Here is a 60,948-nt window from a genome sequence, read left to right on the forward strand (position 1 = left end):
ACCTGTGAATACATCATAGTTAAGGACCAGCTGGCCAAGGCAGCTCTATGTGATCCGTTGACTTGGTGCTAGAGGGCAGGCGGGTGGGCCAAGAGCAATGACTCTGTCACAGTGCGATTACTATATCACATGAGCTAAAATATGCCCCTAAAAAGCAAGAAGCTTTCTGTTTTCTCAACTGAGAAGCTCTCACATGGATCACTAAATATAACAGCAATTTCCATAAGTTTACTGGAGTTTATATGGAAGTAGGTTCTCAATTGCTTGAGGTGGGTAATCAAATATAAGTCAGTATGCAAATGGAGCAAGCGCAAATGCTAAATTCATGGCATTAGAATTTTGTAGAATGTAATTATAAATTATTTTTATATGTAATTATTTTTATACAATTATGGAACTTGCAAGAGAAGAACCCTTGAAAGTTTTGCATGAGGAAAACGAAAATATAGAAAATACAAGGTAACTGCTGCAGAGAGAGATGTGCATCACAGTAATCATTAATATAGATGTTGTGATTGTGGTAACAAGTGCAACATTTTGTCAGGCTGCACTTACTGCAAAATGGAAAATCTTGGTAAAGCTAAAGAACATACGTGTATTGCCAGCAGCACACAAGCTGCCCTTCATCTCAAAAGAATCATTAATAAAGACTGGACATAGTTTTCTTTATTGTTGATGCTTCGTGCTGTGGAAGTCATGAAATCTGTTGTTATGCATCACAACATTATTATCATAGAATCACAGAATCATAGAATGGTTTGGGTCAGAAGAGTCCATACAGCCCATCATGATCCACACCTCCCACTGGCTCAGGGGCTCCAAGCCCCATCCAACCTGGCCTGGAACCCCTCCAGGGATGGGGCAGCCACCACTGCTCTGGGCAACCTGGGCCAGGGCCTCCCCACCCTCACAACAGAACATTTCTCCCTAAGATCTCATCTCAATCTCCCCTCTTCCATTTTAAAATCATTCCCCCTCATCCTATCCCTGCACTCCCTGATCCAGAGCCCCTCCCCAGCTTTCCTGGAGCCCCTTTCAGCACTGGAAGCTGCTCTAAGGTCTCCCCACAGCCTTCTCTTCTCCAGGCTGAACAACCCCAACTCTCTCAGCCTGTCCTCAGATGGGAGATGCTCCAGTGCTCGGATCATCTTCATTACCATCTGCTTGATAATTTGCAAGCTAAGAGAGGTGACGTGGGGCTTATTTTGAATTATAAAAAAATGAAACATTCTGAGCATTTGGCTATTTCTCATGTAGATTCTCTGCTAATATTCATTTTGGTAGATACCATTGACTCCAAATTAGCAGGAAATGAGATGGGCTAACTACCAGCTTATATACTGTATGAATTAAAGGGGATGCCATCGCTGTATCATGATTTTATCTTCAAAAATCACCACTAAAACAATTCAGCCACTCTCCTATTTGTGAAAGGTGTTCAGCACTACAGAGATCTTTCATTTGGCAGCCTTCAGCACGTAGAAATACTGAGGTAGATCCTCAGAAGCCTTTTATTTCTCTCTAGCAGTCTGTCTAAACGATCATTAAAAGATTGCCATTTGTTAGAGGTGGGTTCTGCACATATAGGGAGGACTTTCCTCACTGCACGTTTAATGTTAGCAAAGAGTAATAAAGCTCGTGATGCAGAGACCCTCTTTTTGATAGAGCAATATGTACATATTTATTTATTTATTTCTCAAGACACTAAAAGCTTTTCTCTTTACAGCATAGCTAATTAAAACAGTCTGTTCTCGTGTTTATGAGGTATTGCAGACATTGAAGTGTGAGCTAAGTAAAAAAGAAATGGATGACAGATTATTTAGCCACAAATATAGCTCTTATTAAAAAGACTAACGCTAGCAGAGCAAGAAAGAAGCAAAGAATCATAGAATCATTAACACTGGAAAAGAGCTCTCAGCTCATCCCATCCAACCATCAGCCCAACCCCACTGTGCTAACTAAACCCTGTCCCCCAAGTGCCACATTTACACATTATTTGAACCCCTCCAGGGATGGGGACTCCCCCACTGCCCTGGGCAGCCTCTGCCAGGGCTTCACCACTCTGTCGGTAAAGACATTTTTCCTAATATCCAATCTAAGCCTTCCTTGGTGCAACTTGAGGCCATTTCCTCTCCTCCTTTCACTTATTACTTGAGAAAAGTAACTTGGGAGACATTTCAAATCCAGTTTTGGGGGTCTTGACGCATCAACAAAAACATCATCGAGACGCAATAAGAAGCACAAGTTCCCCTCTGCTGTCCCCAGTGCTTCCCCATCCCAGTTAGCATCGTTTGACCACGCTCAGCCACCACACGGTTCCTCGTTGCCCTGGCAGGGCTGCAGCGGCACAGGCAGGATTTATCACTTGCACAGCCACCTCTGGCAGCTGTTAGAGGAAAATGGTAAAAGGAGCCCTCTGTCATGCCCTGGGGACACACTGAGACAGGAACTCCGAACATCCATTGTGAAGATGGACAGTTTTAATACCATACAAGAGCCTGCAGACATTTGCCCTGACTGTAGTGTGTTCGACAGAGCTCGCTCGGCTGGCACACGCCTGCTCTCACATCTTGATATTTGTATTATTTTGCTGTCGGTTTTTCTTTCCAGCTGTTTCATGAGCCAGCCTTTTCATTTTGGTTAAAGCCCAGGAAGTGTCAGGCAGGAACAGGATTAAAGGAGGTCAGAGGAGGAAGGAGGAGTTGCATTCTGCAGCTGCGATGCTTTATGTCCTCCTTAGACGGAGCTACCAGCTCCTCCTGCCATTGCCATGTGTTGGATTTGGCTCCGTAATAGACTGTCTTCTTTCTTTCGTGTGCCATACATCCAACAGAAAATACAGTGTGGAAGACACTCAAACCGTCTACCACCAGCACAGAAGAGCTCCTGCAGAATGTGGTGGTCCAGATCATTACAGCACACCCAGAGGACAGCAGATAATCTCCAATACTGTGAAGATCCGTCTCCTCTGGACCCACTACACTGATTATATCCCCTCAAGAGGAAATAAGAAATGGGTGAGAACTATGCTTTTTGCCAGAGTTCTCCACTGTTGCTGTCCTCCAGTGGTACTGTAGCAAACCCACAACCACAGCAATGATGTGACCTAGGTAGAATTTTAAGAGCAGATATTATTACAGAATCATGTAATCATTGAAGTTGGAAAAGACCTCTAAGTTTATGCACTCCAGCCATCAACCCAACCTCACCGTGCCGACTAAACCGTGTCCCAAAATGCCACAGCCACGTGCTTTTTGAACCCCTCCAGAGATGGAGACTCTCCGACTGCCCTGGGCAGCCTCTGCCAGGACTTCACCCCTCTGTCAGGAAAGAAATTCACCTCTTGGACAGGCAAACGTTTAGCACCAGGACAGCTAAGAAGCAAATGCCTGGATCTTTCCACCACTGACAGGACACAAAAAAGACAGCATCAATGCCTGAAACATGTGAAAAGGGAGATTTCTTTTCTTCTAGCTGTTTATTTGGAGATGTGCCATTGATTAAGTTGTTTTTCTGTTCAGTTTCTTATTATGACACAGCATTACAGTCATTAGCACTTCGCATTTAGTGACAATCTCCTTCCTTTGGAGACTGTTGTGATATGCGATTATGAGGAAGGAATGATCTGCGTGTTTCTCAAAGGGACCTCATTATCTTGTCCAAAGAAACTTATGTTAATGATAAAACATAGACTAGAAAAGCAACGACAACAGTGGTTAGGTTCCAAACCAATACCCCATTTCACGTTGCTGGCCAGATTCACCCAGTAGGCACAGCCATGACGTGACAACAAGGATATGAAGCACTTTGAGGTCTCTCCCTGCAGCCCTGGTGACAGAGTGACACTGGAATTCATTAGGTGACACTGGAAGACCCAGATAGGGCAATGGGGCAGCTTGTTACCCCGGCATTCGTTTGCTCAAGTTGCTGAGCACCAGAATAACACCAGCAGTTTCTACTCCTGGACATGCGGTGGGAGTAGGGCTGGGTGAATAATCGATTTTCAGATCAACTACAAAGTTAAAAAGTAAGAAAAAAAATCAATTTGATCCAAACTAAAGCAGATTTTTTTTTTTCAAGTTTCCTTGCCAAAAAGAAAAATGAAACAATTCCACTTCAGTGATTAAAATCAGAATTTTTTTATTCCAGTTTGGGCCATTTTGAGGAAAATGCACCTGCAGCTTAGAAACCAAAATTATAGCATCATCTTACACTCCACAGCCCATTACATTCATCATCAGTGTAGCCTGGAGCCGTGTCTCAGCACTCAACCTCCACACGGGTGACGATGAGGTTATGAGCACCCTGATCCAGCGGGAGGTGTCCCTGCCGATGGCATGGAGGTTGGAACTGGATGGGCTTTGGGGACCCTTCCAATCCAAACCATCCTATGATTCTATGTTTGATGGGGAATCTGTTGCACTTGAGTTTTACTCACTGGAACAAAAATGGAAAGAATGTGTCTCCTCTATTACCAGTCAGATGGTAAGAGATGTACGGTCACCCTAGACCCTACATCTGAGGTCTGTAGGGTCCTCAGATGATGATGGGTCACCCTAGACCCTACATCTGAGGTCTGTAGGGTCCTCTGATGATGATGGGTCACCCTAGACCCCAGATTAAATATTTTTTCTTAAGCGGGTCAATCAGGACATTGTACCAAATCCACCTGCAGGGAGAGGAATTCAGTAGAGATGTGGATCACGCCAGCAACTTAGAGGTCTACTTTGAATTAATCAGAAAATGGATTTCAATAGGAAAGAGTAATTTAATCTGCTAGCAGAAGGAAAGAAAGTGGTTTATCTTCTCGACACTCTTTGTTCGCTCTTAACAGACTGGACATTTCACAAAATAGTTACTTTGAAATGCAGATCAGAGGGAAACATTTTGGATTGGTTCATTCCCACTCTGAAGTTCACTTTACCTGAGCTGTCCCTCATCCTCTTGAAGTCTCTCTGATGGGTTGGGCTGCCTTTTCCATTTAGAAACTTGTCCGGAGCCCAGAAATGTGAGTATTAAGTTTTAATTCAACCTGAGTTGTAGCAGACACCACAAATGTTGCTGTCAAGAAAGGCAGAGCTGTTTCACCGCTCCACCTCATGCCAGAAGACAGAACTCAAGTACATCTCTTGTTTCATCCTAAGGTAAATGAATTGTATTATCTGGAAAGAAAGTGATGGAGGGGGGGGATAGAAGGGAGAGCCATGTGAAAACAGGAACAATAATAGCAAGTGTTAACACCAAATGTCTTTTAGTCATAAATGAGAAACACTCACCCAGGCTGCAAGAAACATAAGTATTTGTTTGCTCTTATCCCACGGCACATCTCCTACTTCCCAGAGAAGGCTCTCACTGTTTCTCAAGTGGCTATTTGGGAAAAGGTAGTTTGGAGGGAGGGAATCGGGACTTTTCTCCTATTTTGTAGAAGCTGATCCCCTAAAAATGACTTGAAATTTGTGTTGTGGGATGAAACTCAGTTTGCCTTTGTAGTTGAATGTTTGGGGACATCCGTACCGCAGGAAGGCCCTTCGGCGCTAACAACAGGCACTTCATTATCTGAAATCAGGAAATTTATCTGGAGCCTTGCGTTCAGCTCTGGAGTCCTCAGCACAGGAAGGACATGGAGCTGTTGGAGCGAGTCCAGAGGAGGCCACGGGGATGATCCGAGGGCTGAAGAACCTCCTGTATGAGAACAGGCTGAGAGAATTGGAGTTGTTCAGCCTGGAGAGGAGAAGGCTGTGAAGAGACCTTAGAGCAGCTGAAAGGGGCTCCAGGAAAGCTGGGGAGGGGCTCTGGATCAGGGATTGTAGGGATAGGATGAGGGGAACAGTTTTAAGCTGCAAGAAGGGAGATTGAGATGAGATCTTAGGGAGAAATGTTTTGCTGTGAGGGTGGGGAGGCCCTGGCCCAGGTTGCCCAGAGCAGTGGTGGCTGCCCCATCCCTGGAGGGGTTCCAGGCCAGGTTGGATGGGGCTTGGAGCCTCTGATCCAGTGGGAGGTGTCCCTGCCCATGGCAAGGGTGGAACTGGATTATCTTTGAGGTCCCTTCCAACCCAAACCAGTCTACTATTCTATGAAATGGGGCCAGGACGCTCCTGCCCACTGGGAATGAACAGTGTAACTTCACAGCTCTTCTACAAAAGGACCACTCTGGCAGTTGGGAAGATGCCCTGCACTGAAGAACTGACTCCATTTAGTAGCTGTGTCACCCTTCAGGGGAAATGAAAGATAACATTTTTCAGTGAGAACTTTGAGCAAATAGGGAACTTCAAGGTAGAAAACAAACAAACAAACAAACCCAGTGTATTTCAGGCAGCTGAAAAGGATCAGAGCACTGCTAAGATTTTTGCTATAAGCAGGGCTGCAGATTCGGATTTTGCACCTACGTTTGATGTCTCTATCCAAGTCTTCAGGCAAAAAGAGTCTCAAAACGTCTAAGGCAGCAAATACACCTACACTGAAGTCTCTGGGATTGTAGTGCTGACATTACACGCATACTAACAGCAGGCAACGGCAGCTGCTGGAGATACTGACACTTTCTGAATCAGGAAAGAGGTCCTCCTCTTTCTCCTGTGAGGAACCGTGTTACAGAGTCACAGAGGCATCTGCCAGGTGTCACTTGACCCAGCAGCCTTCATCCCCCACGACTTGTGGTCTCCTTATCTGTGACCCCCTCCTACCTCTTCCCCAAATAAACCAAGGGCGTGACAGCTCGATCCATAGAACAACTGTCAAGCAACAGCAGAAGGATGAGCAGTCGGGGCATTCACACCAAACTGGTACAAGCATCTCTTCTCACGAGAGCTGCTGGGCGAGGACCATCGGCGTGTGTCCAGACAAACAGCTCAGAACTGGACCCGTTGCTGTGGCAGGAGGTCACCTTCACCTTCATGTGCATCAGCACTTACTCAGCAAGGTTTAGACTTCTTAGCATGGCAACATCTTTCTTAGTTGAATCCCATTCCTCACCTCAATTCAGTCCCACTAATATTTCTGTATTTAATTATTGCCCAATTCTACTAATTAAGGCCCCTGGACAATTTTATCCATCCTAAGCGTGCTGGGCTCCGAGGGGATGTGCTGTGGATTCATTCAGCCGGGCTGCTCCACAGGAAAAGGTAAGGGCAGAGCAACAACATACACAAAACTTCCAAAACCATGAAGAGCACTTATGGGGAAACATTGGGGGTGGGTTTTTTTTTTTAGAATTAGTCCAAAAATGAGGCTGACACGTCTATATTTCTCTTATTCTAAAATGGAGAAGCTTTATTACACTTCAGAACTCTGTCAAGAAGTGCTTGACTGAGGACACATTTTGCTCTACGAACATGGCTTTGGATCGAGCCTTTTAGAAATATCGTATTATTATTCTCGGTGCAGCTCCGCTTCTCCCTTAAATATTCTGGCCAGAAATACATGTAGACATGTCTCAGTGCAGGCTCGGAAAAGCCAGTTGTTGTTGGAAGATTCTCACTTCCCGCATCAGAAAAACTGAATTCATAAATGGTACAAACAGTGTTTTGGGGAGGTGTGAGACCGCAGGCTCTGCAGTTGCAGTGGATACACACAGTGGATGTAGAAAGGCTTTCTGCACCTGAACAATCCAGCTAGTGCTTTTCCAGAGAAACTACAACGGAGCTTCCTTCAGCCTGGAGAAACGTTGTCTGAATGTAATCACTGCATGGAAAAGAGGGTGTCTGTCTCCCAGGTAATCCAGCTAGACAGCAACTTGGCAGAAGTATCAGGGAGGGCAGTTTGGAGATCTTGTCTTTCAAGGAGGAGAAATCAAGCTCTGTGGTAGAGGGAAACACCCTGGCTGGGTAAAATGGCATGTCCGTGTGCACGAAGCACTGCGGCTACAGCTTCCTCACAAGGGGAGGAGCAGGCACTGAGCTCTTCTGTCTGGTGACCAAGGACAGAACCCGAGGGAATGGCTGGAAGATGCCAGGGGAGGGTCAGGTTGGACATTAGGAGCAGGTTCTTCCCCAGAGGGTGGTGGAGCACTGGAACAGCTCTCAGGGAAGCAGTCATGGTGCTGAGCCTGACAATACTGCAGAAGCCTTTGACCAATGCCCTCAGGCACACGGTGTGAATGTTGGGGTTGTCCTGCGCAGGGACAGGAGTTGGATTCGATGATCCTTGTGGGTTCTTTCAAACTCAGGACATTCCATGGTTCTATGAAGCAGAGCTTTTTTCCCCCAGCCCAGCCTGAAGACAGGGAGAGTAAAGCAGAAGAAACTGGGGAAAGCTGATCCTTGGAGGAGAGATCCATCACTGCAGCCACTTCTTAGCAAGATTAAGCTCCCCGTGTCCCTGAATGCTGGTGAGCAACCACACAGCTGCATCCTGAAAAGTGAGTGAGGGGGCTGGGGCAGAGGCTGTGTCTCTGCTCTCTCTCCGTGCATCTGTTGTGCAGAGAGAAGACGTTGCTTTCCAAGCCTGCCAGTCTATCACCTTTCATCAGCACAAAGTCTGTTTTGATAAAGCAATGAAACATGCAAGCTGAGGATAATTGCAGGTTGTAGATGGTGATAATAGCTGTAATTTGGATTGTGGAAGCAATAAACCCAGGCTCAATCACTGCCTGCTTTATTTGGGAAAGAGCCCAAGCTGCAAACACTGAAAATGAAATTTATGAAAAATATATATTTCAAGAGAAGTAATTAGCATGTGTCTGTTGCTGTGGTTGCAGGGGACCGAGCGTTTCCAACTTTCTGCAGGCTGAGCCAAGATGTTTGCTTTAAGATAGGCGGGCTGGGTAGGAGACAGTTCATCACGGGCTATCATGGGCAGCCAGCGCAGATGGACTGAATCAGCTGTCAGGGTTGTGAACTCTCCCTTATCAGGGATTAGCTTTGTAGGTTGGATATTGAAGTTTTAGGTGGAACTCAGTACTAGAAGGGGCTCCGGGAAAGCTGGGGAGGGGCTCTTGATCAGGGAGTGCAGGGATGGGATGAGGGGAACAGTTTTGAGCTGAAAGAGAGGAGATTGAGGTGAGATCTTAGGGAGAAATGTTTTTGTATGAGGGAGAGGAAGCCCTGGCCCAGGTTGCCCAGAGCAGTGGTGGCTGCCCCATCCCTGGAGGGGTTCCAGGCCAGGTTGGATGGGGCTTGGAGCCCCTGATCCAGTGGGAGGTGTCCCTGCCCATGGCAGAGGGTGGAACTGGATGGGCTTTGCAGTTCAGCCCAAACCATTATGATAAATTTTACAGTCATTTGATTGACATTGGGTCATCAAAAGACACTGTAAAAAACCCAAATCGCTCCCACCGAGGTTGCCGCGTTGGTGCCAGTGGGCTGTAAAACATTTCTAATTGTGCTGCTGCTGACAGCTGGCTCCGTTCATGCTGCTCCAGTTTATGACATGTGCTCAGCAGGTCATACGATGAGAGGAAGATAAGGATAATCCCATCACTTTTTTTTGATTCTGTCTTCCTTTCTTCTTTTCCTTTACCAGTCTGGAGCTTTCTGTCAGCTCTTCTGCACCAGCATCTTGCTCAGCTCTGTCTGGGCTCAGTTTAAGCATCTCAAGTAAAACAGGACCAAAAATAAGATGCAATTTGTAAGCAAACTGTTCCAAAAAACCTGGATTCAGACTGAATGAGACTACTTTTTATTGTTGATCACGTTCAGTTAGTGTTCTGGTCATGAAGAAATCAAGGAAATTGAAAAAACACAAGTGCTCCTTCCAGACACTTGGAAAACAAAAATGCTCTGCTGGGGGAATGCAAGAAGAATTAAACTTTTTTTTAAGTTAAATTGCATGTTTTTAGTGTAAAAGTGGCCAGCATCAAAATATCAAGTCTTACATAAATCAGGCTGAAAAATCACATGCAGTATTTCTCTGCCTTTCAATGCAAACACTCCAGAGTGACCCAAAATGTATTTTTTTCAAATCCTGTGCTTTCAACAAGAACAACAAAAATTCCCTCCAAACCAAACTTCACTGAGTTTTTAAGCTTGATCACTGACATGAAAAGTCCATTATTTTTCCAGTTCATATCTGAAGAACTGAAGTTTCAATCATCCCCAGCCCAGAACTTCTTCCCCTGTAAAATTGATCTCCAGGGAGAGTTTCCCTCCTTCCTTTTATTTTCATCCCATTACTCCTAGCAAATTATTTTGTTAGGGTTATTGTATTGAGTGATGACTATTGATGAGGCCCTTCTTACTCTCATCTGGGTATTATGGGATGGGAATAGGATCGGGAAAGCTCTCACTGCTGATGGATCAGTAATTGTTTTGCCTTTTAATCTCTCTTCAGCAAAATATCTCAAGTCTGCCCATTCCTTGAAAACATGGGACTGCTCCCTCGTGAAATGGAGACTGCAGCGTTAATGGTCCATGTAGCTCTCTCCTCTGGAGGTGGGAGGGCTGTCAGGGAACTGGAAAAGGACAGGAATTGCAACTCTATGATTTCCTATAGAAACATCGGGAAACAAATCAAACCAAAACTGCACAGCATCTCCAGCCGGGTGAGGGAGGGGATTGTCCCGCTCTGCTCCACACTGGGGTGGCCCCACCTTGAGCACTGGGGGCAGTTCTGGGGCCACAGGAAGAAAAGCATCTAAAGCTGCTGTAGAGTGTCAGCAGAGGATTAGTTGTGAGCATCGGCACATCGCCTGCAGAGCAGAGGAGGAGGTGCGGAGAGCTGGGTTGGACTGATGGTTGGGCTTGGTGTTCTTAGAGGTCTCTTCCAATCTTAATGATTCTTTGATTCTAAAGCACAGGGAGCAGTAAGAAAGGGGGAGTGAAGAAAAGGTCTTTAGGGTAGTTGTGATGCACCTAATCAAATCCAGCGTGGCATGAAATCCTTGATTTTCCATAAAGCTACATCTACCTGCAAATCTTTGGCACTTGGGAAGTGATATAATGAGCTAATAAATACTTGTCTTTGCACGTCAGTAGGACACGACGTCCTTGGCTTCAGCATACCAGCAGGGCACAAACAACCTTTGGGCACTCCAATTGTCTCCAATTGAGCTTTAAGTGCTTGGACATGTTACTCGGCTCGCAAACACGGACCATTTCTCAGTATTTTTTTCAAGACAGCTCTGACACTGTCTGACACCGTCAAGCCTGTGTGTTCCTCGCAAGTGTTGTCCGACTGAGATTGTTCCATTCCAGAGGAGACAGGAAGATGTATGAGCTTATGGGGCCAATTGACGTTTGCTCTGCTCACTTCCTTGGATTTTATTGCAGATTTAGTCAGAGAGCACTGCAGGGAGCAACACAAATCTAATTTGTGACTGACTCAACAGAAGAGATGAGTGGTTTGGCAGCTATCACAAAGTTGCCGTAGTCAAAATATCATGGGCTATTTTTGTCATTCTCACCTTACTAATTCCACAAAACCATCCGTGCCTGGAGCTTCTCACAGGCTCTCATTTGGCTGTAAGCCACTACATTCTCAGCCCAGGCTGAGTACCCTTCATGCAGCAACACAGATGCTCAACGGGAGCAGGGCAGAGTTGGATGTAGACGCTCAGTCCCAAGCTGTGCTGGTGCAAGACGAGGTGCACAGCTGAGAGATTCAGATTTTAGCCAAGTGACTGCAAGATTTGTGTTCACATCCATTTCTCGGCCATAGATTCTCAGCCTGAACAAAATTTTATAGGTGTATTTGACACAAGAAGTTAAAATAAGAGCAGGTTAGTTGCAGTATCCTCTCTCAAATTCTGTCTAACCCTGGAAGTGCTGCTTCAGCTCTCAGTGTTCAGCCACACCAGCCTGGCTTCTAGGTTGGGCTGCTGTGGCTCTGGTTGACAGAGACACCTCACAGGTGCCACATCTATTCACTTCTGGAATATCAAACTCAAAGTAAGCATGAGAAGACAGAATGCAGCTAGACACGAAAAGCAGTAAAATAGGTATCCATCTTACTTAAAAACTACATTTATTCTTTGCCTTTCTCTGAAAAACACAGTCAAAGAAGCAGGATAGTGAAAGAGACAACAAGAGTGAATCGACAAAGAAGCTCTGGCAAGAAACCAGGTCACCTTTGTAGCTTCCTGAGTTGAACAAGGAGCCATCAATGATAAGGTAGAGCTGTGAATGATTTTCACAATGAACCGACCCAAACACTGAAATGATTCTGCAGGGAACAGCTCTTCACAAGCTAATTGGGCTTGTTCAGTCTTGAACGCCGAGGATACACCAGGGGCTAATTTCATTTATTGGGTTTAGAAGAAGTATTTACAAATCTAAACCCGTAAATCTGAGGCTTTGTAGCCTTAGCTAAGGAACAGAAATGGAGCTAAGACTGATGTCAGACTTTGTCTTCATCCTTCAGCTTAACTGGTTGATTGAGTTACATGTAGATCATTAAAAAACATATATTAAAAGAAAACTCCTGATCTCCTGGGAGACCAGCGCTGAATGCGTAAATGCTGGCAAAACCCAGTCACCACAATTGTGTAACCAGAATAAGAAAGAAACCTGCAGCAGCATCGCAGCTAAACGGGTAGAAATAATTCCAATCAGAAGCCAAAAACTTCAATCTCCCTCTCTTCTTTTCATGCTGGGGAGGTGCCCTTTGCTTATGTAAACTCAGGATATTATTTAGTCCATTGTAAAGAAAACATCCAATGCAGCTTAGACCAGTGACCTCTCTCTGGTGACTGTGAGGGGACTATAGGCTACTTGTGCAGAAAAACACCTGCACTGGGATGTATAAAGCCAGGACTGACGGCCCTTGCCCCAACAACCTTTCACAGCATCCTCCAAGCACACTTTTCCTGGTTTTGCTCCTCCCTCCCAAAGCTGCAAACTTGCTTCTTGGGAGGAAAGATGGACCCACAGCATCAGCTCAACCTCCAAACAAAACATTTGGCATCTTCCTTATAGGTGAAAAAGCCAAGGCAGTAAAGCTGAGGGAGGTATGTTTGTAGGACAGTTTGGGGGAACGGTTTCCCCCCTAGTTAGGAGATAAAAAAGCACTCTGGCCACTCAGAGAGAGGCTGATCCGTGCTCTTTGAGGTTGCTTTCCCTCACGCACAAGTTTCCTCCTTAAGAGGCACGCCTGGGTCCAGCCAGTTGGCTTGATTGCGTCCCTAAAGCTCCCTGCGAGCTCTGAGTGAGCTTGAAAAGCCGACACATTTCCTTGCACACACAAAGTACCATTGGCATCTAAATCACAGCTTCACAAAGTGGCCTGGAATGCTCAGGGTGCTACATCCAATGTCCTTGTACATCAACCGAAGCACACACATGGAGCGGATTTCGCAGTGAGCTCGATATGGACAATAAAATACAATTTGTCACCTAATTACTGCAGACCGTGGTGGCTTGTATACTTTAAAAGGCTCATTAATTTAAACTAGTCTCTTATTTAGCTGTTGCTTCGATGCATCAGTCCGTCAGGCCCCAGTGTACCCCATTAGCGTGGCATCGTCTGAAGCTGTATATCCAGCTCACAGGTGGCAAGCAGCACCCTTTCCAGCTCACACAGACCAGCGGCCAAGGCAGCAACTGGAGATTAGGACTGAACATGAGGTGTGAGCCAGCTGCAAACACCAACTCCATTGTTTTGGCTCCTGCAAGGAAGGATCAATCCAAGTAGCTTTGGAATTGGTAAACCTGGTTTGCAAATACACCTCCTCTGGTGACGCCCTTACTGCATTGTGCACAGAAACGGATCAAAACTGTACGAACCTGGAACATAAAAATCGTTTGATGCAGTCCTCTTTATTTTCCAGCTCATCCATAGGAAGGATTGTTTGGGCACAGAGCAGTCGAGAAATTAGCATTGTTAATTTGCTGCAAGCCAGGCCAGCTCTACGTGTGGAAGAAATGCAACATAATTAATTAGCCTCTAAAAAAAAGCATTTGAAGTGTTTATTGCAGGATCAAGCTCCTGGTTTTATAAGCAGATGGGGAAATAAAGCGCTAGGAATGACATGGAGAAAACAGCTGCACTGGGACCAGCAGCCTAATTCATAATTCAACAGACTAATCAGTGAACATCTTCTGCAGTTCCTCGGCTGTAATGGAAGAACGTGAGGAGGCAAACGATTAGGCTGTTTTATTTCTTAAAGAGGCTGCTACCAATTAGCTTGCTTTCTCTGTAGCCCATGTACAAATCTAATGATGTGGCCCGTGCTGTTAAAGAGACAGAGAAAAGTAGGTCAGCCCAAAATAATTGTCTTAATGATAAACACTTAGAGGCATCGTTTCAATATAGTGTGCTGCGAATTAATTAAAAGAGTAAAGGCCTGTTCACACTCACTTTTCTGATCTCCTGCATGAAGAGAGAGGGCGGATGTTTTGCTGCTGCTGCTGTTTGCTCTCTAATTGCCTTTTAGTAGTGACTGCGGAGTCGGCTGTGCCTGGTGGATCATCTCCACGCAGATCCATCTGGCACGGCACAGCTTTGCGTTCAGGGTGTAGCTTTCTCCTGGCTTAGATGTTCAGTCTGGATACCCTGTACTCTCCATAAGCACCTGGAAATCCACCTTTTCATTGAAGAAGATGACTTTGAGGGGACCTGCCTCTTTGCGGGGACAGAAGGGGAGCCTGCTGTGACTGTCCCAGGCTGTGACAGCAATTAAACATCTACAGCTGGATGAAAAGATGCTGTAGGGAGATGAATGCTTTCAAGGAAAAGCGAATCCTAGTTTGGATCTATCCCTGAATTCAACAGGAAAGCTGGTTGCCTGCTAAACCCTATCTCCAACTACACATGTTTTGAACCCCTCCAAGGATGGAGGTTCCACCACTGCCCTGGACAACCTCTGCCAGGGCTTCATCACTCTCTCTCTCTGGCTGATCCAAGCCAGGATGCTGTTGACCTTCTTGGCTACCTGAGCCACTGATGACTCATGTTAAGCTGCTGTCAACCAACACACCAGGGCCTTTTCCACCAGGCTGCTTTCCAGCTGGTTGTCCACAAGCCTGGAGGGCTGCCGGGGGTTGTTGTGACCCAGAGAGCACAACCCAGCACTTGGCCTTGTTGAACCTCATCCCACCGGTCACATCCCATGGATCCAAACAGTCCAGGTCAAGTGCAATTGGTGAACTCAACACACGGTCTACACCTCTGTTGTTCTTCCCAAGGTTATGACAGTCAAGGTACCATAAAAATGCAGTTCGAGGGCACTGGTCCAGCAGTTCTGGAAGAAACGTGTTTCCGTTGGTGTAGGTCAAATCCTCTGAGCAGAGAGAAGCCTGCATTTTTCTGTTTCCCTGCTGAAACCTATTGCAAAACCAGACCAAACTTCAGAGGTTTCTTTATCTGAGGTTTTAATCAACTTTGAAAAGTGGAACATTTCCAAACATAATGCTTTACTTATTCATTTCAAAACAATATCTTGTCAGCCTTTGCATTTTCAAATACCAAATGTGCAAAATTTAAAGAGGCATCTTGTCAGTTCTCCCTTTTTACACCAAATCTCAAACCACCTTCAACTTCCTTCAGAATGATGTCAGAATGAGAGCCTGGAGAAGACGCCAGGGAGATCTTAGAGCAGCCCTCCTGTAGGGAAAGGGGCTCCAGGAAAGCTGGGGAGGGGCTCTTGATCAGAGAGTGCAGGGATGGGACAAGGGGGAATGGGTTTGAGCTGAAAGAGGGGAGATCGAGATGAGATTTTAGGAAGAAATGTTTTGCTGTGAGGGTGGGGAGGCCCTGGCCCAGGTTGCCCAGAGCAGTGGTGGCTGCCCCATCCCTGGAGGGGTTCAAGGCCAGGTTGGATGGGGCTTGGAGCCCCTGATCCAGTGGGAGGTGTCCCTGCCCATGGCAGGGGGCTTGGAACAGGGTGGCCTTTAAGGTCCCTTCCAATCCAAATCATCCTGTGATTCTGTGACTTGTAAAGCTTTTTAAATTTTAATTTGATGTAAAAGTCCTTTTTTTTTTTCCAAATCTGACTGCAGTAAAAATTGATGTTCAGAATCCATGGATGTTATCAGGCTGCTCCTGGTTGTACTGACATTTGTCTAGGGACTAGCCAAAGCCAGAGCCACAGATCAGAGTCACTGCATGAAGAACAAACAGCTGAGTCCTCCCTGCTGGGCATTTCGAAAGCACAAAACCTGGTCCTTAGATCTCCCTGCCTCTGCTTTTGCCTCAGAGCATCCCCTGCCAGCTTCTCCTTCAAGACCTCTTCTTGTGACCTAACTGAGCTACTCTGTCTCTCTCAAAGCTGCTGTTTGTCACCTCCTGCATCTCCAGAGCAGTTTGGGGCACCAAGCTGTAGCCTAGATGGGAGCTGAAAACGTCCCTCCGTACAGACTTGCATACCAAACACATTCCACCTTCTCCTTCTGTAGAGACAAACCCAGCTCTTCCTAAGGCATCGCTTTCTAAAAAGCCCTCACAAAGCACAAGGCTATGATTAAAAGGAAAGTCATTTTCCATGTCTCCATTCAAGAACTGTATTACTGAGCTTTTCAATAATTACTGAGTTAATCTGACATTCATGGTCCTCTCTAACAGATGGACTTGATTGCAGTCATTCATTCAGTGTCATATAGAGTCTGATTAATAAGATGTTACTTAGCGGAACACAGTTTCTCTTCTTCCCCCAGGACATTATAATTTTAGATATAATTTAAATATTACAAAGGATGGCAGGTAATTGGCAGGAGGACTGATCCTGCTGCTGTAACTCACAGGCTTCCTCGCCACTAAGAGGGGTCTTCCCCAGAAGATCATAGAATCATGAAATCATTAAGGTTGTCAAAGATCTCTAAGATCATACAGTCCAGCTGTTACTCCAACTCCTCTGTGCCTGCTAAACCGTGTCCTGAAGCGCCACATCTACACATGTTTTGAGCCCCTCCAGGGATGGAGACTCCACCACTGTCCTGGGAGGCCTCTGCCAGGGCTTCACCACTCTGTCAGTGAAGGAATTTTTCCCAACATCCAATCTAAACTTCACTTAGTGCAACTTCAGGGCATTTCCTCTTGTCCTGTTGTTGGTTACTTGGGAGAAGAGATCAGCACCCACCTGGCCACAGCCTCCACACTCTAGCAACGTGATGTCCTGTAAAAGGACCAAAACTGAACCCAGAATTCAAGGTGCGGCCTCAGCAGCACCAAGCACAGGGGAATGATTCCTTCCCTGACCACACCATTTTTGGTACAAGCCAGGATGCTGATCCCCCAGATGGCTGCCCCATCCCTTTAGGTGTTCAAGGCCAGGTTTGATGGGACTCTGACTAACTTCATCCGTTCAAAGATGTTCTTGCTCCCACAGGGGATTGGACTGGATGATCTGTAAAGGTCCCTTCCAACCCAAAGCATTCTATGATTCTATGAGTCTATGATACAAGATGGATGAAAATGTTGACCAGACCCACTTACCTCTTTGTTATAATTGCGCTGGGGGCTGCCTGTCTTTGTGATGGTCCACCCAGTGTCTCAGTGCTGACAATGTGCCAGTGTATTCCTCCTAAGCTTCAAGCCTCTGCTGCCTTTTACAAAGAGAATATTAACGTACCTTCTGCCACGCCAGATCCAGGGCTGTAGACCTCATGCAGTTCATTATAATTCTCTCAATAGATCTAAAATTAATTTAATACCTGCATGTCTGCTTTTTCTCATGGACATTATTGGGTTAATTAATATCTGGTTGACATTCTCAGAGCCCTGGGTGCAATACGTTTGAATATAAGCATTGCAGGAGAAATGTTATCGCATAAAAAATGCATGGTAAGTGTATCACATATTTCCCTACTTCTAAAAGCAGTTTAGGCTACTCACGCAGCTCATGTGGAGCTCTTTGCTCAGCCTGACTCCTGTCTCCACACAACGCACCAACTTCGCATCTCCTTTCTGATGGGAATCGATCAGACACAGACAGCATCATCCCCCTCTGTTCCTTTGGTGCAGCTCATCTGGGCAAGGTTGGCTGACTGCTTCTCAGGACACAAATTGGAATGTCTGGGTGTTTGCACAGCGAAGGTACGCAGAATATCCCCTGTGTGAGCCTCTTTACGACTCTGGCAGACCCAAAGAACGTTGGTGCTTACCTTTACACATTCTTGCCATGTTTTTTTTGAGCATCGCTGATACCCCTGAAGATTAGGAGTCAATTAGCTCTCAGGGCTCAGAGGAGTCAGTATCTGTGGAGGGGTTCTCCCATAGCTCTCCTTCAAGTGAAACGGTGCTTCACCTCCCAAACTCCAATAAATGGGTAGACATGGATGTGAAGGCAGTCTGGTGCTCTCCAGGATGCTCCCTCCCAGTCCCTTCTGTAGTTCAGCTCCCCTGGATGACCTCATGCAAATATATGGTGACCTGGAGTACAAGCTGGGTTAGTAACAAAGGCCTATTTTAAAGCCAATTCACCTAAAATTGGATATTAGAAAAAGTTTCTTTACTGAGAGAGTGGTGAAGCCCTGGCAGAGGCTGCCCAGGACAGTGGTGGAGTGTCCATCACTTGAGGAGTTCAAAAAGCATTTAGATGTGGCACTTGGGGACGTGGTTTATTAGGTACAGTGGGGTTGGGCTGATGGTTGGACTGGATGAGTTTACAGGTCTTTTCTGTCCTTAATGATTCTGTGATTCTAAAACTAAGGACAAGATCTACTGAGAATCCCATGGAATGAGAGCATCACTCTCAATTCAGCCCCCAGCCTTGAACCTGCTACAGCCTGTGTGTTCTGGGAGCTAAAGCAGAGGCTCCAAGTGTTCGCCTTCATCTCAAAGCCCGTGGTATCATTCAGGAAAGGGGTGGTGTTGACCTCCACAACCCTGCCCACTCCCTCCTCAGCCGTCTTGTTCTGCCTCACTCAACTCCTGCTGAACAGCCTTTCCCTGCCTGCAGCGTCATGTCGTAAGACCCATGTGGCTGAAATAATGCCTTCTCCTATTAAAAGGAGCAGGGCTTAATTAAAGAAATTAAATCAAACCTTCAGAGATTTGGGGGGTTTAGAACCTGAGAACTTTCTTAAATAAAATGCTTTTATTACTCAAAACAACAACAAAACAAAAAAAGGGGGGGAGAAAAAGCAAGTGAAATTAAGGTAATGAAAAATCTAAATAATTTAACTGAGAAAAGAAGTCTCAATAAACACTGGGGTGTATTTTTCCCCCTCTCAAATGTCAGACCTTTTCTCTCCTAAGCTCTCACCCACAGCTTTTGTTGCCTTTCCCAACCACTTCCCCAAATCTCGCTGCAGCCTTGGAGCGATTCCTGCATGTTGCTTGGTTCAGTCCTCAGTAAGAGTCTGTTAAAGAGTTTTGGATGTCACTGATGAAACAGCCAAGCAACCTACCAAGAGTTAGGCTGGTCCATACCTCTAGGCCAACCACCAACCTGTGGCTAATGCTTCCCGCCCGCAGCAGCGTGCTCAATGACCCGGGATGGATCTGTGCTGGGAGAAGTGGGATAGATGAAGTGGAAGAAGGGTTATTGTCACATCTGTCTTTTACTAATGGAATCGAAGTAGAGTGGATAGGAAAAAACAATTCACCCCCACACCAGAGACGTTGTGGACAGTGGAGAGGCACTGGCCCAGGTTGCCCAGGGAAGTCATGTATGTTCTTGGAGGTGTCCAAGGCCAGGTTGGATGGGGCTTTGAGCACCCTGATCCAGTGGGAGGTGTCCCTGCCTGTGGCAGCGTTTTTGGAACAGGATGGGCTTTGAGGTCCATTCCAACCCAAACCATTCCCTGATTCTACGATTCTACGATGCTATGATTCTATTTAGAAACACTACCTGGTTTGGTTGGTGCATTTGGTTTAAATGATGTCCACTCCTGCAGCATCTCATGGTGCAATCCTGTCCACACACGCCAACTGTTCACATTAACTGCTCCAAGACACCCCCCTCAGGGCATCATTAAGGACAGTGATTTTTCTTCATGGCCTGGTGCTTTTCCAGTCTACCAACGAATATCAGAGTCTAAGCCTAGTGGTGCTCCAGACAGACATCATCCTCTGACAACATTAGGATCCATGAGCATGGATCGTCATGGCACCCTACTTCCTCCATCACTGCATTAATCTGTTCTTTGTTGGGTGCAGTAGTTTCTTTGGAAGACGGAGCCATTCCACACACAATTTCCAATGCCTTTCAGCTGTTTTAGATAAGACTCTTGATGTGTAATTCCTTTACAACAAATGCATAGCGCATCATAGAGAGAGCATCCACTACTTTGAAAAATACGGCTGTGATTCCCCGCTGCTTCATCTCTTGTGGGACAGCACGAAGTTTTTCAGTGCAGCTTTCCCAATTTGATGCTCACAAATGAAAAGAGCAGCAGAAGGACATCGATTCTGGTGTTCTGCCTGCTTTGATTCGCGTAGCAAATGTTGTCGCATCATGTACGGGATACCGTCTACTATAGCAGAGTCTGGTGGTGGGGATGTCAGATTGGGGTGCACCACTATTTGCCCCTGGCTGCCATGGACATCATCAGGAAGTTCTGGACCATTCATGAACTCAGGTGATGTTTTTCTTCTTGCGCTCTACCATCATCATTATTTTTGTTACAGCCCAGGCGATGTTATGATATTTGGACCTGACAACAACCATTATCGATCTTGTTTGGTGGCAAAGACCTCTCTGACATTAGCAGATCTATTGACTTGCCCCACTGAGAAGTCTTTTCCATGGTTCTCATGACCTGCCAAGTTCAACATTGGTTTTTTCAGTAGGATAACAGGGATTTTGCAAAATTTGCAGGTGCACAGAGTCTGGCAGGGGCTGCGGGAGGGGTGTTCTACCCTGGCTGAACTTTGGTACAAATATGTAGACCTTGAACCAAAATGGGAGGAAAGAGATTAAAACGCTGGCAAGTCACCTGGTACAAAGAACGATAGATTATAATGCGGAGCAGGGAAAGCTATTCTTATTGTGTGCCGTAAGCAACTTGTTCATTAATGTAACAGGTACTGACAGCCTTGGCATCCTGGAGGTGGTACGTGCTTCACTCTTCACTAAGAAACATCCAGCATAAGATGCTGTTTGCTTAATAATTAATTAATATCATCAGCAGTGTGCCAGGATAAGAAAAAGCACCCACCCCTTGTCAGGCTGTTAGCTCTCTGTGTGTCTTCCTGGAACTAAACAAAGACACAATGTCAAGAAATTTTTTCTTTAAATTCAAGTTTCAAGGGTTGGGAGGCCCTGGCCCAGGTTGTTCAGAGAAGTTGTGATGTGCCATCTCTGCAGGTGTTCAAGGTTCTGATCCAGTGGGAGATGTCCCTGTCTATGGCAGGGTGGTGGAACTGGATGGACTTCAAGGTCCCTTCCAACCCAAATCATTCCATGAGTCTATGCAAATAACAAGATGAAAGCTCACTTTACAGAATTGCAGAGTATTTCAGGATGAAAGGAGCTTCTGGAGACCATCAATCCTCCTGCTCAAGCAGGTTCAGTAGGGCAAGTAATCTGGGACTGCATTCAGTTTGGTGGTGAACATCTCCGATATTTCCTATTAGTCAATCCATTAAGCTTTTCCCAGGTGCTTCAAGTCTGCACACTGTGCTGGAAGCAGCAGAGCAGATCCAAACTGATCAAAAGCGATTAGGGATTCCTGGGGATGATCTCACAGGAAGGTGCAACAAACTTTAAGTAATTATGTTGTTACGGCTTATTGTGTAGGTATTAGTTTAAAACTCATTATTAAACCCCACAGAAGATACTTGAAATAATTATTCTCATTTGGAGAGACATGCTTGAAATAATGACTCTGATTTGCAGAATCACGTTAGCTACTACACAAACACTAATGGGCCCTGGGAGCAAAAGCATAAACATTCCTGCTATTTGAGCAGGATTGTGGAGTGAGGTGTGAGCTCCAGAGGTGGGATCTGGATGGCCGGTTACCACCCTGAGTCCTTGGACCTGTTCTGCAGCTCCAGCACACTCAGAGCAGACTGACACCTGCAATGAAGGACTCTTCTCTATGCACTGAGAAATCCCTCATAACGGAAGAAGGAGCAGGTGCTGAGCTCTTCTCTCTGGTGACCAATGTCAGGATCTGAGGGAACGTCAGGAAGATGCCAGGGGAGGGTTAGGTTGGACATTAGGAGCAGGTTCTTCCTCCAGAGGGTGGTGGAGCACTGGAACAGCTCCCAGGGAAGCAGTCATGGTGCCAAGCCTGACAATATTCCAGAAGCCTTCAACCAATACCCTCAGGCACACGGTGTGAATGTTGAGGTTGTCCTGTGCAGAGACATTCAATGACTCTATGGTTCTGTGATGCCTCTCTTGGGATTTTCCCTGCCTATGTAGAACAATTATTCAGCACACATGTGGCAAAACAAACACACTTCTGGCCTGAAATTCTCTTCAGAAAAGAATCTTTTTTACTAGAAAGAGTGAAGCATTGAGAACAGAGGCTCAGGTGAAACATTTCTCTCTGCTGCTTATTTATCTTCTTTTCATAAATGTAAATGAAACCCCTATCCTCAGCCTTCTTTACTGTACTGGATGAAGGCGGGATGGGAAAGAGGTCACACTGACTGCACCAAATGGGTTTATGTATCTTGCTAAATCAGATTACAGGTGCCAGACAGGAGATTTAAAATAAATTGAATATAAAAAATTTAAATACATTTTATGAATCTCCCAGCTTCTACAAGAGCACAGCATTCGAAATAATGAAGGGATGTAAAAAATGCATCCTGGGATATTTCTGCTGGTTATAACGCTTAACAGAGCTCCTCTGTTGTGTTGAGAAGCTGAACTCATACATATTCGCTGAGCAGATTCTTGCTATTCTAGCAGATGCCTGAGCATCGCCTGCAAGTGCTGAGGAGTCATGTTCAGCCAAGCACCCCATTTCTTCGTGCCCAGGAAGATGCCCGATGAGATTCATCAGCTGCTGTATGCCTTAAAGCTTTGTCTGCGAGTCAACCCCCTCCTAACAACGATTTCACCCAAGCAAGCCCCAAGAGTTCCCTGCCAGTCTTTACCTTTACAACATTAAAGCTCTGAAGTCTCTTTCTGAGGTTTTACAGTTCATCTCTTTATGCTTAATAAAACTAAGGGAGGTATTTTGATAGATATATCAAAAATATACCAGGGAGCCAACACAGGGGAGGATTTTGCTATGTTTACTGCAATTTAACTAATGAAAAGGGAGGTGATGCACAACAAGAATAATTTCCATTGCTTGAGGAAATTTCTCAGCACCTGCGTGGCAAGATGTCAACAGCTGCAGCTGGGGAAAATTATGCAAGGAAAGGAGTTTCCTGCTAAGGGCAGTGGGAGACAGGAGCGCCCTGCAGCTTTGTTGTGTATTAGAGAGGAGATCCCTGATGAGAGACCTAGGCTGAGACCCTGGTGTGACAGCCTTCCATTGTCACCACGAGGAGTCCAGCGTCACACCTACCACCGAAGCCACAGACAATGGCAAGGTCCTTTAGTCCTAACGACTGACCACATACATGAAGCACCAGTTCCTGTTCATTGGCCATAGGGAAAGGTGGGACGAACATTTCACCTGCAGATATCTGTGCCGAAGAAAGAGAAAGTTGGTGAGCTGGCTCCCACCTTTACGCTTCAGGCTGTGCCAATGTGTTTTTCAGGCTTTGTTCAACATTTTAATCGGAAAACTACCACTACCAAAATGTGAGGGCAGGGAGGCCCAGGTTGCCCAGAGAAGTTGTGGATTCCCCATCCTTGGAGGTGTTCAAGGCCAGGCTGGATGGGGCTTTGAGCAGCCTGATCCATTGTGAGGTGTCTCTGCCTGTGGCCGGGGAGTGGAACTAGATGAGCTTTAGGGACCCTTTCCACCATTCCATGGCTCTATGATTCTACAATTCTATGAAAATGAATGATGTCCTTACAGATTTGGAGAAGTTTTCTAATAAATAATTCTCATGGAGATTTACCACATATTGGGGAGGTTTCTAATAGGTTCCACCACTGTTACTCTCAGTCTGAGATAAGACTGAATTCAGTATTAAATGTGGTTGAGAACAGCAGCCAGCGCCACAGCATTTGTTGTGATGGTAGATGATGACTGTCATAAGTAAATTCATTCCAAGACCTGACTGCCTGCTTTGAGGATCCAACAGACATTTCAAACCTGCTCAAAACAAATTGAGAATGATGTGACCACAATGAAGATGGTGCAATGGATGGAACTGTGTATTGGAGGACAGTGACCCAAGAAGGTCAGAGGGGTGGTGGAAACCAAAGCACTATGAGCTGCCAGCACACAGTTCAGTGGCAAAGAGTAAAAAGAGTATCAAAGTTAAGTAGATTAAATAGTGTATTTCCTCTGGCAGGACAATAATGAGGCTGTCACTGGCTCGTAAATCTAGTTCTGAGTCCCAGGCTTTCAAAGGACGTTGACCCATTGCAAAGAGTTCAGCAAACCACCGCAGAAATATCCAAAGGTTTGAAAATCTCCGCATAAAGATCTCTGAACAGTCAGTGTTCCTCTGGTTGGTGAAAGCTCCCAAGTGACCACACTTGTCTGAGATAGTGGGCACCCACTGGAGGAAGGATGAGGATGGAGAACAGGTCAGAGGCAGACACACAGACTCAGCAAGGCATCCTGCCAAAACCACTTTGATCACACTGCTTCCGTCTGAGTGTAATTCCCAAAGCTGATTTGAAGAAGGAAAGGAAAGCCTTGCTATCACAGAAGAAAGGAAAACAGCTGGATTAAATGCCAAACCTTCTGTAAAGTCACACACAGGTTTGAATGAGCGGCAGGGCAGAGGAGTCTGAGACAGATTCCAAAGCGAGGTGCCACGCTTAACTAGATTGGAATTTGAGAATGAACAGGCTCAGGGGAAGAAAAATACATGTATTTCTTTTTTCTTGCTTTAAAAGTCTTTTGCTTTGATCTTTCTACTAAAGACAGTCCAGCTGCAAGAAGATTTTAGATCTTTGACTTCAAATTCCTGAAAAGCGTAACTACAAATACTGAGACTGAGTCAGACCCTTGAGATATTAGTGATGGACAATAAGAAGTTGTTGCAGTCTAATAGCAGGTACAAAACTGGAGAAAACATGCCAAGCTAGTCCAAGAAAAATTAAGTGATATGTCCTGGGAGGTGGCCTGGGAGATTTCAAGGTTTGGGGCAATGGAAGAGTAAACCATGTCCTGCTGAAGACAGGCTGAAGGAACTTGATGATCTTAATCTTTTCTTTTTTTTTTTCCAAACTAAATATTCTGTGATTCTAAGATTCTTCCTGGATGGAGGAGGACCTGGGTTGGCTTTGGGGAGAGCTACTTAAAGCCACCCTCTGCCAGAGCATAATCTGTCCCCTCCTGGCCTTTGGGACCCTCCTCTCTTCACCGTTCAGATTTGGGGCGATGATGCTGTCAGTGTTCAATTCAGGGAGTGTCTGGGGAAGGGAGGAGGCACAGCTCTGTTAGGGTACCGCGATGCTGTGCAGCGGAGGATGTAGATGTGACTGTCTTTGTAATGAGACATTAAGCTCAACGACTAATGTTCACGCAAGCCTGGGAAAGGCTATTGCTAATGATATTGACATTATTCTATCCACATTCCAGCTTGCATGTTTTCTATTAAGATTATTTATGCACCCCTTGAAGGAAGGCCTCGTGGCCCCTATTTGCCATGCCGAGACAGTTGCATTAACTTTATCTAATGGGATGTCTCACCCATTAAACATGGAACAATTCCAGTTTAAGGATACTTCAGGAAGTTAAGCATTAATTATAGCAACAAGCTTAAGAGAATTAAAAACAACTAATTAATGGGCTGCTTCATTGTTTGTCAGAAGTGATTCCTTTTGATAGGAAATGGAGCTCAAGACCAACTTTACAAATGTGAAGTAATCATGGATCAGAGAATAGATCTCCTTCCAGAATACTTGGCAATAATTTCTGCCAGGGATGAAAACTAATCAGAAAGGTACCTCCCAGCTATGCTGCACTCCAATCCCACTATCTGATTTTATTCTTACTTTTCATTAAATTTGCCCTCTTTTGAAAGTCCATTTCTCTTTTTACCTTATTATAACTACATTCACAACATTCTTAACACGTAAGAGGAAACAGTTTTCAATGAGATTTCTCTTCTTGGCTTTCATCTATCACTTGCAGCCTTTTCTTCTTGGGTCCTCGTGTTGAGAGGTGAGCTCAGGTGGCCAAGAAGGCCAACAGCATCCTGGCTTGCATCAGCCGTGTTGTGGCCAGAGGGAGCAGTCTGGCTTGTGGATTGTGGTGATCTCACCCGCCTCCAAATCCAGGACCTTGGTAATGCCTCAGGGCAAGTGAGAGTGAGTGGAAAGCATGGAGCAAACATTCAGGAACATCCATGGCAACATCGACAGGATGAAATAACATGAAGTCTCTGCCACATGGTCAGGAATGTGTACTGCCATAGTACCCATATTCAAGGATGAACGATGGCATTGATGGGCTGAGAAATGATCAGGACCAGCACTGAATGACCCTATGGATACCCCTGCTCTGCTACCCACAACCAAAGGTGGACCGTGGCATTGGCAGATGGAGAAACGAGCAGAACGTCCCTGCCAAGCACAGGGGCTCATTCATCCAATTCCTCTCCTGGACAGTGACATAGGACATGCTAGAAGGGCGTGGATGGAAGGTGGTGGCGGTTGCTGCCATAGCGCAGGTGTGCTGTGGGTGATGGACGACTGTGCATTGTGAATCTGAGCAGCCATGGAGCCCTGGGTTAGACAGAGATTATTCTAATCCTTTCGTTAGCTTAAATCCTGCTTTTCTCCAGCATATTCTATACTATTACAAGGAGAAAGGAGTCAGCAGTGCAGGAGAACACTCGCCCTTTTCTGCCAAGGAGAAGGAGCTGTGAATAATCCCCTTTGTCGAGCTTGGATGAATGGTGTGTGATTGGCACCATTGGTCCCTCAGCTAATCACACCAGAGTGGATGGAGATGCTCCATGGACACATGGGAGCTTAAGGAGAAGCAAAAGCCTCAGAAGACATTTCTTAATTAGGAAGATTTCATTTCTGCAGATTAACATATTTATTACATTCATTAATCATCCCCTCCTGTAGCCTACCAGAGAGCGGCTCTGTAGGTTCAGGATGCACCACCTTCCCTTGCCAGGCTGGAATGGGAACACCCCACCAAGCGGACAGTCTTCCCGGAGAGCCCCCCAGCAGAGCAATCTTCTGCTCCTGTGTCACTGGGAGTGAGCCAGGAATGTCCTTGTCAAAGTGACACGAGTTGTCACCGCTACCGCAGGGCCCTATGCTGGAGACTCCTACCTCCTCTGGACAGGGTGAATTGAGAAAGGGTGGGGTGAACATTTCTCCTTTTGAGAAGTTGTAGCTGTGAATGAGGACCCATCTCTGTGATCAATGCCAAACCTGACTCCTGTGTTCCTATTTTCCAAGGGATCGCAGGGATTCTCTTGATGGCCACAGGCAATTCCCCAGTGCCTCCCAGTTTAGAACTTAAAATGTAAATGAAATTTAAGGGATGGCTTTGCACCCCTGAGGTTTCTCCTGGATGAGAAGGGGGGTACCTTCTCCTCTGCAGGGACCCTTTATCCACGGCTCAAAGTGGGAGGAAGCCTGCCTGCTGCTGTCTGCTGCCCTGGGTGGAAGGTGTGTGCTGGATGTGACCAGCAGCCTGCCGACCCTGGCCAGCCACGGTTAGCACGGTACACCAAAGTCTATGCTCTGCCCTTCATTTGTGACCATTCCTTTCATCTTTTCTCTTTGCTGGTGCTAAGCTGCACCCCTCCAGGAGATTGTCTAAACTTTGAAGCCCACAGTGACCACGAAGCATTCAAATACAAGCAACCTCATTATTGTCCTATTGTAATTTTCCTGCTAAACCTCATCTGCTTTGCTCCTGGAAGAGAAGCAGTAGGATGGCATTTGCTTTCCTCCCCATGGCACTGTGCACAGCCATCAACATGAAAGGAAAGCCGTTGATCGCTCACTTTCTGAGCCTGACCTACTTTCCGAGGCTGAGAAAGGGAGAGGAGCCACTGTGTGCTGCAGCTCACAGCCTTGGAGGGCGATGTTCTCCATGGAAAAAGGAGCACCTGGACACGCGACTGTACCCTGACAGCAGCAAAGGAGGTAGTTTTGGGGAGGACTGGGCAGAGCAGAGGCACGTGGAAACAAGATTGTTATCGCCACTCAGGAATCGGGAATTTTGTAGAGTACCCTTTCCTCCGGGTGCTGAAGGAGTAGATTATGGCTGGATTTGCAGTGATGTGCAGTACAGAGTCTGCCATCCATCACCCTGATGTCTGTAAGAGACTTCCCCTAACTAGAGAGCCCATTTCAGAGCTTCATGCCCATCTGCTTTCTGACAGAGTATGAGCATGGCCCTCCAATCTCCTAAATTCCGACCAAACACATTATTTTTCTTCATCTACTGCTAACATCCAGATATGCGTATTGGGAGCTGCTGGCTGGTGGCCAGAAGCTGTGCCAGAAGTGGCTGTGTGTCAGTGGTCCATGAGAAAAGAGGATTGCAAAGGCAGCTAAGGCTCACTCAGGACGGCGCGTGGCACTGGCTCCCCCCAGTGTATCCCAGTGTCTCCCAGTTCAGCAGAACTGAGCTGGATTTGGTCCAGGGGCTTCCTGGAAAAGAGGAGCTGGGGAGTATGGCAGGCAGTTCTGGTCAAGGACAAAGAGTGTGAATGACTTGTCTTACTAAACTCTCCACCAGGTGCTGAGAGAAGGGAACCATTCATTAAAAATAATTTCCTTTTTCCCATCAGGCTGCAGAGTCTGCAGTGATAAAATGGATTAACAACTGCAATTAACCCAGACCTGGCCTGTTTTGTCAGGATGAGTTATCAGGGGCTGATGTTCATACTGGCTCCACCATCCACGGGAGAGCAAGAGAGGGCTGGGGCTACAGCATTCACAGGTCACTCTCTGAGCTCTGAACTGCTTTGTTCTTCTTGGGAAAAAAAAGCTTGGATCTTCTTAGGAAGCTTGGATCAGGCTCTGGAAAGGCAGGAATACAAACTGCCTGTACATGCAGGAAGAGGTCCTGATGGCCAGGAGAGCTAACAGATGGACTCCAGCTCAGAGACTGCAGGGGTCCTTGGTTCATGGCAGAGGCCAGAGGATGAGAAATCTCCTGTGCGAAGACCTGGTATTGTCTCTATATTAGAAACTAATTTTGGGTTCCCTTCCAGCCCACAAACAGGTGGAACACCCCATCAGGCCATGGGATCTCGTGGGTACATCCTGCACCTATAAGGCAACGTGGGCTGCAGCCCTACATTGTGCAGAGCCCCAGGCTGGGAAAATAACGCACCGAAGCTCTCAGTGTGGGCACCAAGGCGAGGAACAGAGAAGAGCATCCCTGACAGTAAAGGGGGATGCAGGAGGAAAAGCTCAAAAAGAAGTGCTGACACTGCTGGTGCCCAAATTTGAGCATGAGTAGGTATGAGTCCTAACTCATGCTTCAGAGAGCAATAATCTCATCTAGTCTGTGCTCTTAATTAAATCAATTATATTAAGTAATTGAATTTAAAAAGCATTTATACAGAGCCTGATTATTTCTGGTCTTTGTGGAGCCTTTAAGGGAGCAAAGCTTTCAAGCAGGACCTGACTGTACCCAGGGAGATACATAAACCTCGCCAGGACAAGAGAGAGAGAACAGACCCAGTGAAAGCTGGCTGCATGGAATAAAGATTGGATTTCGGCTCCACATTAAGACATCTTAATGTCTGCATGCAGGGGGGATGTCTATGTCTGAGGATGTGCAGTCTCTGATCTTGGAGGTGTCAAGATCATATTGAATGAGAGCCCTGAGCGACCTTTTCTGACCTCGAGCTGGTCCTGCTCAGAGGAGGAGGTGGGTCCAGAGACCTCCTGAGGAACCCTCCAACCTGAATTTTGCTGCAATTGCGTTAGTCGTTCATGGGACCTTAGCTCCCTTGTTTCTCCCACAGCTGCTTCCTGTTCATTCCGCGAAAGTATTCATTGTCTTTTGGGTTACTTTTGTGAGGCTAAAAGCAAATTTCTCCAGACTCTTTTCTGTTTTAATGGCTGATCCAAGCCAGGATGCTGTTGGCCTTCTTGGCCACCTGAGCCACTTCTGGCTCATGTTCAGCTGTTGTTAACCAACACCCCCAGGTCCTTTGTGGCTGGGAAGCTTTCCAGCCACTCTTCCCAAAGCCTGGAGCATTGCACAGGGTTGTTGTGTCCCAAGTGCAGGACTCGGCACTTGGCTTTGTTGAACCTCATCCCATTGGTTGCAGCCCATGGATCCAACCTGCCCAGATCCCTCTGCTGACCCTCCCCGCCCTCAAGCAGACCAACACTCCCACCCAGCTTAGTGTCATTAATTTAGCACCCTGTGCTGCAGGAAGCATGGGGACAGCAAACCCTGCAGCTGCAAGCAGCGACACCTTAACCACGGGCTCTCTGCATCACCGAGGAAACATCCCAGAATGAATAAAATATTCTTTTTTTCTTCTTTTTTTTTTTTACCAGAAGCACTTCAGGGTTTTATATACTTGGTTTTTAAATAAACATCCCAGTATTTGCCGCAAACAGCAAATACGCTGTCATTAAAGCAATAAAGGAAAGATTAGCACTTTGAGGGGAACATTGCAATTTGCCTACAGGTGGCATTTAAAACCTCATCGTTGGGTCTTCCACCTCCTCGCTCTCTGCAATGGACTGCTTGCCTACCTCACCAAGATAATGATGTGACGGCAGTGTGGGGATCGTAAAAAATGTAGGGTTAATCATATTTAATTCACCTTCATTTTAGAAGGAATAAGCAAAAGGGGTGGCTTCCTATAGATGCGGTGTCTGGCACGGAGCCTGAAGCTCTTTCCTTCGCCTTCGAGTACCTATTGAAATGCCAAGGGAAGAGAGAAGCCCTTCTATTTAAGAGCTTTGCATTCGCTTTCGCTCCCCAGAGACGTCCCTGACACACAGCGGCCGGAGGAGGAACCCAAATCTCATTGTGGAGTTCCAAGGGGCTGGGTTTTAAGACAGACTGATTGAGGTTTAATAACAGGGACTTAATAGAAATACCAAACGTTCACCTCATGCAAAATTGGGATCAAACTGAGCCAGAATACTTGAGAAAGGAAAAAATCTTTGAGGCAGCCTGTCTCCAGCAAGGAACTGAGAGATTGATCCAGTGGGATTATCCCTGCTTGTGTATTTTTAATTTACTCACTGTTATAGATAGGTGCTTTGAACATCTAAATAAATAAGTGATTCAATCGCATAAATTCTCCATCATATTTAATTGTCACATATTAAAGTATTATCTTGTAATACCGTTTGTGCCCGTGTCTTATTAAATAGATCTGCAGAATATTGGGGGTTTTTTATTACAGTTTTACAGTTCACTTAGGTGTCAGTAACACAAAATAACAAATCAGACACTAATGAGAAGGGAAATCTTGTGGGAACCGGTGCTCAAAACCATTGCCTGGTAAATGTGCTTGGGATGAACCTTTGGCTTTTCTCGCCTTCTCCGACTAGGACAGGGCTTCAAATCATAGAATGGTTTGGATGGGAAGGGACCTCAAAGCCCATCCAGTTTCACCCTCTGCCGTGGGCAGGGACACCTCCCGCTGGATCAGGGGCTCCGAGCTTCATGAACACATTACCTAATAAAATCTGAATCATCCATAAGGAGATTTATTTGATAACTAATTATTTCATGCACAGTTGGAAAACTGGTTATGACTGTATTTACGGTCTTATTAGATGTGCATTCTCTTTCCAGCATAGCTGGGAAAGGAAACATTTATCTAAACTAAAGGGGAGGAAGTTAGCTAGGGCTGTGTGATGGATACACTGGACCTCCTTTAGCCAAACCAGTACAGGCTCCTGAGAAGGTAAAGGCTTAAGCCATGTCCAGGCCAAGAACTCTTCTAGGAAACCCACAAGGAGCAGTGACCATCAATACATTTTGGGCATGAAGAGCCTTAAGCATGCCTGTTGGGTGCAATTTGACCATGAAAGTTAGCCATGAACTGCTGACCAAGCCTGAGGCCAGGACTGGATCCAGCTGCACCCAGAATCCTCTCTGAGAGAAAGCAATGGTCTCTGGGTCAAATAATTGGATACAGGAAGGATTTCCAGTAGGAGGACATCCTTTTCAATCCTACCTTGGTGGTCCACCCATATGGGTTCTGCAGGGTGTACAGGAGCATGATGTGTGTGACCCTCCTGACCCAGTGGGATGTCAGGTTGCTCACGGCCAGACACAACCTTGCTGCTGGGACCAGGGCAGCATGAACACCAAAGCATGTTCAGAGTCCTCTTGTGCCTCTGCCAGCTCTGGGCAGGACCTCATCTACCATGCCAAAGCCTTGCTATGATGGGAACAGGAGGATACCTGCAAGGATTTGTCTCTGACACATAGGAATCCTTTGGGTTTTGCTAATTGGATAACAAGGAAATTACAACCTTGGACGTGTAACTTACTGGCTTGGAGTGTGCTTACGCCATAAGATGTGGTTGTCTCAGTGTTGGTGACGAGGTTTCAGGGAGCCCACTGTGAGGATCTGTTCAGACATGAGAGCTTTTCCTCAGACGTGGGTAGAGACTCACAGCTCTGAGCATTCTGGGCATGACCGAAGGCTTGGTGAGCCCTGATCCAGCTCCATTGTCTGCAGGCACCACTCCTACAAGTCCCATGAGGCATTTGAGGCATTCATTCCCACCCCAATCATCAGCACTACCTATGATCGGTCATGCCAATCCACAGATGGAACTTGCACCATTCCACATCCACACCCAGGGACGCTCACTACTCTCCTTCCTTGTGGACAAGTGGGAAAGGACTTTCTCATCCTTAGCTTGTCCATCATCCCAAAGGGCTGTGCTCCCCCTTTCCAGAGCAAAGCACCCCAACTTTGCCTTTTCACTCACTGCTCTCCAGCTGAACACCTTGCCAGCATGCTGGATTTTTAGCTTTTATTCCTTTTTCCAGCAGTCAAACATCTTTCAGACCATCCCTTCTTCCCCATCCTGCAGGTCAGACCAGAGGTGCAGCAGAACACCCTGCAGACAGAGCTCAGGGCAGCACCTGTGCTCAATGAGGCTTGCTCACATCAAACACCTGTGACTCTTTGAGGTTTCACAGCCTCCCCACATCTCCTTGTTATTCCATTTTTCACTTTAGGAACACACCCCATTTTTCTGCACTGGAATGATCTCTGTATTCAGCCCACAGGTCCACCTCCTGGCACCACTACCTGGTGAACCTCCACACATCCAGGCAGTGGTTGAGAAGAGGTTTTCTGCACTTGCGGTTTGCTCCAGGACCACATGCACTGTCTCCATCAGTGAGTACAGGAGGCTTCAGCCTTCCCCTCCATTCTGGAAAGGGATCTAGGTAGAGTTTTGTAGCTCTTTTTAAAACTTCAACCTAGTGCTTGAGCTCTTTTCCTTCAGGAATAGGGGATGAGGCCTGGTAACTCCTCTTTTGGGATCTTCTCTGCAGATTTACCCTTTTAATCCTTTGGGTTTCCTGGTGGGGTCCTAGCTCATGAAATCATAGAATCATTTGGTTGGAAAAGACTTTTGAGGTCATCGAGTCCAACCATACCAAGATCAGTTGTGGTCATCTGGGTAAAACAAGATTTATGCCATTAAGCAATAGGATGAGAGGAAATGGCCTCAAGCTGCACCAAAGAAGGTTCAGATTGGATACTAGAAAAAATTCCTTCACTGACAGAGTGGTGAAGCCCTGGCAGAGGCTGCCCAGGGCAGTGGGGGAGTCTCCATCCCTGGATGGGTTCAAAAAGCACGTGGCCATGGCACTTGGGGATGTGGTTTAGCAGGCACGGTGGGGCTGGGCTGATGTTTGGACTGGATGAGCTTAGAGGGCTTTTCCAACCTTCATTTTTATTTAGAAACCTTCATTTCTGATTCTATGATTATACACCCAGGGAGACCTCCAGACAGTCATTAATTCTTTACTCTATTTGCTTTTTACTTGAAGTATCAACAAAGACTCCAAGCTTAAGATCTGTACTGCCTTAAAGGATTTTCTCCACCCATACAGAAATATGTTCTGTGCCTCAAACTTTGTTTCCTATTTTGCTTTGCTCTGGAACAGGGAATGTTGTCACTGCTATGTGGATATGTCACAAAACTACGTTATCTGTAATTTTTATGTCCCTGTTGCAAAATGATTTTGTGTTGCGTTTGCATTTTGAATTTGCTGGTGGAAAAACAATATTCCATTTGGGTCAGAATTGGGGTCCTTGTACTGTGATAAAATTTTGTGCTTAATAAGAATAATTTTGTTTGTTATGTGGGCACTGCAAGATTTACGACGTCCCTAACCATTCCCTTTGTTGCTTTTAAGTGGCCGGGTGGTTTGGATGCTGTGATAAGTAAGGACATTGTTGTCAGTCAGCCACTATAATTGGCTTTTGAAACAAAGACTTCTGGCTTCTGGAATATTTACAAGCCAGTTGTGACATTTTCGACAGATCAGGCAAAGCTGCTGACTCGGAAAAGCTTATTTTTGTGACTATCAGCAACATGACCTCCCTGGTTTGAAAAGGAAAAGGAGTGATTGTTGTGTTTAGAGCTGACAACAAGGTTTCACGTTCTTTCTCATATTCACAGCACATTTCTAATACAACTCAGTAATGGAAACTGCACTTAAAGGGACGTTTTTCAGCCCTGCACACGCATTCAGAATCGGGATAGGAAAAGTTTTGGCTTTGGAAATGTTTTGTTACATGAGCACAGGGTTGAGGGGGAGAGCAGCTGGAAAGCTGCCTGGTGGAAAAGGACCTGAGGAGCTCATCAACAGCAGCTGACCATGAGCCAGCAGTGGCCCAGGTGGCCACGAAGGCCAACAGCATCCTGGCTTGGATCAGCCGTGGGGTGGCCAGCAGGAGCAGGGAAGGGGTTGTCCTCCCGGACTCAGCAATGATGAGGCTGCACCTCGAATCCTGGGTTCAGTTTTGTGCCCCTCACTCCAAGGATATTGAGGAGGCTGAAGGGCATCCAGAGAAGGGGAAAGGAGCTGGGGAAGAGTCTGGAGCCCAGGGGCTCTGGAAGCAGCTGCAGAACCTGAGGCTGTTTAGCCTGGAGGAGAGGAGGCTGAGGGGAGACCTCATCGCTCTCTGCAGCTCCTGGAAAAGAGGTTGTGGTGAGGTGGGTGCTGGGCTCTGCTCCCAAGGAACAAGTGATGGGATGAAAGGAAATGGCCTCAAGTTGCACCAGGGGAGGTTCAGATTGGATATTGGGAAAAATTTCTTCACTGAAAAGGCTTTTGGGCACTGGAGCATCTGCCCAGGACAGATATCTCCATCCCTGGAGGTATTTAGAAGACGGGTGGATGAGGTGCTCAGGGTTCTGGTTTAGTAGTGTATGGGTACAGTTGGACTCGGTGATCTCAAATGTCTTTTTCAATCAAACAATTCTATGATTTTGTGCTTCTATGGTTACGCTTGGGTGTTGAATGCAGAAATGCAGTAGCTCAGACAGCATCAAAATTCCGACTTCTCCTTATCGTCAAAGGATATTGAGAAGGGATACAGACCTGACCCACCGTCACAAGGACAAATGCCACTCCCATTGCAGAGACACACATGGTTACTGGCTGCAAATAATCAGTCTCACTGCATTCAGTACTAGAAAGTTGTACTCCTGCTTCTCTTTCTGACAGTGCCCAAGAGTCTGCAGTTGGAAATAACCTCATTAAATGATTGTGTCTTTTTTTTTTCCTGTGGTCAGTTCTAGAGTACCTTTGTGAACTGCCATACAACACTACAATTTCTGGACACTGAACCTTTGCTATTTTGTCTTTCTCTTCAAGACTGTTCGATGTGGCTATCAAAGTTCTGACAGGCACTCCAATAATAGTGGCTCTTTTGAATCCAAGCTTAGCACCTCCGGCTCTTCAGGAGTCAAAAAAATCGGTATTAAAGTTCAGCACAGCTAAAAAGTACCTTGAATTTAAGTTCCAAGATTGAAATGACCTGATGTTGGCAAAGTGATATTCTAGGAGGTAACCATAGAAACATTCCCAGCAGTGTGTGTGTGAGATTAAAAGTTGCAAGAAGGCAGAAACATGCTCTGGGTTAGTTTTGATTCGTGCAAGGGCATCACCCCGGCAAGGGATTATTAATTACATTCTGTGCTTCTAAGGAGCTGCCTCCGTGCAACTGCAGCTGCTTGCCTGACAGTTGGAGAGCCTCCTTTCCTGAGGGAAAAGCAGACCATGAGTGCACAAACCTGCACTTTTTGCAGCTCTTGCAGTTGCATTATTAATCGTACAATCAGAATCATTGAGGTTGGAAAAGATCTCTGAGCGCATCCAGTCCAACCATCAGCCCAACCCCGCTGTGCCTAATAAACCATGTCCTGAAGCATCAGATCTACAGGTTTTTGAACACCTTCAGGGATGGACACTCCACCACTGCCCTAATCTATACCTCTCCTGGTGCAATTGAGGCCATTGTCTCTTGTCCTATCCCTTGTTACTTGGGAGATGAGACCAGCACCCACCTCACCACAACCTCCTTTTAGGTAGTTGTAGAGGTGAATAAGGTCTCCTCCCAGGCTCTTTTTCTCCAGGCTAAGCAACCCCAGGTCATAAGACCTGTGCTGGAGACCCTTCACCACCCTCACAGCCTAGTGTGCAGGCAGGCAATGTTGTGTCCAAGGCAGGCGGCTGTACCGTGGCACATCTCAGCCAATGATGCGCTTGTAGGCATGGGGCTAAAGCCAAGGCCAACCTTTGGGAAAAGGCTTCTCCTTCTAAAAATAGGAAGAGTCTGACTTTGGGAGAGGGATGGGTATCAGGAAGTTGTTAGCAAGAGAAGGAGAGACTCCGTGGAGGAATGGGCATTGAACTGTGATCACAGGTTGAGTTTAGTCTACCAGCAGGCTGGATTGGCCTTCCCAACGCAATAGGACTCTATAGACCATCTGTTATAGAAACACAGACGTGCCCAAGGCTTGGACAGTGAGTCTTTCACCATCCCTGCTGAGCTCAGGTGTCAGTGATGTGCAGAAACAGAGTAAGAAGGGACTCAGCTACAGGATCAAGTCTGTTCTGGACACAGCCCTGATCTGAAGGTAGGCAGCTGCCATCACACCACATCCCCACCAGCACACACAGCAAATCAGCCGTCTCTGTAAATCCAGGCCTAGCAAAAATCTCACATTCCCAAAATACATATTTCTACCAGTCTCTGCAGGTTTGAATAATTCATTATGCATCGCATCTCTTTGCTTTTAGGATACTCAACCCAATTCTCTGTCTACTCACAAAATCTGTGCCATTTCTATGCGACACATGAACACCTGAGGACAATATTATTTTTCATCCATTTTGCAAGAGGTCCAGGATCTGTGACATCCATGGATGCCACCATGACACCTACTTAGACTTCTCTTTATTGAGCAACATCCACGTGCATGCAAAAACCAAATTAAAGCCATCAAAATTGATTTACTTTAAAAGCGTTGCCCTATACTCACCGCATTTGTTTTGATAATAACTAATGAATCATTAGGTGTGAATCGGAAGAGCAATCATGGTTTAATTTGTTTCACAATACTCCTGTAAGATTCCATGTATAGTTTAATTATGTTGAAAACCACGAATCATTCACATAAACTCACGATTAACCATTGCTACTGTAACACAGAAAGAAAAATAGAAGAAAACAGACACGCACTCAAAAGAACCCTTCAGTCATCAAAATTGTCTTCTGGCTTATTTTCAGAATGCTTGTGTTTGACTAGAGACTGAGCCTGCTGTCAAAATTGCTGGGGAGGGGGTGCAAAGCTGTTTTCACCTGTGCCAGGTTAACTGTGACTTGTCCATGAAGGCTGCTTGTGGAGCAGGTCATTATCCTCTGGAGATGCAGGTGGGGCAGAAAGTCTCTGCACCTCCTCCTCCATCCCTCCCACTGGACCTATGGAGTAAGCTGTGTGCCATAGTGTTGGGATATGGACTGTGTGAGGACAAAGTCATTATCATAGAATTGTGAAATCATAGAACGGTTTGGGTTAGAAGGGACGAGTCATCCAGTTCAACTCCCTCCAGAGAGCAGGGACGTCTTTAACCAGATCAGGTTTCTCAGAGCCCCATCCAATGTGACCTTGAAGGTTTCCAGGGATGGGACATCCACTACCTCCCTGGGCAACCTGAACCACTGCCTCACCACCTTCATGGTAAAAAATTTCTTCCTTATATCCAGTCTAAATCTCCCCTTCCTGAGTTTAAAACCACTACTCCTTGCCCTGTTGCAACAGGCATTGCTACAGACTGTTGCCAGCTATCCTGTAGCCCCTTTCCATATTGGAAGGCTGCTCTAAGTTCTCCCCAGAAGAGAAATAAGACACACATTTCTTGCTCCACTGCCCATGGCAAATACTCTCCATCTGCAAGTTGTTTCCTCCCCAAAGCAGGTTCCATGGTTGAGGCTGGTGTACAGCCACCTTTGGGCTAAAGTACCAGATGCCTTATCTCTAGGGCTGAGCATGAAGACACCGTGCACAGGCTCCACCTGCTAATATTGAGTCTTACTTTGGTTTAACCTGCTCTGAACAGAGGCAGCAGAGCCCAGAGCTCTGAAGAGACTTGAGGGGACACATAGCATCCATATCAACCTTAGTTCTCCCTTACAGAGCGATTAATGTGTCTTACCTGGTAATATCTCCGGCAAGGTTTCAGCACACGTGCAGCTTTTCTTCTCTGAGCCAGCATGACTGCAAAGCTTAGGTGGAAAAGCACAAGATGTGGTGCGGAGGAAGTGCTCTGCACAGAGATCTTGTTACGGAAGTTTTCCAGAAGAAAGGATGTGGGTCCAAAGCCTGAGCATTTTGTAGCACGTTCCTCCATGGGAAGATCTTCTACCATATGTTACATCTTCAATTAAAAAAAAAAAGTGTTGGGTGCTCCCAGATGCCACCAAACTTCTCCGAAAATGCCCCTCTACAAACAAAATGAAGAAATAGAATCATTAAGACTGTAAAAGACCTCTAAGATCATCCAGCCCAACCATCAACTCAACAAAAGGTGTCTCATGGCAAGATCCTGTCCCCATAGGCATTTGTATGTGTTTACTTGCTTTTAATTCTACTTCTGATTTAATTTTTGCTTTTAATTCTATATACCTACTTCTTGTTCACACCCTGTTGGACATGTCTGAAGGACCCCAGCTGGGTGAATCACATGTGATTACACTCACTGAAGTTGGCTCATTTTATTGTCACAGGCTACAAACCTGACTGTCACCAGGAAAAAAAACAACCTGAGAAAAAAAATCTCATACTTCTAAACCAGCGATGACGTCTCGTTAATGGCACGACACGCAGCGAGACAGGGGTGAGCCACATCTCGGTTATTTTTCTTTCCTTTTCCCCATGTCAAAGACTAAAGGAAATACCAGGCGGAATCAAAAGCCAGAAAAATCAGACCCACTTCTCCCTTTGAAACATATGTTAGAGCTAATAAATTTTTTCTGATGATCTATTTGTGGGGTTCGCGCTTCTGCCCTTTCTTTGTAGTATCTGGACAGCTTCCGTATAAAATTAATAACAAGAATTAAATCCCTAGTGAGCTTCAGGCTATATCTGATCCTTTTCCCTGCCAAGGACAAAGCTTTGCTCCATGTGGGTTTAACAGGGCTGTGCTAACCAGAGCAGTGCAGAAGAGAGGAATTGTTTTTTAGCACAAAGATTCTTAGAGATTTTGATCTATAAGTCCCAACAGGAGGGAGAAATCAAACATTTATATATTCTTCATGGATAATTCTTGAGGGGAAAATTACAAGAAGCCAATGAAAGCTTTTAATTTTTGGCTCAATGCAGCGATATTTTGATTCTCAAATTGTGTAATCAATTATAATATATTACAAACTGTGTTACAGTCTCTGCAGTTGAGAAGACACAGGTTTACAAATGAAAAGTGAAAACTTTGCGTTGCAATATTCTGCAGGAATCAAAAGCAACAGCACCCTGAAGGACTGGAGGTCCATGAGAGCCTGAGTTAAGTCTCAGTGGCTTTCACGATGTCTCCAGCAGAGCAGGGGGTCTGTGCAGATTGGGGGTGAGAATGGGTGAATGGCGTGTTGGAAGGAGCTCTGGTCAACCAAAACGTATTGGGTCTTCTGCAGCAATGGAAGCTCCATCCAAAAAGTTGGTGGTGGCACACAGCAGAGGGACTGGGCAGTTCTTTCTTTGGTCGTGGTCACAGCCGATGCACCCAAATCATCTCCTCCACCTAGGACGCCACTGTGTTGTGATGCGGAGATTTGGTAGAGAAAACAACATACTGTGTCAACCTGGAGGTTTGTTTACCAGTTACCTGTCTCTGTCCAGTAATGTACACTTGAGAACCAAGTCTAGTAAGGAAAAGACAAGTTTATTCTTTACCTGGTATTCATCCCATCCACCGCAGCTTAGAACTCACCTGCCTGAGGGCTTTCAGTGCACCTTTGTGCTTAATAACTCTCCTTGGACTTCCTCCATGAGCTTCGTTAGCCATGGGCTGAATTCACTAATACTTGCAGCCACCAAATAAATTGTGGCAGAGAGTTATGCAATTCTGTCGTACTTGGAATGAACGAAAGCCGCATTTTGTCTCTTTTATACCCACACTCACTTCATCCTGTGTGCTAGTTGCCCGTTTTCAGATTGAGAGATGGTCAATAGTTGTTGCTGTTCCTATCCCCACACCATTCTTGTATGTATACACCTCTAATTGACGCTCACCTATCTCTGTTCCAGACTGAATGGGTACAGCCCACTTTGTCTGATACGGAGGCTGTTCCAGGTTGTGGTCACTCCGGTTGCCTTTCACTGTATCTTTCTGGTGGAGGGATCAAAGCTGTGCACATCCTCGAGGGGCAGGCACACAGTGATTATAGAGCTTCAGGAACATGTTTTACGTCCTCTCCACCACTTCATCTTAACACCACCTAAAGACACTGAGGCATGAATGAACGCTGAGCCAGCATTTGCAGAGGGCTCCCTGGAGTCACTCTGAGATCTCTTTCCCGAGCAGTAATAGCTAGCTCAGAGTACATCTTTGTAAACCATTGTGCTTTGCTTTGCAGTTATTGACGTTGCATTTCACCTGCTGGTTTCTAACTCGGTCACTGAGGATCGTGAGATCCGCCAGCAACTCTTTGCAGTCAGCTGTCGTTTCTCCCTGCCGTGGTGGAAATATCTGAACCTGATAGACACAGAAACATCCCTTCTGCTGAGGAGATTAGAATCCCCTGTACTCAGCATTGGTGAGGCCATGCCTCAAATCCTGGGTCTGATTCTGGGCATCTCACTCCAAGAAGGACATCGAGGGGCTGGAGCACGTCTGGAGATAGGGAACGGAGCTGGGGAAGGGGCTGGAGCACAAGTCTAATGAGGAGCAGCTGAGGGTGCTATCCTATCCCATCCTACCCTACCCTAGCGTGTGCTATATGCTCTGTAAACTATCTCGTCTACTCTATTTGGACTTCAGCTGTACCGGGCACCTAAGCAATCTTGGAGCACTCTGCTTTTTTCCCACGTACACTGAGAACTCGGACCCCAAATCCTTTCTCAGTTCTCTTTTCAAGGGCTCATCTATCTCTGCTATAACCCCTACCAATGATGTGATTTCGTTAATGAGAAACAAAGCAAAACTTTAGCGCTCACAGCCATATAACCCCTTTAACCAGGGTTTGGGAGCCATACGAGATGGCCCTTGAGATGCCAAGGTGGATGCTTCCTCCTTCTTAATAACAAAAGATGGACTCGCCGCAAGCAGCTGACAGACCAGTGCTCGGCAGCAATATTTCAGTGTTGTGATTTTCTCAGCAATACCGAAGAAATGTGTCCATTACTGAATTAATCACCTGGGCAAACTTGAGTGTTTGCTGCCACATGTTATCTTGGAGCATTCCGAGAGCTTCTTCAGGGAGCAACAGGTCTCATCTCAGAGGAGCTCTTGCAAAGCTGCATTCCCTGAGCACATGTGCTCTGGAGGGCTCTTGCCTCTTGTCACTCCAACTCTCACCTGTGTGCTCTGCTCTCTCTGTCATTCGCCTGTGAGACTGCACTTCAAAATCAAATGCATTCGGTATTTAATGTTTCCTTACTCCATCCCATAGTCACTAAACGCCCTGCAGAGATTTGATGGTAACAAATGTACAGACAGGAAAACTATAATGAAATTTAATGCCTAATTTTTAGACGAAGGGTTAATTTGTTTGAACTTTTGGCTTTCGTTTCTGTATTTCTGTGCTGCACTCTTGAAATAGCATTATTTCCATCTCTGAACTCTCGCACTACCTGTCCTCTTTGTATACAGTGGACTACAGGAAATACTTGGCTTGTAGGGACGTGCTCTGCGGTTTGAGAGGTTTGTTTTGATATCCTGAAACACTGCACTCTTGTGGTCTCCCGCGTAACATTATCGCATCATTCAGTCTGCTCTCTGGGCACTCGGTATTATCTGGGTTGGAAGAGCAAGGTTAAATCACCCTTACTGAAGAAGCTTGAAAACCTTCCAGGTTTCGTCGTTTCTATGATTACGATGAGCAAAAGTGGGTGCCGGGTACCGATCTTCCAGTTAACAGTGAGAGGGTTGATGTATGAGTATTCCTCTGTCGGCCCCGTGGCACTGGGATGGAGCAGTGTAAGTTTTGGGGGGCTTAGGCATTATTTTATCAGTCAGTCAACAGTCCCGTGGCTGGAGGGTTGGAGCTGGATGAGCTTTAAGTTCCCTTCCAACCCAAACCATTCCATGATTCTATGATTTCCTTTAGGACAGCAAAATAACCCTCTTCCTTGCCTTTCGGAATAGAAGTTTTGGGTCATTATATTTTTGCCTTGGTCCTCCGGGACTACACAGCACAGGATCTGAAGTCCAGAGTTTCATAACAAACATGTAAGGAAATATGTAATTATTGTCTAGAGGATTACATGATTATATTACAAAATGGAGATCTCCCTGTCATTAGCAAATCTCTCCATAGGCACTTTTTTTACTGGGAAGCTTTGAAACTATTAGCATAATAAGCTGTTCCTCAAATCCTGTTTGCTAATTAAAGCCATATATTATTGTCAGCTCCCCCATTGGTATTTGAGCTCGGGTTTACCTCATTATAGTGTAATAAATGCTTCTTTTTTCTTACTCTTTTCTTTTTGGTCCCTTTTTCCTTCCTTTTTTTCCTTGAAAAAAAACAAACTTGCAGAAAAGTTGCCACTACATAAAATTGGACTGGTTTTTGTCTTTTCCCTTCTGAACGATACAGCCTATTCTGCGTATTTTTTACATCTTTTCCACAAATAAAGGAAGTCCAATAACTGTATCGACTGCTCCTGAAGATATCACACAGCTTTGGTGCTAATTAAAAGTCAGTCTCTCTGCAATTGCCATGGAACAGGGCAAGCGCCACTGGAGCGAACAGCAAAATACTCGGAGGTTTTCCTTTGAAACTCAACCCCAGAGCTACTCTGTGCAAATACAAAACGAGGATGTTAGTTCCAAAAAAGCAAGAAAATGACGTTTGTTCTCCTCAGCACAGAGGCTATTTAAATAACTGGAGAGTCCCAGAAGGGTTGCGTGACCCAAAATTACAGAGACAAAAGAAGATGTGAGATGTTAGACTGCTACGCAACTGGGACGGGCTGAGTGAGCCGAGCTGAGCAGCGTCGCTGTGCAGCGGCACCGCAGAGCAGAAAGAGCACAGGAAGCAGTTGTGAGACACCAGAGGAATGAGAAAAGACAAGGAGAAGCCAAGAAGTGAAGGAGCGCATAGCAAATAGGAACCGGACCGGCTGGAAGTGTTCTCCATCCCCTCTGCAGAAACCTGGATGCCCATAGACCCATAACTACAGAATAGTTTGGATGGGAAGGGACCTTGAAGACCATGCGGTTCCAACCCACTGCCATGGGCAGGGACACCTGGAAACCCTCTCCCAGGGGTGATGCCTCTCGGAGGAAGGAGGATGGTCTCTTGTATCTTGCAGAGCCAGTCCAAAATACACGCCTGACAAAACAAATCCCCCATCAGATCTGAACTCGTTTGGAAATCTCAGGTAAATTTCAATTTGAAAATAAAAACCTGACACGTGTTTCATTTTACCCAAGAGAGAATGACGAATCTTCTAGAGGGGAAGAGAAGGGTTCTGCATAAAGGAGAGAATGAAAATTAATTGAAATGGTTTCCAACCTGGAGGCCAACTCAGAAAGGCTCCATTCATCACTGAGGCTATAGAGAGACTCTTTGAAGTAATCCCTCCAGATTAAATGCTCAGGAGAAAGAGTATAGAAGTTATAATGAAAAATTTTTTGATCAGAGCAATGGAAATTCCACAGGAGAGGGTTGGTCAGTAATGGATGCAGAGCTGCTGCTCAGGGTCAACCCTGTTGTGATCATTCCAGAACAAGCCAGGGACAGCAGCAGTGTCCTGCCTCTCCAGGGCACTACGAGGCTGAAACCATGGAAGGGTGAAGGGTCTAGAAAACAAGATTTGTGAGGAGTGGCTGAGGGACCTGGGGCTGTTTAGCCTGGAGAAGAGGAGGCTGAGGGGAGACCTCATCACTCTCTGCAGCTCCTGGAAAGGAGGTTGTGGTGAGGGGGGTGCTGGGCTCTTCTCCCAAGAAACAAGTGATGGGATTAGAGGAAACGGCCTCAAGTTGTGCCATGGGAGGTTTAGATTGGATATTTCTTCACTGACAGAGAGGTGAAGCCCTGACAGAGGCTGCCAAGGTCAGTGATGGAGTCTCCATCCCTGGAGGGGTTCAAACAGTGTGTGGCCATTGCACTTGGGGACAGGCTTTAGCATGCATGGTGGAACTCGTCTATGGTTGGACTGGATGAGCTTATAGGTCTTTTCCAACCCCAATGATTCTATGATTTGCAAGTTTGGGACATGCCCAGCAATGTGGGGAAATCCCCTGAATTGTACAGACACCCTGAAACAAAGGCAGAAATGTCCTCCTTCCTCCGAGAACTGCCAACGACACGGAGTGTTTTTATCTCACTTCCTCACCTCACCGAATTAAATTAATTAAAGAGCATTAACTGGAGTTATAAATCTTTAAGTAATTATTATCTCAATGATAATGAATTGATTAATGGCTGCATTAAGAATTATAATAATTATTATTAAAATTTATACCGTCCAGTTATTACTAATACTCACTAAATGCCTGCGAATAGGCAGAATAGAATCACTGAGCCTTCCCTTGGAGAAGTCAGGCAAGTGATGCAAAAGACAAAGTTGTTACGCTGACTCCTGATGGGTGCGCTTCACTCCAAGCGTCTCCTGACCTCCGTGCTACGGTTCGCTGCATTGAACAGTGGGGATTCCACTTAGAGGGCCAAGATATATGTGACATGAGAGAGCAAAGCCCCTGCTGCTTGGCCATTAGAGAGAGACCTCTCTCAGCGCACTCCATGCTCTTGAGGTTTTAGCAAATTGCTTTTACTAATTCTTGTTTCAGGAGAGGCCTTGGCTGACCTTGGAAGCGGTTGAGTGAAATGCAGAGGAAATTTTGCAGCCAACGCTCTAAGCGTTTTAAGGACTCATCCAGATGTGAAAATAGCCCGTTTTGAAGTTTTTTGGGTGGGGAGGGCATTTCTGGAGGTTTTAAGAAGATGCACTGGGTTTGTTTCTCTAACAATTACAGACAAGTTGCCCCCAAGACAGAGGAACCACGGAAGCGTGCAGTCCCATGGAATTGTGTGCTTTGTCTCATGTTCCCACCAAGGTACCCCCATGTCTGTACTGGGATGAAGGCAGCATTGCTATGGCTCACCTGGAATGGTTTTTCCAGGCTGATCCGCCTTGGGCCAGACCACGGGGTAACTTTTCTTATACACATTGAAGCTGATGCACTTCTTTAGGAGAGAAGCTCTTCCCAAGCAGAAGGGTTTTAAACCCAGAGTGTTTCTTTGAAAGAGAACATCCCCAGCCTGCATCCAAAAGCTGTCCTTCAGCTTAACCTAAACCAGACCCTCACCACGCTGCTCTGGGTTTTAGTCCTTCCTCTACCACTGTCTTACTCTGTCATACACCAGGAACAAGGTGTAAAATCACCATTCTATTGCAGCATTTCACTTTCTACCCTTTCCTATATTATTATAAATCATTGCACCCAGGGCATCATGTCAAAACCAAGCAATATCCCTTTATTGGGATTTCTGCTGCAGACCTTGAAACCTGGCAATTTCTTAAGGCAATTAGCTCAAAACTAGGTCGTTAAGAATGTCTACAGTGAAAGGCACCCTGATACGATGATTTTATAGTTAATATTTAATAATAGTTCTAAAGACACTTAAATGGGCCCAGTAACACAGCACCATAGTGCAAACCCTGTGGAAGATAAATTGTGGCGCCTCCAAAAGGCTGTTAGACAGGAGTCCAAAGAGCTTTCTGATAAATTGCAGGTGTTATAGAATCACAGAATGGTTTGGGTTGGAAGAGACCTCAAAATCCATTCAGTTCCACCCCCCTCCCATGGGCAGGGATACCTCCCATTGGATCAGGGGCTCCAAGCCCCATCCAACCTGGCCTTGAACCCCTCCAGGGATGGGGCAGCCACCACTGCTCTGGGCAACCTGGGCCAGGGCCTCCCCACCCTCACAGCAAAACATTTCTTCCTAAGATCTCATCTCAATCTCCCCTCTTTCAGCTTAAAACCATTCCCCCTCATGCTATCTCTGCACTGCCTGATCAAGAGCTCCTCCCCAGCTTTCCTGGAGCCCCTTTCATGCCCTGGATGCAGTCGTTCCTGGCATTCAAGAATCACTTTACCTCATTTGCACATGTTAGACAAGCTGTATTAAAAATATATATGGCACAGTTCAAACAACATTCAAAAATTGATATTTGCATCGCTGACATTCTAAAATACCAGTCGGTTCCTTCCTCTCTCTGGATATTCCCTGCACATGGCAGTCAAAGGGACTTAGGCCGAATCCATCTGGCTCAGTCGACTCTTTACAGTCTTAACTTTTGTTTGTGCATAAAATGACTCTTCCACCTCTCTTGATTCCCACATTTCCTGAGCAGGCTGAGATCTTCACCCTGTGCAGAAGGAGATGGAAAGTACATACATCGCACAGTGAGCTTGGAGACTTCAACAATTGCCACTAAAATGCCAGGCACTGAGCGTACTCAAGAGGGTCAAACAAGGCTTTGGTTGCCTTGTAGAGAAAAGAAAAGAGCACATTTATCCACCTTAAAAGAAAAATGTAGCCCTGGTGGCATTGTAGAGGTATCATTTTTCTTGCGGTGCAGTGTTTCACAGTATCATTCTGCCTTCGTTACCCTTTTTTATTTTATCATCATGTGCTTGTCACTAACAGGAAAGCTGAGCCCTGGGAAAGGCTACAGAAGAGTCATATTTACCAGTCAATGTTATTTCAATAACAGCAGCGATTCCAGAAGCACTCATCGCACAGCCCTTATTGCCACTGCTTTTGTCGAAGTCTAGACCAACACCTCAGAGCTCTGCAGGTGCTGGTTTTCTTCTGGGACTTTCATCTTTGTGTTTTAGCATCTCTTCCAAATGGGTAAGGAGCCATCCTTACTGAGATGATTCTCATGGGACCTCACCTGGAGCCCTGTGTCCAGTTCTGGAGTCCTCAGCACAGGAAGAACATGGATCTGTTGGAGCGAGTCCAGAGGAGTCCATGGAGATGATCTGGTGGCTAGAGCACTTCCCGTACGAGGACAGGCTGAGAGAGTTAAAGATCATCCAGTTCCAGCCCCGTGGATACTTTCCATTGGACCAAGTTGCTCAAGAATTAGAGAGAAATGGTCATCTAAGGTCAGCTGGAAGGTCTCCAGGATTGGCAGAGGCTTCACAAAGAGGCAACGGTTATGAGCATTCATATTGATCATCCCAAGGCAACCCCATTCATTTTGGGCTCCTGAAGACAGTTAATCTTAGTTAAGAATAAATATGCTCAATTATTGGAAAGGAAAAAATAGCAGTGTGTTTATTGTGAGGAAATCGAAAGTAATTACTCTGGGAAAAGTTATATTGGGGCCTGGAAGTGCAATACATTAGCTGTCATGATTTTTAAAGCGGTTGGCAAAGACCATTCCGGCACGTTCCTGCCCAGGACTCAGGGAACGGTGGAGGAGCAGCAGAGGTACAAAAGGATCCTGCTTGGACCTAATGATCTCTTTTGTATCTCAGTCCCCTAATTCATCTTGGCATTCAGAGGAGGATCAGTGCTACCTCTGCGGATCACACTCAGGCTTTCCCTCCACCCTCTCCTCCATATCCCTCTGTGTTACAGAATCATGGAATTATTAAGGTTGGAGAAGATCGCTAAGCTCATCCAATCCACCACTCTCTCAGTGAAGGAATTTTTCCCAATATCCAACCTAAACTTCTCCTGGTGCAACTTGAGGCCGTTTCCTCTCATCCTATCACTTGTTACTTGGGAGAAGAGCCCAGCACCCACCTTGCTTCTGCACTGCAGAGATGTTAAAACTCCTGAGGAGCTGTGCAGCCCTGAACTTGTCCAGTAAATACATTTCCGAGTATCAGCAGCCACAATCTTCTCTTTGAGGAAACCCCTACCCCAACCAATTGTTCTGATGGACCTCACTTGCATTTCTCCTGCAGTCCAGAAGATATTGTACCAACGCAGTACTATTCGTCCCATCAAAAAGAGAAACTGCTGATGACAACCAAATTTCAATACACCAGGGTCAATCATCAGTTATTATTAATCTTCCCTTAACTCTGCATTACTCGGCCACCCTATTGCTCAGTGTGGTTTTCCCCATGGCTGGAGGTGCCTGTGATGGTCATTTAGCCTTTCTCCAGCTCTCTGGAGCTTCCCCTTCACTGCATGGTTACCGGAAATCTCTATTAGTGTTTCAGAGAATTCCTCAGCCGGATCTTTTTAAAGCCTTTCATACAATTACCTGATTACAATGATTTGAAAATAACTATATTTAGCTATGGCTACTCCTTTAAAATAACCCCCATTCAGACAGTGATTATCATCATCGTTATCAGCACTGGTTGGGTACCACATCGTTATCATCATTATCAGCACTGGTTGGGTACCACTGCCACCCCACAGCAGTGATGCTGCAGGTGGGCTCTCCTGCTCCTTCTCTGCAGAGGAGACACCCATGCTCAGCCAGGGACTGTCTCACAACATCCCATCAGAGTCATCTTCTGTCCTCACAACCCAAAATAAAGGCAAAAGCAGACAGAATTTGGTCCCACATAGATCAAACCTGAGGTACACCGCGGCACAGGAGATGCTTCTCGGAGGAGAGGAGTGCTCTGTGTCTGCTGCTCCTTTAATGCTTCAGTCCTGCTGTTTGAAAGCAATACGTTAACATTTATAACAAAGGCTCCTTGAGGTCTGAAAGCATTTGCTGTGCAGGTAGGACCTGGGAGCAGAAGGCCATGCATGGTCTGTGCTTGCCGTTGGAAAGCCGAATCTCAGCCGGCTCTCCTGCCTGTGATGTTAAAGGTTTGTCTCTCTAATGAATGTGGCAGCTGAACACTACAAAATCTCATTCATGTTGAGAAAGAAAAGCAGGTGGTTTTGTGGGCACAACACCATTCTCTTTTAAGGGAGTAGCCAGGTTACCCGCGGGCTGAGAAGTGCGGTGAGAGAAATCATTGCAGAGCAGAACAATCACCCTGCACCTCGCAGGGCATTTATTCACAGCTCACATTGCAGACAAAAATGAGCACAACAGCAGCAGACACAAAGTGATACGGCAGCTATGGCCAGTGTTGAGTCATGCCGCTATTACAGATCTGATTTAGAGCCACACCGCTGGAAAGCAGGAATAGTGCCTGGCTCGGTGCCTTGCGCAGGCACTGCAGGTAGAGCAGGGCTCTCCGAAACATCGTGTATCACACAGTCTTGAGCAAGAGGAATATAAAATAAGAAACAATTCAGATTGGAGAGGAGCTCAGGAGGTTTCTCAACCTGCTGCTTAAAGGAGAGCGAACACTGATATTCCCAGACTGCATTGATTAGGATTTTGAAATTACATTGCCTAACAATACCCCTTCACCTTATCCCTGCACTCCCTGATCCAGAGCCCCTCCCCAGCTTTCCTACTTCCCTTTCAGTACTGGAAGCTGCTCTAAGGTCTCCCCGCAGCCTTCTCCAGGCTGAACAACCCCAACTCTATCAGCCTGTCCACCTACAGGAGGCCCTCCAGCTGTCAGATCATCTCCATGGTCTCCTCTGGACTCACTCCAACAGCTCCATGTCCTTCCTGTGCTGAGGACTCCAGAACTGGACGCAGGGCTCCAGGTGGGGTCTCACAAGAGCAGAGCAGAGGGGAGAATCCTCTACCTCACCCTATGGGTCCCTGTGCTTTGGATGGAGCCCAGGACACCCTTGGTTTCTGGGCTGAGTGCATATTGTGGGCTCATGTGGAGCTTCTCGTCCCCCAGCACCCCATGTCCTTCTCCTCAGGTCTGCTCTCAATCCATTTAATAGTGAACTGTTAATACAGCAGAAAATCCCTTTCAGGAAGATCCTGAGGGAATGACCTTTCTGCAGGACAGATACGTTTGGGACAGAGAGAGCTGGAACAGCAGCTTTGACCAGCGTTTAGGAATGGTGCAAAAACAGGATAAAGAGATGAATTAGTAAACTGCCACGCTTGCTGGAAAGAGCTATTCTACTGCAAAGATATATTCATAAAGCATGAAAGATATCGTAACTGTGTGATGTTAGTGTCATCATTGAGACAGTTCGCTATAGAAATATGTGGCTGGGAAGTGCCAGGATAGTCACATAAGCCTTCTGTGAAAGAACGGGTACATAAAGGCTGTGATATAATTTTCTTTGGATTAGAATTTAAAGCTATATTCTCCCCCGGGTCAGGCAATGAGATCACCTCAATTGCCATGCTGAGATAAACATATCTTACCGTACAGTTAGTGTAAGTTTGTACATTTAAATCAGGTTGTCACAGGAGGTGGTCATCCCCCTCAGAAGCATCAACACTCTGCAGCATTCACGCACGGTGCCAATATTCCCCCGAGTCAGAAGGGTGTCTTGGAGTATTGAATTAAACCCACGTGCCAATCAGCAGCTCTCCAGTACCTGAATGCACATAATTCCACCTCCTGAAGTTGTGCCACTTATCACACAGAGGTTAATTTTAGTGACTCGTCTGAAGACTTAACTCTACGGCTTCTTGCACGCAGGAGAATTGCATCTCTGCTCCTGCCAAGCGTAGCCTCCAGACCTAGAGCTGAAGTCAAGGTGTCGGCCAACTCCCTGTTGGGTGCAAAGATTCAGCTGTGCGTACTCTGTTCCAGCAGAGCCCTCTGACGTCTTCTTCAGTGACAGGGCCGAGGAACCAACTGGCTGCATGGGTGACTTCATCCAGCAAACCAAAATGCAAATTCACTGGCAGACCTGCTATAGAAATTACGCAGCCTGATCCTTCCCGTACAACAATTAAATGTTAGAGGATGATGCCATTGAAGAAACTCAGCTCCTGCATGTGTCTCTCCAACAGCAATGGTAGAGTCAGAACTTCTCAAATGGACCTCATGGAGCGCAGAAAGTGCTCGTGGATGGACCACCATGTATGTCCATGTACTGAAGGAGTATTTTTGCAAGATGGCAGAGAAAGGTTGTTGACTACACAAGCTGAGTACCACGTTTGGCATGCTGGAGGGGAGAGATGTCATCCAGAGGGACCTGGACAGCCCAGAAAAGTGGGACTGTGCAAATCTTGTGAGATTCAATAAGGCCAAGTGCAAGGTCCTGAACCTGGGTGGGAGCAAGCAAGAGGCAAAGAACGGATTAAGAGCAGCCCTGAAGAGAAGGACATGGGATGCTGGTGGATGAGAAGCTCACCATGAGCCTGGAAAGTGACCAGCTTCTCATTTAGGAGGAAAAATGTCTTCTTCTAGATGCAAACAACTCCAGCAGGATGAACAATTCACATCTGTCAATGCATTTCCTTAAAATTTAAGTTTCCTGATTTGGGAGTCCCCACTGCACCATCCTCAGCGCACCAGAGACAGCACATCAGAGCCCATCACTCAGGTGAGGACAAGAGCACAGGGACCAGAGAAGAGCCAGCAGAGCTCCCCAGGGTCATTGAAATGAATCTGGAACCTGAACACGGTCGCACACAGCAACAAATGGCAGAGCTGGAGCTGCGTTTAAAAAGAAACAGCAGACAGTGAGCAATCCTCACTGGTCATAAATCACTGTGGGGTTTATTGTGGAGAAAGCAGTCGAAACAGAGCACAGTAACTGTGAGTAATGCACAGCCAGAGGAAACAATCCCACCAGCATCGCTCCATCTGACCGACTGCCTGTGCTCACCCAGCTCCGACCTGGAATAGCCCTCGGTGCCTTGGCATTGTCACAGAGGGGAGCAGCGGGGCAGAGGGCACAAGGAAGAAACGAGGGGCCCTACAGGGGCTCCAGAAAAGCTGGGGAGGGGCTCTTGGTCACAGAGCGCAGGGACAGGATGAGGGGGAATGGTTTGAAGCTGAAAGAGGGGAGATTGAGATGAGATCTTAGGGAGAAATACTTTGCTGCGAGGGTGTCCCAGGTTGCCCGTATTTAGCATGCCGTTACTAATTGTGTCACTGGAAGCAATGGAAATTTAGCATTGCAATTAGCCTTAGCATAAGGGAATATCAACTACATGGACTGGATTAACTCAGATTTATTACTGACGTCTATGTTTACACAGTCTTTCCCCAACATTTCTTGTAGTTTTGGCTCTACTTCACCCTGAAGAGGAAATGGCTTCAGGGGAGGTTTAGATGAGACATCAGGAAAACTTTCTTCACCAAAAGAGTTCTCAGGCACTGGCGGAGGTTACTCAGGGTGGTGGTGGAGTCACCATTCCAGGAGGTGTTTAGAAGAAGGGTAGATGAGGTACTCAGGGATATAGTTTAGTAGTGGACAGGTATGGTTAGACTTGATGAACTCAACTCAAAGGTCTTTTCCAACCAAACAATTTATGATTCTAAGTCGTGGCTGTTGCAGAACCTGTCCCCATGTTGGACCCTTCCTGGGAGGACCACCGATGCCCTTCCTTCAAGAAGTTGGGCAGATACGTAGGGGAGATGGGGTTTGTCCTTTGAATGTTTCTGCCCTCATGTTTGCTCCCCGCCCTGATGGCTCTCCTGCAGCCGGCGTACCCAGCCAGCACCCTCACCTTGTGGATATGAAGCTGAACCCAGCTGCTCAATGGCTTAATGGCTTCTTGAGCGATAAAGTGAAATCCTGTCTGGACATCCAAGCACACGAATCCTTCAGATTTTCAGAGAGAAGAAATTACTCTTCAGTCTGCTAGCTGAGACTTGATAAATCAGATTAACCTGTCCCAGCAATGATGGATTGGTCCAGTCCTCCCATTCTTATACAACAGTCCAGAGCAGGAATAAAATTTAGATGTCCCCAGACCCCTGCAATGAGGAGCCATCTGCCCGTGCTCTGGCCTAGGAAAGCCTGTTTTGTAGAGTGAATAAGACATGGCTTGAGAGCATCTCCTCCACCATCACAGCCACAGCTTGTAAGTCAATTGGTAGGGCAGTTTATGCAGTGCTCAAAGGCAGTTGTCGAGTACCTGGAGACTCTGGAGTTCACAGGTCTGTCCTCAGGGGCAGCTGTAGGACTTTTCATGGCCATAGAACTGCAGAATCATGGAATCATTGTGGTTGGAGAGACCTCTAAGCTCATCCAGCCCAACTGTCAGCCCAACCCCACCATGCTGATTGAACCATGTCCCAAAGTGCCACGGCCACACATTTTCTGAACCCCTCCAGGGACGGAGACTCCTCCACTGCCCTGGGCAGCCTCTGCCAGGGCTTCACCACTCTTTCAGTAAAGATATTTTTCCTAATATCCAATCTAACCCTCCCTTGGCACAACTTGAAGCCATTTCCTTTAGTCGCATCACTTGTTTCTTGGTAGCAGAGCCCAACACCCACCTCAACACAACCTCCTTTCCAGGAGCTGCAGAGAGTGATAAGGTCTCCTCTCAGAGTTATGAATTTCTCCCAGATTCTACTAAGAAGAGATACATTAGCAAAATCCATCTTAATGCGTTACAGCTCATCATGCGAGCCTTTACAGCTGACAGCACGCACGGCCGGCTGCAATGCTACAGCACTTAGAGCAGCATAGCCAGCTCTGACTACTGGAAAGTTTGTGGGCTTTATCTCTCCCAAAACACCTATATGGGCTTTTGACCAATAAAGCATCACCAGAACATGAAATTCAAACACTCAATGTGCTCACTTTTTGGAAGAAAAATGGATTGGTGTAAGTTACACCTTCTCCCAAACGCCAGTCTCCTCCTCTGTCCTTGTGGCTGCCCAGCGCTGTGGTTTCGGAAGTCCTACACCAGAGAAAGAACAGATTAACGTCTTTTTGCCTACCCGATAACGGTGCTTATACTAATTAAAATAATTCAGCAGATTTAATGTACACATCTCAGAGCTGGTTGCGTTTCTGATATTACAGGGCATTAATCATCAGAGAATGATTTTTAGAGAAGTTATCAGCGAGCAACTGGAGAACTGCAGTGATGTGAGTGTAGAATCACAGAATCATTAAGGTTGGAAAAGACCTCTAAGCTCATCCGGCCTAATCCCACTGTGCCTCCTGAACCATGCCCCCAAGTACCATGGCCACACGCTTTTTGAACCCCTCCAGGGATGGAGACTCCACCACTGCCCTGAGCAGCCTCTGCCAGGGCTTCACCACTCTGTCAGCGAAGAAATCTCACATAATCTCCAGTGTAAACCTCCCCTGGTGAACCTTGAGGCCATTTCCTCTCATCCTATCACTTGTTACTTGGGAGCATCTACATTAGTAAGACTCAACCATTTATCCAAAAGCCAAATTAGTATCATATCTCTTTTGAGAAGCAAATCTGCCTTTACCCTGAAATATTATACTCACCAGGTATCTGCAGAAAACTCCTGGACACTCTGCAATGCTGTTCCTGCAGGTTTTGGCAGTGAATTCAACAATGTGATGGTCCGGAGTCTCAGTCTGTGTTTGAACAAAGGTGGTTGCAGCTCTTCTGGCTTCTCCTGCTTAAAGTTGTCCCTCCTCTTGAGGATCCTCACTGAACTCCAGATATCCTACTGTAACAGATGGAACTTCTCTCTTTGTTCGTGCTCAGGTTGTGGATTGTATTCCTTCAGGGAGTCTGTCCAGGTCAAGGAGATATCAGAGGGAGGGATGAAGGAAGGATCCTGCCCTGGGAGCAGCTGAGTGCCGGGAGTGAGAGGGCTTAGTGTTTCAGGAGGACAAGAGGCACAGCAAGAAGCCGGGAGCCTGAGGCTCCAAGTGAGACCTAGCAACCGCTGACAGACCAAAGGAGCAGAGGATGAAGTGGCAGCAAAAACCCTCCTGGAGGCAGACTGAGCTGTGCAGAGTTCACTGCAAGAAGGAAAACCTTAGTGTTACATGAAGCCAAGCCCGGCAGCTGGTGACCATTCGCAAAGAAGATGAAGAGGCACAAATAACACTACTTCTGTTTCGTCTTCGCCCCTAGCTCCTTGCAGTTGTCTTTATTTATAAATTAAGATTTACAGGCTTTAGTCTAAACAGCCTTGGGTCTAAAAACTTCTTCTGGCTGCTTTTGGGTGCTCTCTATAAGAGAAGGTCCAAGCAGACTGACCACAGGGCTCTGTCAGATTCGAGACTTCATTGCATCTGCACAGATTATAATCTTTTGCCGGATGGGCTCAGAAATTCTTCGTGTTCCTAAGATCAAGGGCCTGGTGATCAAATTTCTCTCTCGTCGTCCTAGCAGAGGCTTCCTGGAGCAGTACTAGGAGGTCACAGCTTTAAACTACACACTCCAAGGAGCAGCCGGGAAAGACCTCATGCCAACGAAGAAATTGGAGCATGGAGAAGTCAGCACATGGGCCTCATGGAAAACAACCTCCTCCTTCAGCACGCTGCCTCTGGACAACTCAGCAAGAGTGGGAGACTGGAAACCACACGCAGACTGAAGACTTACTGCTACTTGCCGGGGGCATGGAAACAGGAATTTCACTGGCTGTAGTACAAATAGGCGATGAAATCTTCAACCTACTGAAATCCCTGGGGGCAAACCAGTGCCCGCCAGTGGAAAGCAGGAAGGCATTGCAGTGGGGATGAGCCCAGAGGATTGAAGCCGGCATCATCCCCAAACTGTCCCCAGGGAGAGGGTGGAGGAGCTCAGAGCTCAATGAAATGTGAATGCAGAGAGATTGAGTTGTTCAGCCTGGAGAAGAGAAGGCTGCGGGGAGACCTTAGAGCGGCTTCCAGTGCTGAAAGGGGCTCCAGGAAAGCTGGGGAGGGGCTCTTGATCAGGGAGTGCAGGAGGAGGGGGAACGGTTTTCAGCTGAAAGAGGGGAAATTGAGATGAGATCTTAGAAAGTAATGTTTTGCTGTGAGGGTGGGGAGGCCCTGGCCCAGGTTGCCCAGAGCAGTGGTGGCTGCCCCATCCCTGGAGGTGCCCAAGGCCAGGTTGGATGGGGCTTGGAGCCCCTGATCCAGTGGGAAGTGTCCCTGCCCACGGCAGAGGGTTGGAACTGGATGGGCTTTGGGGTCCATTCCAACCCAAACCATTCCATGATTCCATGATCAGATCTCCCTGCTCTAAGTTTAGGACTTTGCATTGGTGGAAACCACACAGATTTCCCCCTGTATATTATTCCATATATAAAGAAAATCATCATGGATTTCATCAGTGCATAGGAAACACAAGAGTTTAAGTTACTACCCCATGCTTTCTGAAAACAAAACGTTAGTTGTCATCATAACCTATGGTGTGGAAGCTTTCCCTGACTGCAGAAGGCATTAATCACAAAATGGCAGGAGGCGGGGAGAACAGTAAACCTGTGATAACCCCCCTGGCACCAGGATTCACATTGGGTCAGATTCAATATCAGCTCCAGCAAAATCAAAATATGTGATGAAGACACAGACGGTTGTAATTATTCAGTGAAACATTTTCTAGTCCCAAATTTCAGCCTCGTGGATAGAGTTTTCTATCACAATGCAAGTCAAGGTCCCTGATGAAAACTCCTCCAGCACATTCTTCGTGGTAGCTTTTGAAATGACCTCCAGATATTTGGTTCTGGGGAATTTCAAGAAATATTGAAAAGTGACGAATTGAAAAGCACCTGAAACTCCGTCAGAGTTCTCTTATATTTTACATTTAATTGAATTTTATCCTGCATTGTCCCAAAGTGTCACTGAGATATGATGTGTCTTTTATAGCTTCTGCGAAGTGTTATCTTCCTGGCACAACAGAAAGTGTAAAGAACTGCCAAGATGAGCTGTGTGGAGACACATTGTTGAAAGCGCGCTGTGTTTTCTGATCTACGCGCGTTTCTACAAGTGGGTGGGATTCCCACAGCCCATCCCAGCACTCACTCGACTGCCAGCCATGGAGGCTTAAAATGAGACAGAAACTCTGTTCAGCGTGAAGGCAATGTTCTCATCCTCCATGTGACCGGACTGAATATGAGGGTAATGTCCTGCTGGGCTTTGTGCTGCAGAGGGTCAGGATGACCAGGGAGGTAGGAGGCTGCTTTGCCATTCTGCACCCTTTTCCCTCTCTTGATTGTCCTGTGTGATGCTAATGGCTGCACACGAGAAGCCGAGCAAATGGATCCTTTACTATTGTGAAAAATATCTATTCTATTCTGTTCTGTTCTATTCTACATCTATTTCTATTTGGGGCTGTTATTCAAAAGCTGCATTGCTGATATTCTGCTGGGCTGTTAGTCCTTCTTCCAAAGCATAACGGGCAGCCACCAGGAAAAGAAATTCCTTTTCCTTTCCATGGACCCCTGTATGATTATCCACCCATCCCTTACACCCGGCGGTGTGTACACACCAGAGCCACCACAGTGCACATCCCAGCGAAGGGACAAAGGCTTGAATACCTGTCTGAGATCAGCCCAGAGCCACAACCTCTGAAGGAGACCCTAAGGAAGACCTATCTTCATTGCCTACATGCTTCCAACTTGCTCCACCTGAAGGTGCTCAGGTCTCAGCCAGGGGAGAAGCCACCTCTGCAGACCCTGGAGTCGGGCACTGGAGAGCCGCTTGAGGCTGGCAGCTGCGAGGATGGGCCACCGGGGGAAGGGAGGTCATGGTCTCTGCCTGTAAATCATCAAGATCAATTGGAAAACCTGGCTGTTGAGCTGTTGGTACCGGCGTACAATTCTCTCCTCAATGCTATGTGTGTTCAAAAATACTCTGCAGAGTCTTCCAGCAAAGCTAAAAACTTCTTCAGGTGCAATGCTATTCCTAAATGCAATGACCTGTGATCTACGATGCGTTGAGGGATGGTCTAGGAGTGCGCAGGTACAGTTGGACTTGATGATCTCAAAGGTCTTTTCCAACCAAGCGATTCCACGATCTATGGTGCAGGGGTACTGGATGACCTGTGCAGCCTTTGTCAACGGGAATTGTGCCTTGGAGGCAGAGGAATGAAATCACAGCCAATTCCCCTGCTGCAAAAATGTTGGTTCCAAAGTGGGTCTCTGAGCTCCATGAGTACAAAGCTGCAGTGGTTGTTCTGGGGAGCAGTGACAAGAGCTGGCAGGACCTGCTGCCAGGGAAGCAGAGGATGCAACGCTCCTCTGACACTGCTCATGGCAGCTCTGGTAACCCCAGGCACCAAGCGGGAGGTGGCAGATTAGAGGGGTGGAACTGGATGGGCTTTGAGGTCCCTTCCAACCCGAACCATTCCATAGTTCTCCTCTATACTTCCATGAAGAGCAGCATTAGTACCCAGATCAGTTTCTCTAAATAGACAAATAATAATAAACCAGAGTGCAGCATCTCCCTGAATATTCCTTTTGTCTTAAACAAAGCCTCTGTTCCCAGAGCCTGGCAGATATTTCCTTTTTTCCCTACTTGAAGCCACATCACAAAGGATTATCTGCCTGCTCTTGCACCCTAGAAACAAATTGTTTTCTTAATTTGTGGCTGCAGTTCCCTTCGTGTTCTTCTCTGACCAGATGATTCTCCGCAGCCCGTGGGAAGAGTGTTCCCAGATAGAAATCTATGCTTGTGCTTCCCTATGAAACTGGTGGATGGATGCTTTTCTGGTTGTCTGAGCTGGGGAAAGAGCTGCTTTCATCACCGAAAGGGCCTATTCAGCCTGGACCGAACACACAAGAGCATTTCCAGCTCAAGAATATTTTTAATTGGTTCCATTTCAAAAACGGGGCTGCACAGCTTTTGAAAAGGCCTTAATTCTTATTAATTTTCCCGATAGCAGACGTGGCCTTCTTTTGATGTGCAAATTTGAAACTCTTTTTTTTTCCCCACTCAGCGTCGATAGGGATCTTTGGGAAATGAATATTTCACCAGCACAGAGGGAAGGGAGGAATGGATAGGGAGGGACTGGCACCGTGTAAGTGTCAGGAGGAGAAGAAAGCAGCCAGGCAGAAGATGACTGATGGCTGCTTTAGAAATGAAAAGATGACAGCTTTCACCACTGTGAGTTTTCCACGTGTTGGGGGAGGAGGTGCATAGCTCCACGGCACCCGGAGGTCCTGCAGCCATCCACGTGCTGTGTTGGACACAGCCACCCGTGGTTAACCAGTTCCTGCCACGTCTGCCAACACCAGCAGCTCCCATACCTCTAATGTTCATCATCAACATGGTCCATCATCAAGGCGTCATGCCCAGAGGGATGGTCAAGGCTGAATGCTCACTGCTTTTAACTAGAGCTGTGTATCCACCCCTCACTGGCCAGAACGAGGTAGAAAATGTGCCATTTCACCTGCAGTTTCATTTTATCACTGTTTCAGTCACCACTTCTGGGTTACAGAAGTGTTTTTCCTGGTGAGGTCTCCTCTCATCTTGTCTCAGCAAAGCCCCTCCAGCACAGAGCAGAAGCTCTGCTGTTGTACACACCCCTTCTCTGGTTTTGCATACATTTAGAGACAGTGAAGCATCATCCACAAATGTAGGAGGAGTTTGTGTTAGGAAAGGAAAGAAAGGATGAACATGTCAGAAACATCACTGTAAAGTGTAATAGACTCATAGAATCATGGGATGGTTTGGGCTGGAAGGGATCTTAAAACATATCCGGTTCCAACCCCCCTGCCATGGCCAGGGACGGCTCCCGCTACATCGGATTGTTCAAAGCCTCATCCAACCTGGCCTTGAACACGGCAAAGAAAAAGCAACTGATATCTCCAGAATGATCTTCCAAACACTGACCAGCAATTTATGTCTCTTTCTTCTATTGGCTGAGTGGACTAACACGTTGTAGCAATAAACTAAAATAGCCATAAAGCACTCTATATGAGACCATGGTTATTTTTTCCCTGTATCTCATTGTAAATGTTTATTACCAGCCTGCATCTTTATCGACCCCATCAGCTCTGCAGTTCCTGCAGCTCACGTTCACTGCGTTCTCACCAGCATCCCAGTCTCAGGTTTTGTTCGCTGTGGGGTACAGCCCCTCACTTCACAGGTATAGATCATAGATTCATTGAGGTTGGAAAAGACCTTCAAGTACAACCACACAGCGCCTACTAAAACACATCCCAAAGTGCCATTGATACACTTTTTTTCAACCTTTCCATGGATGGAGACCCCTCCCTACTTCACCACTCTGTCAGTAAAACATTTTTCTCAGTATCCAATCTAATCCTCACCTCTTGCAACTTGAGGCTGTTTCCTCTCATCCCATTGCTTGTTCCTTGGGAGAAGAGCCCAGGACCCACCTCACCACAACCTCCTTTCCACGAGCTGCAGAGAGCGATGAGGTCTCCCCTCAGCCTCCTCTTCTCCAGTCTAACCAACGCCCTCAGCCGCTCCCAGAATCCCTGGGCTCCAGCCACTTCCTCGGCTCCGTTGCCACGTTCTCTCTGAAAATATAACATCCATTTAGCAGTATGAAAATACATGTTCACTGCAGCCCCTATTGTCAAGTAATTCAGCTCATCCTGCACAAACTGACTTGTCCCCATGCGCCAATTTGTGTCACCTGCAAAATTCATGCGATGATTTAACGTATGCTTGATTCTGGCTCATTGACAAGGATTAAGACTTTCAGAGTACCCTCCCAGGAACTCGTACCAACTTTGCAGAAGTTTATGACCTTTTGGGGACATTATATCCCCAGCA

The 60,948-nt window shown here is 46.4% G+C and overlaps 1 long non-coding RNA gene across 1 annotated transcript; it reads right to left on the minus strand.

Moving 5' to 3' along the window:
* Positions 1-48,860: 48,860 nt before the first annotated feature.
* Positions 48,861-54,185, minus strand: LOC128853915 (uncharacterized). The gene is made up of 3 exons (XR_008452738.1): positions 54,085-54,185; positions 50,735-51,588; positions 48,861-49,146 (listed from the first exon to the last, which is right to left on the minus strand). It is a non-coding gene; the product is annotated as an uncharacterized LOC128853915 (long non-coding RNA).
* Positions 54,186-60,948: the final 6,763 nt, after the last annotated feature.

Source organism: Cuculus canorus, chromosome 17 (assembly GCF_017976375.1).
Source record: "Cuculus canorus isolate bCucCan1 chromosome 17, bCucCan1.pri, whole genome shotgun sequence".
NCBI lineage: Eukaryota > Metazoa > Chordata > Aves > Cuculiformes > Cuculidae > Cuculus > Cuculus canorus.